Here is a 56,126-nt window from a genome sequence, read left to right as displayed (position 1 = left end):
AGTCGGTCGATGGACTAAGAAGTGCACACACACACACACATCCAGCGACCATGGAGGTTGCTGCGCGCGCGGACAAGGGGACAGACATGCCGGCAGGCAGGCCATGCATGCATGCCGTCTTCAAGACTTGGGAAGCCCAGGCCAGCAGGGGAACCCCTGACCTACCCCCCTTTCCTCTCAAGGGGTTACGTAGTGCCGCCGTGGAGACCAACGGAAGGGCCGTCCCGGGAGAGAGGCGGATGTGACGGTGGCAGTGCAGTGCAGTGCAGTGCAGTGTAGCCCTGCGTTTACGGCATGGGCCGCTCGTTGGCCGGGTGTGTGAAGGGAACGTATCTATGCCCATCATTGAGGGAGCGACGATGCGCACGCGCGCAGATCGCTTACACGTTGGTTTTGCCAAGGAGCTCCAATTTATTGGCCATCTAATAAGTTACTATTTCGTATGTGTTGTGTGTGTGTGCCTAGTATCTCGTATGGCTTGCTCTTTGGGACACACACACACACACAACAAAAACAAGTGGACGCATGCTGACATCAGGCGCCCTCGTCGTCCTCGTAGGGCTGGCTCTATGCGATGATGCGTCAACTACCGTTCGTGCTTTCTTTCGTACGCACCCTCGCGCCCCGATGTTCACGTCATGCTTTTGGCTAGTAGATCGAAACCAAGAAAGAAAAGAAAAGAAAAGAATGAGAATGAGATATCACCAAAAAAAAAAACCCCTTGCCGGTCGACGTGGACGTGTCAAAAGACCAGCAGCCGATGTTGGGTCGCACAGGGTGAGGGGAGGGGAAGGGTCAAATGGTGGTGGACATCTCTGAACCGCCGTTGCACAAGGTCGACCGACGACGACCCCAGTGACATGCTGCTGCTGCTGCTGCTGCCAGTGGTGACACCACGGAGCCCTAGTCCATGTTCTACAAGTGAGGTGGGTTCGATGATGAAGAAAGTAGGTACGGATAACGATCCCAAATGCTACTACTACGGGGTAAATGAGCTCAAGTGGTTTCCAAGGCTTGCTCGCGCCCCCCTACCTACTGCGACTATCATCATCATCATCAATCACCATCATCAACAACCCAGCCTTGTCAACGCTGCCCTGCCGCTTTGTCCCTGCAGCCGCGGGGGACGCGGTCTAGATAGATCATTTAAAAAAGGCAACATCTCCATTGGTCAAAAGGCACATGCGTGCTTCCGCCACCACAGGCGCGCGACTGTGTGTATGTACGAAGTATATGCGCGTGCCATCGGCTTCAAGCCCGGCCCCGGTCTAGTGGCACTCACTGATCGTTGAGACATGCTCCCAAAAAGGGACGTGACGGCTCGGCCGGTCGGCCGGCCGTCCTCTCTTCCCCATGCCCTCGGACCCCAACCGGCGACAAGGGGATGGCAGGCAGGCTGGCAGGATGGCAGGCAGGCAGTGACGCGGGAGCCGAATGTACTTTCCGGAGAGCTGGAACCGTCACTACGTATCACCATCATCACCATCATCACCATCCCCCGCCGCTGCTGCTGTTGCCTCTTGACGCCGCTCACCGGGCTCTGTCCTCTCTCTCTCTCTCCCTCCCTCCCTGGTCCCCCTTGTCCGTCCCCCCTTGCGAGCACATGCATGAAATAAAACAACTTATGAAATGCAATGTACCAACTACGGACTCCTACTCAAATTGTTGAAAGAAGCACCTGCATCTCCTTGTTTCCCTACAACATGCCCGCGGCGAGAGCTTCCTTCGTGTTTTCCTTTGCGAGATCCTTTCTTACCGCGGGATATACATACATACATACCTATCTACCACCCGTCCATCCTCAAGGGAATCGCAAGACTGCTTTCCGTAGATCGCACAGCCCGCCCATCCGGCGATTCACAATGTCAACTTCAACGCAGCCAAAGGGGGGGGGTTGGTTTCGCCAACCAATGACCGAACAACCGGAACCGTTTGTCGAGTTCGAAACAACCCCCCTTAACCCCCCGGGGCCAAGCCGTCTCCATCATTGGCTATTAGCCACGGCAGTGAACGGGCACATACATACACATCCCCCATCCCGGTCAGACACCACCGGTCACTCTCCACTCGGAACTTTGTCCCGTCTAAGGGTATGCCGGGGTTCCTGCAGCGACCATGAATAGGTGAAGATCATCATCGTCTTCGCATGAGCCCTCTGCTTCCATGCTCAGACGGCCGAGACCGGCGTGCCGCAATGGTGTCCCTTCGCAGAAGGGAATCAGATCGGTGAGGCTGGGCAGGTCACGACTGTGCGAGAGAGGCCTGATGCGTACTGCATTTGAGCATCGCAGGAAATCAGTCAGTCAGCTTAGCTACGAAGTCTCTGTCAGGGAGCCAGCCGGTAGCTGCACAGGCCTGGTGTTATGTATAGAATTTTCATGGTCAGATACATCAGGGGAGGAGGAATCATCCAAAAAGGCCGTAGAATGGTATAAGAAAACATCAGCAAAGCAGCGTGGTATCGCCCCAAATACAACCGCACCCCAGTGTCCAATCCCCAAAGACGTTAGTCCAAAATCATATACCGCTGGTGATGTTGCTGGCATCAATATAAAGCAAGGAAAACACTTGGTGCTCCCGAGTGAAAAAGCCAATCGCTTGTACGAAGAAGGATTACCACCAACGAGCCCCCGAATCAACAGGCATGCCTCCCATCCGCCGAGTTCGTCCTTGTTTTTGCGAGTTCTGTCATGCTTTCCGACTCAAACGTGCCAGAATTCCTTCTCGCGGGCGTCTTGAACTGGCTCCTGCGACGCGGGCCCCCACTGCTCGTCCCATCCCCGCTGGTGCCCCCTCCGACGAGCTCTGAAACAGCCGGCCTCCGGCCCTGCTTCATGTCGTGAAACAGGTTCTTGCAGGCGCTCCATGACGTGACGGCGTATATGACCGCGTTCCAAAAGCCCTGAAGCGGAAGGACGAACGCGCTCATGAACTCGAGCGGTACGAATGTCTCTTTCTGGTGGATGACTGAGTAGACTCGGTTGGCGCTTGAGGGGATCCACGTGATCAGGATTGCGGTGAAGAACAGGATGGCGCATTTGGTGTAAGACCATGCTGCGTTGTTCAGTTCGTGGTTGCGCCGTCGCATAGTGTTAGGGGCTCGTCGTCGTGCGATCTGGACGCTGCTCGTCTGTTGCTGAAACGTCTGGCCCTGGATGGGCAGCGATATGTCCTCAGCCGCGGCCGACTGGTTATCGGCAGAAATGTGGACAGAGTATGCGCCGTTGGCATTTCGACTGCCCTCGCCACCCGCCGTGTCACCCCTGCCGACTGAGCCCAGCTGAATCCCAGCTTCGCTTGCGGCTTCGGTCGTGACCGTAACCTCGGTTCGCTTCATGGTAGTGATGGCCTCTCCGTTCACGGACAGGGGATCGGGGTCCGAAGACTGGAAGTCGTGGAGCTGCTTGCGCTTTTCGTAGATGGTGCGCCCGGCGCGACTGTAGATGAAGAACGTGACGAGGATCACGCACCTGCCAAAGTGCCATCAGCATCGTGCAAGCATGCATGGGGACTTGGTCTGCCACAACATACCATACTGGCCCGTAAAAGACGGCGATTCGGAGGATATCGAACTCGGGGCTTACCCAGCACCAGAGGTTCGCGTTGCCGTATACACGTTGACCGCGACTGTTTCTGATGAATATGAATGTGAATGCTGGAATGAAGGGAATGCCGTAGCACCCTAAAAGATACCACAGCTCCATCTTCCGCAGGCGACGCGCATCGAACTTATAGTAGAATGTCAGGTAGACGTTGATAGCCATGGCTAATGTCCAAAAGGCATCGGCGGGCATGAAGCTAGTAGTAATGTCAGCCCTGCCTGTGCCCGAAATCGATATGTTGCTGTACGTACAGCTGGATCAAGAACCCTTGGAGCTGGCATCCGAAGGAATCGATCTCGGTCAAATACGCGCGAGACATGAGTGTCCCAACGTTTGTCAACATGTTTCCGAATGATGCGTAAAAGACAAGCCGATTGATTGGTTTATGGAATGAACTGGACATGCAGAACGTGGCAATGGTGAAAATGCATCCCAGTAGCGATAGAACCGAGCATGACCGCTCGATGATGCTAATTGCATTGAGTTGATCGTCTGTCAACGTGTCTAGCATGGTGACAGAGTTGCCGGCAGAGGCCAGTAACGTGATGATGCTCGATGGTTTGCGGGTAGAGTTGCGCTGCGGGGACGGCTGAATTCGCGCTCTTGCCGGGAAAGGAAGACCATGAAGAGATGCCCGGAAGGACTTCAACAAGCCAAGCAGACTCAGGAGACGTCGTGATGCGTCACAGCGAGAGATGCAGAGTCGTCTTATATGACGCTGATTGCAGCGCCGGTGTTGTCCTTGCAACGATGAAGAAGAGACCTGGCTACTCGGCCAGGGAGAAAGGCCTTGTCGAAATAAGGAGGGGTCCGTGAGAAACGGGCTTGTTGATCAATGCCTACGCATCGAGGCTTTGAACCAGTACGAGTTGACCTAGGGCAAGATGGTAGAAACAAGACTGGACCGGAAGGGAAGGTGTGTAATAAAAGGAGCCCTCCAGCTCGAGATTGGAAAAGAGTCAACGTCGACAAGAACCATCCAGGATGCCGTGATTAGAGATTGGAGTCTCTGATCGAGTGGCGTAACAGTCTCGTGCGACCGTGGGCTGCAAGACAGGAGGGAACAGGAGCAGGGGGGGGCCAAGAACAGGCATGGCTTGGGAAGCTAGATACGGACTACGTGCTGGGACAAGGACCAGGAGAGTGTGCCGCAGTCGGTCGTGGCAAAGCACCGATGCAGTCTGCCGGACAGATGCTCGAACCTCGCATCGTCCGCGCAGGTTGGGGAGGGGCGGGCACTGGCCCGCTGATCCTTGAAGTTTGCTCAACATCGACATGGCCGATGACCGCTGTCAGCGATGGCAGACTGAAGCGGGCAGCAGGGGTAGTAGCCACGCATCCACGGCATGATGACCAACATTGGTCGACGGAGAGAAACAACGGGACCCGGAAGCCGACGAGAGGGGCCAGGAGATGAGTTACACATGACGGGGCCCGACGGGGCGGGTGTCAGAGCAGAGGCGATGCCTGTCTGGAGCTCAGGTCAAGTCGGCTTACTGAGGACGTCGGCATGTAGTAGTACTGTATGTATGTGCGTAGTTAGTACTACTAGCTGGTACTGGATGGAGGAGGGGGGCGGAGGAGGAGGAGGGGTGGACTGACGAGTTGTGGAGGCGAACGGGGCCGCCTCGTCCAGGGTTCTGAATCAGATGTCTTCCTGGCCGAGCTTTTCCTTGGGGCAACGAATGACACTGGCCGCCTTGAGCTGGAGCGCTTGCTGTGTGGGTTGTTGTAATTGCACTTCGTTCCATGCGCTCGAGGTGCTGTCGCCTCATGTTGGTCGGCCGCTCTCGCGCGCCAAAAGGACCGCGACAATCGACACAACAAGATCCGATTGAGGTCAAATCACGAGCGGCTCGCTCGCCAAGAGTGAATCGGTGCCGCTACCAACCAGGCGGGCGGGCGGGCGGGCGGGCGCAGCTCACCAACTCTTTTCTGCACCGATGTTCATCGCGACAACGTGGCCACCAACGCAGACACACGTCCGCGTCCCGGGAGCAGGGTGTGGAAATCGGGGGCTTGGGCGTGGCGCGGCCGCTAAACTGGCTCGGAGACAAGGGTGTCAGCCCAGCCCAGCCTGAGGAGCGGGAAACCTGGGGAACGGCTCCCAGTTGGAGGCCGCGCCAGGGGCCCATCCGTCCATCCCGCCTCGGCACAGGCGAACGGGGTCGAGGACAAGCACCTTGGCCAAGGCCCGAGGCGGGGTGGACAATGGCGCGTGTTGGACGCGGCGACGGCGGGAGACATCGACGGGCCATGATGCACTGACTGGGTCGGCTTGTGGGCTCGCCTGTTGGGTGAAGCGACAGCGGCAACCTGGTGCTTTGGGAAAAAAGGGCCGTTGTCGTTTTCATCGGTCGTCTTCGTCGTTATCGTCGTCATCGTCGTGCAGCAGGGACAACCGTGGGGCGGACCAAGGCTGGGGGAGAGCTCAGAAGGACAGAGCAGAGGTTCCAGTCATTGCGTAGTTTCGAAAGTTTTCCGATGGTTCGTTGGGCAGTCAGTCGCCAATGAAGCGCCAGACGTTTGACGTCCAATTTGTCGCAGGCCTTTCTTTTTGTGCTCCTTGGCACCATTCACGCCGGACAGTGGCCGCTCGCTTCCCTGGGTTGAGTGTCAATAGGTCCCTTTGGTGGAAGATGTCACCCGCCCGGGGCCTCCAACGTCTGTCCGAACCGGCTCGCCCGTTGGTGTGTTGTTGCCTCCCATCGTCTCCAACATGACGCACGAGTTGGAAAATTCTGTCTGCTGGCTCGCAGCGGCTCGCCCTGGCCGTCGATGTGACACTGTACCGCGCTGTACGAAGGACATTCTGCAGTGTATCCCGGCTCCACGCAAGGTAGTGAGGTACGGGCCCGGCAGGATCAGCATCCTGCACGTGCTTGCCGCTGACGCTGCCGCCGGGGTCCTCGTCGTCTGGGACTGCATGCCGCTCACTCCAAGGACTACAAAGTACAGTATACAAGGTATCCAAGGTATCCAAGGTACCTGACCTACCTGTACAGTGCACGAACTTGTATGGAAGGCACGAATCATGGAGCAGGCAGGCAATTGCCTTGGATACGGACCGCGCGGGTACAGGCTACGGCACTGCATCGGCCGAACATCACGCGAAAGGGAGCAAACATGGGGGAGACAGATTGGCCCCAACCTAACATGTAACGTACAACAACCCAGCAGGTCCCGGGCTCCGGATGCCGAATCTTTAGTACCTTAGGTACAGTCGGGTACTGTACGGAGTACGTACTTACATACTTACCTGTAGGCGGTCATTGCTCCGGCCGCTTCTGCCACCCACCGGGCAACCGAGCCATTCCATAACAGAGGAATCGTCAATGCCCGCTTGCTTGCCCACCGCCCAAGTCACGTCACGGCCATCGCCCTCCAAAGTCGCCGCGTTTGTGGATTGGATGCGCCGTGCCCGCTTCCGACTGCGGTGCAACCAGGTGTGCGCGCGACGCCGTTCCGCTACAGGCGTGTGTGTCGTCGACGACTCGGCCTCGAGTCAGTTGCACCCCTGCCTCGCGCGGCTCATGTCAGGGGCAGCCCTGTCCTGTCCCTGAACGCCCCGCCGCCAAGTGCAAGCACGCACGACAGCGCACAAAGAAGACAGACATTCTCTCTAAACGCCGTCCGTGCCGCTCAGCCCACTTGGAACCCACTCACATACTGTAGGTATTTGTACGCAGAAAAGCTGCTGCGTCGTGATGATTCTCACCATCCACGCACACTCACCGTCTGCGACTAGGCCGGCGCGCCCCAAACACAAACACCCAAGAGGACGCAGAGCTGCTGCTTGTTACTGTACCCGCGGTTCATATTCCTCTTTGTAGGCCAGCATGGCGGTCACAGCGCAGCTCCCCACAGTCATGGAGCGAGCGAGCCGTGCCGAAAACTAGATCCTGTTGGCCAGAGTCTGCCATGGTCTGTGCAACAGCCTTGACCAGCCTTGGTTTCGACAATGGTGGCCACCTCACGCCCTGCCCGTGGGGGGGCGACGCGGCGGCCCCTGACCAACCGACTCGTCAAAACAACTGGAGAGCCCACGGATCAGAAACAAACCCTTCGTTCCGGTGCCGTGGTGCTCAGGGGCCTTCTTCGCCACACTTGAGTGGATGAGCACACATTGACAAGAGGGTCGCGGTCCCGAGCTCCTGGCTTTGTTCACGCTAGAATTGTACCTCGTATCTACTTACAACAGCACGAGATGTGTGAGGAGAACAGGGTACGCCGCTCGTTCCTTTGATCCCTCCTCCGGCCTCCTAGCACCACCTCGTCAAATGCCGTGCCAAGGGCAACAGTGGAGATTTTCACGATCGGGGTCGACGCTGATGGAGCCAGACGGCTTGGACGGCATTACGGCAAGACGGAATGGACAAATCCAATGTCTGTGGGACACCCGCAGATCGCTGTTGAAAGAGGTCGCATCGTGCATGTGTCGCGGCTGTCTTCATCAAATTGCCTACTACTAGTGTCCGACTCGGCCACTAACTTGTCATCGTCGTCGACCTTTGTTGCTAGTCGTGACTGGTCGCCACCAGGTCAATGCGGCCGACACTTACCCCTAGTCCCTTCGTTAGCTACGCCGTGGCTGCTGTGGCTCGTCGTACTACTACTTCTTTCAACGGGAGAACAACCCACACAACCCTGTCTTCGTGAGCATCACAAGAGGAGAGACTAAGTCGCGCCAACGGCCTGACCCTGGGTGGTGGTGATGTGCAAGACGCCAACCAGTTTGGCATGGCATCGCAGACATTGCCCCGACTTGCCACACCTCGTGGACCACCTCTCCCACACTGCTTATTAGCGGTTGACTCCCAAAGTCAGGACCGCGAGGAATCCGCCAGACTGGTCAGGCCTGGCCTGGCAACGATCGCCAAAAGTTGGGCTTCAAGGCAGGAAAGACGGGTGGCCCAGGGCCGTGTCTGCCCAGCGCTAAAAAGGGGCGATCAGCTCTGGAAAGCCATTTTTAATTGTCCCCACGGAGCTTGAATCATTGCACTGTACTCGTTCTCATCTGCTTCAACATTCACACGTGAGTCCGATGAACGGTCGCCGCAGAAAGGCTGCGATCTCGCTGGTTTCGCTCCAAACAACTGGCCCGCGCTAAGTGCGCCCCAGCGGACACGTTTGGGCGGATCGCGTCTCTGCTAATAATGCCGGTGGAATAGCATGTGCCGCTTTGTCAGGGCGGAGGACTTGGAGCAAGGACACGAAGGCGATGTGCCGAGCTTCTCCTGTCTTCGCAGAGCGTGAAGAGAGTGACTTTGAACACAAGCTCTTGCCGCATAGACTGGCCGAAGTAGATGCTTCGCGCCTCAGGATCTCTATGAAGTAGAAACAAGTGTACCTGAGAATGCTTCGTACCTCCACAACATTCATTCATGATGTTTGTCTGCGCTATGCTTCTCGTTCTCTCCGGTTCCGCGGCTTCGCGGGCCGTTTGGGGGAAGGGGTTTGTCCGGCAGATGCACAATCACCTTAGCCTAATTTCCAAGCCTAATTCAACATGAGAGGACTCCCGGTACCAAATCAGATGCTCGACTAACTTAGTATGTAGCACCGGTATTGAGTTTCCATGCCACCTCCAGGGAGTAGACACTACGAAGCAGCTCGACATCGACAAGCTCGGCGGCACAAGCCGGCTTGGCTCACTGCAGACTTCATATGCTATTCCCTTGATACAAATTTGCAGACAGCGCACTAATTCATGAATGAGATGGTGGTTTTAGGCTGTGACCTAGACTGCACACTCTAGTCGATCGACTGACGATCAAGCTCATCGCCACGGCCGGCGTCAAACGGCGTCCGCGATGGGGCATACTTCAAGTTGTACCATACGTACATGACTGCGAGGAAGCCGACCCAGAATGGTTGACACTTGCCGAATTGCCGTTCCATGATGAGGCCCAAACCCGTGGGTTGGAAGTCAGATCTTACCAGGATGAATGTCATAGTGCTCACATTGTCGTTTTCTGCCGGTGCCAGTGAGAGTAATAAAAGGGTGGTAATAACGCCCTTCTTGCCGAGCCCGATTATCCGGTGCGGTTGGTTGCTGGCCGTTGTGCGTTGATCTCTCATCAGAGGCGGCGGAGGTATTTCTTGGGTCGTTCAACGTACTTGAGCGTTGAGGCCAAGGCCGTGTAGATTGAAGAGTCTCTTGCGGCAGCACAGCGAGCTCGGCGAAAAGTGCTGACGCAAGCGCAAATTCAACCGGCATGTTCCTCATTGGCTTCAAAGCCAGAGAAGGCGGTGTTTTCGTAGTAATACGATGCGCCAGCGGGTTGCAAGCAACGCTCAGTCCGTCACTGCAGAAGACGTGTCGCAACAAACTCCAACGGCTGTCACACAAGGCAACCTCTGATTAGGCCCCAATGTCGAAAGGCTTCGAGTGTGGTTTTGCCGAGAGGACCTCGGGCCCTGACGGCGCTCATCCGTGCCCAGCGCGGTAGTCAAGTGCCCCCCTTCGGTTTGCCATGCCACAGCGTCGATGTAGGCGCGTAGACACCTGTTGACTCTGCCGGCTCTGGGGGCGCCGTCTCGGCGGTCTCGTCGTATTCCGACTGAAGTCTGACTTGTGCGTCTCCTTCTTTGATCTCCCATCTGAGCCCACGGTAGAAAGCGCTGCCGAGCACTCCCACGCCTGCGACCGTGGCAGTCGCCATTCGGTGTCTCGCGAGCATGCCTTTTGATATGATTTCGGTTTTGCAAAGCGATGTTCTGCTTCAGTAATGGGAGATTCAGATATAGCTCTTACGGAGGGGTTTGTAGGGGGAAATGGCATGTGCTATAATGGAGTTTAGACTGAGTTTCTGTAGACTGCCTGGGCGTGGTGGTGATGCCATACTGAGGTCACACCCACAAGCGTACCCCACAACAGCCTCCGACGCAACGACAGGCCTTACCAAGGCTTCATTTTTGGGTCGCCGAATAATACGTGGGACCGTTGACGACTTTTTTCGTATCGATGAAATCGAGGCATTTCTGCCGTTCTGTCGAATCCCGTCACTGAAGTAGATTTCACAAGGATGGATTACGTAGGCGCAGCCCATGAATGACTCTGCCGTACCCCGTGCGTATGCCTGATCAATCGATACTTCAACTGATCTACTGAACGAAGTCCAATCAACCGTAGCATTCGTAGGGCTTGTTTACTTGTGCAATCCATTACCCTTGCCGATGTTGGCCCCTTTGAGGGACAGCTGAGCAATGACGGCAATATGGACAGATGCTGCGTACACGTGCAGCTCTCCATCGCGTAAAACTACAGTGTTTGCAATACTGGCTTCACCCCGCCATATGCAGGAACGGTCTTGAGCAACGGAACCTCATCAAGGGCGACCTTGAGACTGAGTTCAAGCTTCACCACAGCCCCAGGGTAACCATCCCAGGCTCGCTCTGACCGATGTGGCCGGCGCTCATGTCTTACAGACAAGGGATCAACGACATCTCCCGGGCGGTCAGGTGAAAACTGCACTTGTCAATACTTAAGTCTGTCTTTAGGGAAAGGAATTTCAGCACGTAAGCATTGCATAAGGTTTTGGTTCCAAATTGAAGTGACTCAATGCACACCTCAAAGGTAGGAGGACATGCCAAATCTTGCCAGTGTGCCATCGGGGTGCCGGCACAGCATGCCGTGAACTTGTGAAGTGATTTTGAAGGGAGTCTGGACCACGCCTTCAAGAATATAGGAGATAACGAGATCCTTGCCCCACCCACAGTGGCTTCGTCCCTACGCTCTAAGTTGACGACCTCGGGTTGACCCTGGGACTTGCGATTTGTGCCTACCAATGAGTCTGTCGCGCGGTCTTGACCTTTGTTCCGACATGAGGCGCCTATATGCACAACTCCAAGGGCCTGCCCATTCCCAGGTCTGGGCGCGGGCGAGGCCGAACGTCTAAGAACATGAAAACTTAAAGGCAGTTCCTGGCATATCGCTGCCGCAAGTATACATTCACAGCCTCACGAGCTCTTTTATATCCCAAGCACTCGATTCTTCGAATGTTCGCCAAGTTTAAGAAGCGACTGAAACACAGGTTGCAGAACAGACACGCCTTATCAAAGAGGGCCGTGAGGTGGAGGCCAGAATCATGAACCTGAGAACATCGCGGCTTGAGCACTCGCGGGCCTTCCAGCACTACGTAGGGGCAGACTAGAGGAGCATGGCCTCCCATGAGGATGTATCGATCCTACGAGTGAATACCGATCTGCCGCGAATGCGTTCTGACGTGAAACTCTACATTTTTGAGCGACATGACACCAGTGATGGTACTGACGCGCATGACTTACACCGGGCCGACACCCACAGGGGCGTGCATGTGCACAGAGTTGGGGCCGCTACCATACAGCCTTTCGGACGGGATAGAACGGTTGCCAAGGCACTCGCCATGAATTCGTTCACCGGCGCCTAATGCCGAGCGGAAGTATGCATCTGAGTATGTGAACGACTCTAGAGCCATGAGCCTCTTGCGGCGGCGGGGCGAAGATTGGTACTGGTTGCCGAAATCCCTTGCGTCTGTCGACACCGTTCGGCCAGGCGAAGGCCGATTCTCCTGGTGCCACCGTACGAAATACTGAATAGTTGGTGACTCCCATATATCTCGTACTCAGCGACTGGTAGCCGCGACAGCTCGCTGGGAAAAAGTGCGTCGATTCAAAGAGTTCTTTGTCACGTCGTGGCCGTCTGGCAATTTCATAGCGTTCGGATTAGTGAAGGGATACAAGTTGAAGAAGTGAAGGGAGAGTTTCCGTACCTAGGCGGGAGTGGGTTGCCTGGGGGGGGGAGTGGTTGGTTCTGTTAGTGCCGTTGTACTTGAGGTACCTCCCATTCACTGAGGTGTTAGTCGTTGTGGGGGTCCTGTATTTAGCGCCTCGACTCTTCTCCGTACCTTCCCTAACACACGCCTACCTGCCCTAGTCGTTCACCCAGTCCATCCTGTCCCGGCGTCATCAGCGTTCAGCTTCAACAGTCGAGCCGCGCCGCTCATTGTGGCCACCATTTTTGCTGCGTCCTCAACTCTAAGCACATTCGGAATGTCTCGAACGAGCTGCTGATGTAGAGGGCGCCGAATTTCTGTGCCGTCAAGCGCGCAAAAATGTCGTCACCGCCCGCCATTTCTTCGCCTCTTCATGGTGCCGCCGGACGACGTTCACGATTCACGTACCGCCAGCTTGCCCAACTCGCATCGTACGGCGCGTCCAACCCTCTGCGCGTCATAGCTCATATCGACCTGGATGCATTCTACGCGCAGTGCGAGATGGTACGCCTAGGCGTGCCCGAGGACAAACCTCTCGCGGTCCAACAATGGTGAGCCACGTCTGAAGCATCGCGTGCCGCCCGTGCTCCGCGCCCAATTTCAGAGAGAGGCTGACAGGCGGTCTGCAGGCAGGGACTCATTGCAGTCAACTATCCCGCTCGTGCGGCTGGAATTGGGCGCCACTGCAACATCACGGAGGCCAAAAAGCTATGCCCGGAGTTGATTGCCCAACATGTGGCCACATGGCGCGAGGGAGACGACAAATGGGCCTATCGCGAGGACGCTGCCGCCAACATTGCATCGGACAAGGTCTCACTCGATCCGTATCGGCTGCAGTCGAGAAGAATCTTAGCTCTGGTCAAGGAGATTCTGCCTCATGACCTCCAAAAAGTGGAAAAGGCCAGCATCGACGAGGTCTTCCTAGACCTGTCGGCTCATGTCCACTCGATATTGCTCGAGCGCTTCCCCGAACTCTCCAACCCACCACCCTACGACGACCCCACCGAGGTGCTGCCGCCTCCGCCCGTTTGCGCCCTGGACTGGCAGGCAGATGCTCTCGTAGACCTGGATGAGGAGGAGGAGACGCAAGACCCAGATTGGGACGACGTGGCGATCCTTGTCGGCTCTGAGATTGTGCGAGGCGTCCGTGCGGAAGTACGAAAGAGACTAGGCTACACATGCTCGGCCGGTATCGCCAGTAACAAGCTTCTGAGCAAGTTGGGCTCCGGCTTCAAGAAGCCCAACTGTCAAACAGTTGTGCGCAATCGCGCCGTTGACACCTTCCTGGCGGACTTCAAGCTGACCAAGATTCGGAACTTGGGCGGCAAGCTTGGCGACCAGGTGGTGTCAACGTTTCACACCGAGAGCGTTAGGGAGCTGCTTCAGGTGTCGATGGATCAGATGAAAGCGAAGCTTGGCGATGATACAGGTCGTTGGCTATACGACACCGTCCGCGGCGTGGACACTAGTGAGGTCAACTCGCGCACCCAGATCAAGTCTATGCTCTCGGCAAAGTCCTTTCGACCAAGCATCAATAACGCAGAGCAGGCCCTCAAATGGCTGAGAATCTTTGTTGCCGACATCTACGCCCGACTGGTGGAGGAGGGCGTTTTGGACAACAAGCGGCGACCACGTACCATCAACCTGCACCACCGCACTTCGGGCCAAACCCGCAGCCGCCAGGGGCCGATCCCACAGGGAAAGGTACTAAATGAAGAGGCCCTGTTCCAGCTGTCCAAGGATCTCCTTTACCAAATCACCTCTGATGGAAAGGTCTGGCCTTGTGCGAACTTGAGTCTCAGTGTTGGGGGCTTTGAAGAAGGAGTCAAAGGCAATATGGCGATCGGTGCTTTCCTCATCAAGGGTAGCATCGAGGCGGAATCTGCGCGTTCGGGCCCCCCTACGCATCGAGCCGAAACCGAGCAACGGCCCGGCAAAAGACCCCGAGTCGAGAGTGGCGGTCTCCATCGATTCTTCGTTCAGGGGGGCGGCACTCACGAGACCACGTCCAACCACCACGACTTGCCGCAACCGGGCGGCGAGATGCAAGTTCATCCCAGCGTCCCCCATCACGACAGAGCTCACGAATCAGAGCAAACGCCGCAAGCCGAGACGCATGCGGAAGGACAGCTGCCCATGACGGACTTTGTGTGCCGCAGATGCAATGCAAGCTTCGATGATCCGGGTTCGCTCCAAAGCCATGGGGATTGGCACATGGCCAAGGATATCCAGGAGAATGAACGTGTCAGGCCTGCATTCGCCGAGAACGCACCTTGCTCGCGGATCTCCGTCGCGAAGGGAGCGAACTCTTCGTCCAAACGGGGCCGGCAAGGGAAACTTGAACAAGGCCAGCAGAAGCTGAAGTTTGGATAGAGGTTGCCCAATACCGAGGCTGACTACATAGGCCTTTGGGGTCTTTGGTGACCTCACTTGAGCGGATCAACCACAACCATCGACCAAGACGAAGACTGCTCGATATGACCCAGTCGGCACGCGACGACCGAGGCAGGCGGAAAGAACTCGGAGCCGAACTGCCTCATTGGATAGGGCCATCATCATGCTCGTGGGTAGCCCACTCGCGGATCAAACTTTGAGAACGGGCAAACAAGCGTTGCCAAGCTGCGCGGCCGCATTTTGGACAGAGTTGTTTCACACAAGCCCGGTTGTGGTCAAACTTGCGCGCGACTCAGGGCATTGGAGCGAGGCAAAGCCACTAGTCATCACCCGGGGCTCCGGGGACTGGAGCGCCAGACAGCGTCTGTGAGGCCACAAGCGATGACATTGATGAGCAGAAAATGCCGCCCTCGCTCAGGCCAATACTTTTGCGCGCTGACATTACAACCGGATTCGTTTTCATGCAGAACACTCCTCTCTACTGGCTTAGATTCGGAGCGAGACTGGCAGCGAGCCTCGGCCGGGCAGTTGACTGTCCGACTTGAGGAGCAGCAGGTGGCAAGGATTTGTTTGATTGGCCAACGAGCGGCAATTAGGCCGCTGTCGTGGTCCTCAAACTCGTCGTCATCCGTTGTCGGCGTGTTGGGCTGCAATTGGTGGGAGCCGTCGGTACCCAACGGAAGCCCAAGTACCAGACCGACCCCCGAACACTTGTGGGCCAGTTCTCGCCGGCCTCCGACAGCTCGCCGGCGCCAAGGCGTCTTGGGGTGCAGCAGTTGGCACTCGTCGTTGCGTCGCGACACGTTTTGCAGCTCAAGTGGTGTGGGCACGCGCTCGACAGTCAACCGTGGCTCTGGCTCGCACCAGGTGCGAACTCTGTCCGCAGAACTCGCGCCTCTTGCCAGACCGTCAGCTTTATCTGCCGGTGGCTGGTGGTCCGGCGACCAAGTGGAGCAGACTCCGCGCGGTGGATTTTATGCAGCTCAAAGCATCCATCCGTCGAAGCGAGCGCTTGGTGCTCCGCGAGGGTGAGCGTGGATGGAGCTTCGATGGCGCCAGCAGAAGAATATCGAACCCGTTGGTGGCCTAAAGGATCCAAGTTGTGGTGTCGACGGGTCGCGACACTCAGTGCATGTATCTTATCTATGCTTCCGCGCGGAATGCTTGGAGGCGGCAGCGCGTTCGAGATGGATAATATCTCCAGCCCGCACCGCCCACGAACATTTGCCAACCCAAGTCCGGCCTTTTGCGCGTTTCCCTCTCGCGCGGAGGCGGGCTGGCGGGCGGGCAGACCGCGTGCGACACGCCTCCGCCTCGCCAGTCCGTCCGTTCACTGCGATCCAGTGCTTACAATGATAAATAAGTAGCCCGAACACTGCCAGCCGGATATAGCCACACAAACGCAACCGTCTTGCATCTTTAGTTGCGGGAACGGTGAGACTGCTGTGACACCTGGTCTTAGGTCAATGGACAGGCTGCTTGATGGATACGTCGTCGAATAACTGACTCTGAAGTGCAGCGACAACTGTCATTGAGCCAACAAACTTTTGTTGATGAGCGTCTGGAAGCAAATACTTCGTACGGTCTTCGGTGGCCCTCGCTCACCGCCGGCCGTCGATGGTGATGCAGCGACTGAGACTAAGGACTGGGGAAACCTATATGCCGGCTTGCGGGACGAGCGTGCATCGATGAGCTGCAGCTCAACGAGCGCGGCGCGACTTGAGCAGAGTGCCACGTCGGAAAAGCCAACGACCCTGGGGAACTGCACGTACGGCCGGCCATGGCCGATGGCTTCACGGACAGCAGGAAGCGCAGATGGAGGAAATCGCCCGTACACGACGTGGAGAACCCTACTCACAGTGAGGCAGTGAACCTGAAACGTATACCGTGACCAGGCTGATGCGCTCGTTGCGTGCGCACTGCGTCGCAAACATCTCCCAACATTCACACGCCCCTGCCTCCTGGACCGGGCGAATCCATCATCATGATGCTACAAATATCACATCATATGCTTTTGGCAGGGTTCTCCTCGTGTAAACAGCTGCTGGGCATGGTCGGACCGGGGAGTCGATGCGTTTCGATCGGACGGCGCATACAGCTGACTGAATGATCCCGGAGCGTTCCCTCTTCTGGTAGAGGGTGCAGCGCAGCCCAACGGCCTCGGCGCCCAAGACGAAGGAAGGGACCCTCGCCACCAAGCCGGGAGTCCAAGAGATGGGTATCGTTGATGGACCGAGGACTCTGACCAGTCACGAGATGGCCAGGCCAGTCCTACCAGACGATACCCAGGCCTGCCTGGCCGTCCATATGAGTGTCCACCGAGGGCCGTAACTAGAAAAGCGCGGATTCCGCCCCTACGTACCACCATTGTTACCTCGGATTTTGAGGGCGAGCTGTCGCCACTTTCATTCCGAGTTGTGCCCTGTATCGCCTCAATAGCAACAAGGCTCGCTCTGTGATACTGCGTCGACTCGGCAATTGCATCACTGCCTCGACTTGCGTTGACTCGAATCATCGATTATCGATTCTTGTCTCAGGCAACAGCAAAAAAAAAAACCCCCCATACCGCAAATCACTCCGCAGGCATCTGAAAGGCACTTCGAGTCCCGCCTGTGATTGGCCTTTGCCCCCAAGGTACGGCCAAAGGAGCCCAACTGATGCGTGTACGGGGCTGTTGGCTAGCATCAGCCGGCCTTGTGAGGTGGCGAAGGCGGCATTGGATACTACGGTCCGGCTGTCCAAAGGCACTCCAGACTTGAGGTTGCCTGGCTGGGCGCTGAGAGGGAGAAGAAAAAGAGACTTCCGGGGCGGTGGAGTGGCCGTACCAGCCCGGCCTTGCCTGTCCCAGTGGCTCGGTCCGCCACCATCATCGTCAAAGCTTGAAGGGGCTGGGGACCCTCAACCTTCCGCCTGGGCCATTAGTTGTCGTCTTGCGGCTCGGCCACGTCCGGTCCAACCAGACCCAGACCGTGTCAGACGCTGCAGCTGCTCGCGACAAGCACAAGCGCTTGGTGCCCTGTGGGTGAGGTGCAGTCGGGTTCCCAGTGGCCCACTGGGCTGCCAGCAGCACATCATCAGGTCGCTCAAGTTCAGGCCCAGCCCCACCCCAGGGACAGGGCAGCCGAGCTGTGGGGGCCTATTGGATTGCTCAGGGCTGGGGCGCCGCTGTACCCAAGGTCTCCACCCGCCTGCGCACCGCCAAACCGCCTTTTCTCTTGGTGCCCGCCCGCCGTCTTCGCCTCCCGTCCGCCTCCAAGGAGCTGCCGCCTCCCACCCTCCCACCTCCCGCCTCCCACCACCACCACCACCACCACCACCTCACCCGCCACCGACTCCTCTTTCGACAGAAACCTGTCTGCTCCCCTTGCCAGTCGTTGTCCATCTGCTGACACACTCGCCGCAGCATACGCACCAGCCCTCTTTATCCTTCCCCCTGTCGCCCCTCGCTGCTGCTGCCTCCTCGACTCCTCTCCCTCTCTTTCACGCACTCTTCTCTCTTGCACACCTCTCGCCGCCACCTGGTCGTTATTTTGACCTCTACTCCTCCCTCATCCCCCTCCTCCGCCGCCGTCGCGAACCCCCCGTCTCTCCATCCTCATCATGTCGAGGCAACCCCGCAACCAAAGTCAAGCCGGGCCGACGGCCACAGCCCGACAAAACGAGTACTTCGTCCCCCGCGATGGTATTGACCGCGAGGTCATCTCGGCCGACATTTGCCGTTATCTGGGCAACGATGCCCTGGTAAGGCCTGGGCATTACGAGGTACGACGGCGCCATAGCCACGTCTGCACCGCAACCGACGCAACACCACGTCTTGCATGTGATTCATCTGGCTTACATACTACCTCCTCGGACAATAGAACCCACAGACTGGCCAAGTCGTTCAAGGATACTATATTACAGCCTACAGGAACTTGACTACAGTGAGCCATCTCTCCTTGACCCTTCCTTTCACCCACTGGCTCCCGAGCTGCTGGGAGCGAGTCGCAAGTGGTGTAGCGCGGAATGTATGCTGAGCCACGGCACCTCACTACAGGCGATGATTGAAGATCTCAAGGCCGACTCTGCCCGATGGGACAGTGAGAGGCGAGCGCAGACGTCGCGCCACACCTCTGGAGGTATCCATACCTCGAGAGACGCCAATGGCTTTGCCGCGAGACTCTCATCTAACTCACCTGTAGTACAATATCGCTACTCTGAGACGCATCAGTCGCGCCAGAACCAAGGCCCTACCGAATCGCCTTTCCAAGCGGACCCTTACCGTGACTCTGGATATGAGAACAGGTACCCGGGAACCGGAGCACCGGGCTACACTGGAGCATCTGGCGCCTACCCTCCGCCGCAGCAACAGCAACAACAACAGTACGCCGGCACCAGTGGTGGCGCGTACGCTGGTGGCTACCAGCCAACCCAGCAGTCTCCCGGTCCGGACCCAAGGTTTTCTGTTCCCCAGGGTGGTTCCATGATTCGTCCCGGGTACCAGCCCAGCCAGGACCCTCCATATATTGGAACGGGAGCCAATCTGCCCCAATCTGGATTTGCCCAGCCAAATGATCCTTATAACTCCCGGTTAGGCGCGTCGGCTGCAGCTCCCCAGCAGCCTGTCTATGCGACTGCTCCACCGCAGCAGCCTACTTACCCAGCATCCTCATCACCGTACCAGCCGTTCCCGGGCCAGGCTCCCGCCGCTGCCGGGCAACCTTATCCGGCCATGCAGCCCCATGATCCCTTTTATGGGCGAGGTGCGTTCGTTGGAGCACATCGTCTCCCCCTTGGGGCTTGAAATCTAATTCTTTAGCTTCCCCAGCAGGCCAAGCTCCGCAACAACAAACTCAAGGCTACTCGAACCAGGGACAGCAGTATGAAGCCGCCCCCCCTTCCCGTTCTTCCGCAACGCCGGCAACAGCCCCGACTCCCCCTGCAGGCTCAAGTAATCGTCGTAGTGACAGGGACAGCGACAGGCACCACCGACCCCCCCGACGATAATCGACGCAGTCCCCATCCCTGCTCCATATTGCCATGGCTCCGAGGACCTCGCATTCTTGCGGAGCTGGGCCACGCCGTGGCTGTGTCTTGTTTCTCCTTCCCACAAGATGACCGGGCCGGTGACTGGCTTCCTTTTTGACCATGGACATCCGGCACTATCTCTTTGTTTTTGACTCGTCCCGCGGATTACCTAACGCCTTTGGATCCTCGCTCATGAATCCCATCTGGAAGGTCCAAGTTTTGCCTACCGGGAAGTATGCCTGGATATTTTCGCTTGATGATTTGTCGCTCGTCTTCGCCAGCACCGCGACGGTCTCCGGATAAACTGTCTGGGTCACCCTCTTGGGGCCCATTTCGCGCAACTCTTGAGATCAAATGCCCTTGGAGTCACGGCGTCGTTTTGCATTTTATGAACAAGCCCCCAGTGGATCGTTGTCGACTTTTTTCCACGGCCCTGGATGAATGATGTTGCATATGTCCTTTCATATTTCGCCTTTGGCGGCGCAGGTGGGAAAAGGAGGGCAACGTGGCGCGCTTTACATTGGATGCCTTTGCTTGAGACTCGAACTTGCTGCCTGGACCGGTCTCTGGCGGATCCCTCTCCCCGGATGTGATTGCATTGTGTCTCTTCTATTCCGATGGCCACAGCAGTCCCTGGGTATTGACCCTGTTGTTGCAAAGCAAACGACGAGGCCAGTGTCTAGGCAGCAAGGTAAGTGCTTGAGTTTGTACATATTAGCCAATTTTTGTTTTACAAGATGGGTTCCTACCCCGCTGAAATGCATTCTCTGCGTCGACTGATACCTGGATTTCATCCGCGGACCTGAATTATATTGTGTTAGAGACTGACACTATTAACATCTAGCGGCAGCCTGGCCGGTCTGTCTCTTGACCTTTATCACCGGACTGCTTTTTCTGCTATACGAGTTCTCTCCGAACGGCTTTGGAATTTATTTCTTTTTCAAGCGCCTTGGATACCTTTGCCCTGTGGGCGCATCTGGACATAGCCGAACTACGCAACCTTTGTGGGACCGGCATTTCCATCTCGTCTCGGATCCAGTAAAAGGCTGATCGATTCTCGATCCCATCAACTCTTGGCCCTCACATACTTGGCGGAGTGCCAACTACTCGTTGCACGATGCGATTGATCTCCATCTAGGTCAATTTCCGGACTCGCGCCTGTTGTGTGACTTGCCTGCCAACTGGACTATCTACTAGCATTCGTTTCTCGGTCCTTTGATGGTTAATTCCGAGTAACGTTTGAACGAAGCATATACTCGGATGCCTGACTATGGCATCAGACCCCGCAATCCGTGATCAAGGAATGGCCTTTCTATTTGGACTCCGGAGCATTTGCCACCACCATGATGGTTTGCCCAGGCCCTGGATCTTCCCATGTCACCGTATGGCTACTATGATCTGCAAACGCATACGATATGCCCATGCTATTAAAGACTTGGTCAAGACCACAAGAAATCCTGGACTTTTGAAAGGGGGGGAGCGCCCTGTTTTTGCGCACTTGTTTATTTGCTTCTTGAGCGGTTATGTCCCGAGTTCGTCAGCAAGGAGTTTTGACTGGTACAGGTATGTGGGTATTAGAAGTGAAATGGAAGGCTATGGTGGGAGTGAATGTTTGCCAACAGGTAAAGAACGAACTGGATCGGAGGGCATGATTTGTGGGAAGATTTGTTTATTTTAATGGCAACGGTTGTGGATTTGCCGCTCAATTGCTTGCTCCTTAAAGACGTGCGCGCAGCAGTACTAACCGACTTCATTCCGTGTTCAGAACAGCGAGCCTTTGTAGCCATCAAGACACGGGTTGTGGGATGCCGGTCAGGTAGCATCGCCTGATAAATTGATACAGATGGGACAGCGCGCCGCGGTGACTCAAGACGATGTCCACGGTCACGACGATGAAGATGCCACTTTTCATCGATTTAGACTTGGCGTACTATCGGCGCTGTAGCGTGTGGTTCGATTGCGCCTCGTCCCGATGTTCTGCGAACCTATGTAAGGTATACCAAGATGAGGAACGAGAATTACAGTGCAGGGCGGTCGCCAAGCGAGCTCCTCCACGGGCCGCGGCCGGCTTCCTGAAGAAAGCTACTATGTTGAGACTGAATTCGCCCAATAAACTGGAATATGCCCAACAGTTTGGTTGTCTCGTGACGCCTGCTAATGCTGGTCAAGACAGAAAGTCTTGTGCTTGCATTGGATTGTTGGGCCCCCGGCGAATGGTGGCGTCGATGCTCAATAATGGGGATGTCTGTGCCACAATCTGTGCCAGGTCTTCTTCACCGGCGGCCAAAGCTGTTTTTCAGTGTTCGGCTCACTGATTGAATTGGGTTTCGAGCTACTTGGCTGTGGAAGGACGACTTGCGGAGGCTGTCGTCGTTGTCTTTGGCCATTGGAGGGAGCCTGCTGCTACAGCATGTCGTTGTTTCCTCTATTTGCGGCCGCAGCTGGATCTTGACCAGTCGACGCTGAGAGATGCAAACAGTATCGGGAAGGAGACAGGTATCGCGTGTAAACGTGGCGTTTAGATGCCTCTTGCTTGGTACTCCTAGCATAGCGAAACTATTCTGGTGGCTGTCGAGGCTTCACTCTGGCCGTCATGGACTTTAGCTACCTGGTACTTCGTACTACGTAATGGAGAATGGGTCCGTTCAATGGCTCTGTACCATTTTGCTGCCTCGTACCTACGAAATACATTGCCTCCACGATGGCGCTGCAACCACACGATGCTGTATAGGTAGTAACTATGCACGGCCGGTGTCTGCAACAATGAATGAGTAGTGAAGTCGCCAATCGCTTGTGTTGTTCGTGACCGTGGACTAGTTACCCCTGGAGTTTAGCCTGAAGAGCATCTTCAGGGTCCCGCTCCCCCGACGCGGGAAGTCTCCCGCCTCCTTGTCGGTCCGCTTCCTTGCGTCTTGCGGCGGGTTTCCATGGCATGCCGGTTCGTCCCTGGCACTGGCAGACCCAAGACCTGCCAGGTGCTGGGCGGATGGATGGAGAGCTGCTGGACCCTGCGGTGCCACACCACACGCACAGGCCATGTGCCCACCACCTGGGAATGCTGGGTTGTGCGTTGGGGCCGCCCGGCCCAAATCCTGGGAGGCGGTTGTCCAATGGAGCCTGCAGCCAGCCCTAGAGCCGGCCACCACCGCTGTAATCGTACAGGTCAACAGAACAGCAGAAGGCAAGGTCGGGTACCTCCGTACCTCACCACGAGAGTGCGCCTGCCTGCTGGCGTTCCACCTCTCGGGTCGGGCGTGCATGGACTCGAAGCTTGCCTTGCCCCTGCCTGCTTCCTCCGCTGGTGACCACCCGACGACCAGCCCATGCGTCAACGACGCCAGCAATGTGCAGCCCTTGCGCACACTGCTTCGCACGGAGCTTTTCAACATGTTACCACTTTGGACGTAGTCTGGCAGAGCCGTGTCCCGCAGTCGAAGCCGAGGCCCAGGCCACAAAGCGGTGTGCACAAGTTTATGCTTGAGCGCTCAGTCTGCGCTACCTCTGGCCCAACACAGTGGGCTGGCCTGACAGTGTGCTCCGGGATAGTACCTTAGTACTGTAAGGTACAAGATGCATCGCCACAGCGAGCGCGGGAGGCAGCAGTTAGTGCCCATCTCTTGTCGATGGAGCCTCTGCAGTGCTTTCTTCCGAAGTGACAATCCTACCGTTGCCGGCCACGTGGGAAATCATCCCTCCCTCCCTGTCCCCAGGGCCATAAGGTACAGGTAGTTATTACGCAAGAGGGCGCGAGCCAAAATGTACAGTAAAAGGGCCCCTCATAAAAGGGCCTATGCCATCTTGCCCTGTTGCGACGCGCCGCGAAAGGGGGGGAGAAAAACAATGGCGGCAGTGTCTCATGCCAGCCAGCAGCAACAGCAACTTTGATTTGCGGCCTAGCCACTCTGCCGCTCCGACACCCCATCCATGTCGGGCAGCAGCTTTTTCCCCTTGGTCGGCCGTGGCTCTGGGTTGCTTTTATGTAAGCCGGCCTGCTGGGGGTGGTGGTGGGTGGGCAAATGGGCCAGGCAGGTCCCCAATCAGCGGGCACCAGCCAGACCAAGCACACGAATTTCGAAAAAAGTCCCCGTCCCTGACTGACGCCCGCCACCACCAACCCGGCCCTCCCCCCATCATCGTCGTCGTCTTTTCTTCTTCAACTTGCGCCGCGAACCCTCCCGGCTCGCCTCGCATTCCGATACCCGCCCGCCAGCCTGGCCCGACAAAGCCCAATCGTTGCCCGACCCCAGGCTGCCCTCGTCGCTGGCCACGTGCGTGCGTGCCACACAGCAGCAGACCCGACCCGACGGGAGCCCTTTCGCCCGCAGCGCCCAGGGATAGATAGATGCCCCGCCATTCGCCCTCCTTGTCCTGAGTGAGCGCCGCACATCAACAACCACGGTCTTCCTCGACAACACTCCTCCCCTTCCCCCCCTCCGCCCGCCCCAGCCCGCCTCGCATCTTCTCGCATACCTCCCGAGATGGACTCTGCTGCTGTCCGAGGCTTGCTCGCCGCGAGCTTGGACGCCGATGCGGACAACCGGCGCCGGGCTGAGCTGCAGCTGAAGCAGGTACGTGATCTGGCACCCGGTCGGTACACAGTCTCTAGGCGAGCTTCGGCATGCACCCGATGGACCATGCAACAGCTCGAGCTCGCCTTGCGGCCGTTTTTGCTATAGAGAGAACACGGCCGCCTGAGCCCAACGATTCCAGCCCTCTCTTTTCGATGGATTGAAACCGCTGACTGGTCTTCTACCTCCGCTAGGTCGAGGAACATGGCGGTTTCATGGACTGCCTGTTTCAGATACTCCAGGCCGAGCAGGACGCGAGCGTCCGACTTTCTAGTACTTCTTGCCGCCCGGTCATCGTCTGCTGATTGCCTCATACACGATGCTGACCCTCGCTTCCCAGCCGTCATCTATATCAAGAATCGCGTTAATCGTTCCTGGTATCAATCCGATCAGTTCTCCAACGAAACATTGATACCCGAAGATGAGAAGTCTCGCATCCGAGAGATATTGGTGCCCATCCTGGCAACCTCCGAAGGTCCAGTGCGCCAGCAACTCGTCCCCGTCCTCCAGCGCATCCTCCAATGCGACTTCCCGAGCCGATGGCCTCGCTTCATCGAGTTCACGATGGAGCTGCTGAACACGAACAGCCCCAGTTCCGTCCACGCTGGTCTCCAGTGCCTCCTTGCGCTTTGCCGTGCCTTCCGTTACAAGTCGACGGAGAGTCAGGATCGGGCTCACTTCGATAGCATTGTGGAGACCAGCTTCCCTCGTCTGATGGCAATCTGCAATGAGCTGGTGAACCAAGAGAGTGACGAGGCCGGTGAGATGTTGCACCTGGCCCTCAAGGCATACAAGCACGCCACCTGGGTATTGCTCCCTGGTCCTTGTGAATACTGTAGGAAGGCCACAGCTGACCTCTCTTGCAGCTCGAGCTATCCCCGTACCTGCGGCAGCAACAGGTTAACATCGCGTGGTGCACTGTCTTTCTTCAGACCGTGTCCAAGGCTGCCCCAGCAAGCTCCATGCAAGGTGACCAGTTTGACCGAGAGAAGCATCATTGGTGGAAAGCCAAGAAGTGGGCATACTTCAACCTCAACCGATTGTTTATCAGGTTCGTAAAAACCTCTTGCATGGAAACTATGGTTGCAAAAAGCCAACACATTGTCCCAGACACGGAAACCCGTCGAGCCCTGGAAAAGGTGACGATGCCGCGCAGTTTGCCAAGGACTTCACGGCCAATATTGCCCCCGAGATCCTTAAGCACTACCTCCAGGAGATCGAGAAATGGGTGGCCAAAACATCGTGGCTCAGCCGTCCTTGCTTGTCTTACACACTCGTCTTCCTCGATGAGTCGGTGCGTCCCAAGGAGATGTGGACGCACCTAAAGCCGCACCTGACCAACCTTGTAACGCACTTTGTCTTCCCTGTTCTATGTCTGTCGGAGGAGGATATTGAGCAGTTCGAAGAAGAGCCAGAGGAGTATCTTCACCGGAAGCTCAATTACTTCGAAGAAGCCTCCGCGCCTGATGTTGCGGCTACCAACTTCCTCGTTAACCTTACCAAGAACCGCCGGAAGGAGACCTTTGAGATCCTGAAGTTTGTCAACGCGGTTGTCAACGAGTATGAGCAGTCTCCGGACGATAAGAAGAATCACGTCGCCAAGGAGGGTGCTTTGAGGATGATTGGCACCCTCGCTCCCGTCATCCTCAGCAAGAAAAGTCCCATCGCCGATCAGGTCGAATATTTCCTGGTGCGCTACGTGTTCCCCGATTTCACCAGCGCGCAAGGCTATCTCCGTGCGAGGGCTTGCGACACAATCGAGAAGTTCGAGCAACTCAACTTCCAGGACCAGAACAATTTGCTTACCATCTACCGCCACATCCTGGACTGCATGGCCGACGCGGCGCTACCCGTCCGGGTAACCGCGGCCCTCGCTCTGCAGCCTCTCATCAGACATGATGTGATCCGAACCAGCATGCAGCAGAGTATCCCAACAATCATGCAGCAGCTCTTGAAGCTGGCAAATGAGGCTGATATCGATGCTCTCGCTAATGTCATGGAGGACTTTGTGGAGGTTTTCGCGACGGAGCTGACTCCATTTGCAGTCGCACTCTGCGAGCAACTTCGCGACACGTACCTGCGCATCGTGCGCGAGCTCTTGGAGAAGGAGACCCGGGCCGGTGACGATGGCGAGCTCTATGCCGAGTATGACGACAAGAGCATCACTGCCCTTGGTGTTTTGCAAACAATCGGCACCCTGATTCTCACCCTTGAGAGCACCCCTGATGTGCTACTCCACATCGAAGCCGTCCTGATGCCGGTGATTAAGATCACCTTGGAGAATAAGCTATACGGTACGCCCCTTTCCCTCTTACTTGCGGCTGATCTGCTACGCACGGTACTGACTTGGCGTAGATCTCTATAACGAGGTGTTCGAGATTATTGACAGCTGCACCTTTGCCGCAAAGGGCATTTCGCCGAACATGTGGCAGGCATTTGAGCTGATCCACACCACGTTCAAGGCTGGCGCCGAGTACTACCTCGAGGACATGCTGCCGGCGCTGGACAACTTTGTTCAGTACGGTGTGCCTCAGCTGGTGCAGAAGCCAGAATACGTTCAGGCGCTTTATTCCATGGTGGCCGATATGTTCACCGACAGCGTCCAGGGTGGCGTCGAGAGAATTTGTGCTTGCAAGCTTGCCGAAGCCATGATGCTGAGTCTTCGCGGTCACATCGACACTTGTGTAGAGGGCTTCATCGTCATGGCCATGAACATTCTCTCCGCCCAGGAGGTCAAGATCAAGAGCTACAAGATTCATCTCATGGAGATGGTCATCAACTCCATTCACTACAACCCCATGCTCACCTTGCAGGTGCTGGAGAACAAGGGCTGGACGAATCGCTTCTTCAGCTTGTGGTTTGGCAGCATGACATCTTTCAGCCGTGTCCACGACAAGAAGCTGTGCATCGTGGCAATCTCCGCACTGCTCAGTGTGAACCATGAACAGGTCCCCGCCAGCGTGTCCGTTGGGTGGCCGCGCTTGCTTCAGGGCATCACGGAGCTCTTCAGAACCCTTCCGAATGCTATGAAGAGTACGTACTGAGACCATGGTCGTTTCTAGACGAAAAGCTAACTCGCTCGACAGACCGAGAAGAGGCTTTGCGCGATGACTTTCAGCTCGAATCTGCTTATGACTATGGCGAGGACGACGAATGGGACGAAGACGAAGCCAACTGGAACGGCGAGGAGGAGGTCACAGAAGAGGGAACTGCCGAGACCAAGGATGAGAGCAAGGCTTACTTGGACTTTTTGAATGACGAGGTAAGCGCGAGGGAATCTTCCCGAGTCGCGAATTCGCATGGACTGACGGCTTCCAGGCACAAAAATTCAGTCGTGCTATTGATGACGGCGACGACGACGAACTTGGGGAGGATAGTGTCCTTCTCGAGTCGCCTTTGGACAAGATTGAGCCGTATCAGCTCTTCAAAGCCACCCTGATGAGTAAGTCGTCTTCCAACCAAAGGCGATGGTGTGGCATCGAGTGAGGACCGCTGGCTGACGTTGCCTCGCAGAAATGCAACAGGAGCAGCCGCAGTACTACGCCAGCCTGGCCGGGCATCTTTCTGCAGAAGAGCAAAATATGATCCAGACCGTCATGGCCAAGGCCGACGAGGTGGCTGCCGAGCAGGCGCGACAGGAGCAGCTCTTGGCGCAGCAAGGGCAATTGGCCGGCGGGGCGCCGCCTAGCTAGAAGCAACGATTCTGGACGCGTTGACCAGGCCGCCGACCAGCCTTTGAGGAGGAAACACTCTACCGTGGTGGCAAGATGGAGGTAGTGCATGAGTCTTGCACGAGCCGTGCGTCGGAGTATTAAGATTGGATCAGTTGGGAAAGCCATTGCGGTGCCAAGCTGTCATCTTTGAGCGAGCGGGGGGCTCTACCGCTTCAAGGGTCGCAGCGCGGCACGCTTGACGACAGTCAGGACGAAGATACCCGCCGCAGTCGCTTGGCGAGATGTGGAGGGTCGGTCATATGTAGGAAGCGTTGCCTGTTGGCCGTCACGGGCAAGAAGCCGCGAGCGAATGCAACCAAGGCAGAGAGTTCAAGCGAGTGGGTTGCCGTCTTGAGGATGCGGGTGCTTTGTAGAGCGGGAGGAGACGGACGGAAGGTCTAGACATTGCAACCAAAGAGAAAAAAAAAGACAAAACGATCAATTGACAGACAGCATTAGTAGTTCGTTTGGAGCGGATCGATCGATAGCGGATGGGATTCCCAATGTGGCGTGAGGTCGGTTTGAATGCCCGATGGGGCGGGAGATGGTGGTTGCGCCAGAGCGTCCAGTAGTCCAGTCGGCAGACTCCGTGTGCCGGCACTGGCCGCCAGCCCCCCCCCCCCCCTCCTCCCCGCTCACCGTCCATCCGCTTTGTCCAACATTGGACGAATTGCCCCGCCTCAGCGACGACTCACCTTGGACAGTCGACTCCCCGACGTGCGACAGGAGTTTGGTTCGAAAACGCGCCGCGGCTGTCGCTTGACCCTACCTCATCTGACCTCCCCTGCCGGTGATCCTCCTCGACCCCCCGCAGAAGCCTTGCGCATTAGCTAATTAGCCTTGGAGAACGACGTGCCGCGACGAGTCGCTCGTAGCATCAAATACTAACGCCCAAACGTGGTTGCTGCTCTCAACGTCTCCTGAAGTCACCTTGGCACACGCGCTGTACAGCCCAAGAAGTCTTCAAGATGACGACGAGATACCGTGTCGAATGTGAGTTGCCCTGATAGGACGGCCTAGGCGAACACAGCTGCACCCATGGTCGTGGCGGCCTGCTTGCTAACGACGGGGAAGATGCCCTCAAGACTCACCGACGAGATCAGTTCATCGGTACGTCAAGCCCATACGCCTCGCTTCTGATGGCCGTCAATCTCCCGAAAGAAGGAAGGGTCGTTGAGATGTGATACATTGTCGCCGTCTTGTCGGCTCGCGGATGCTGATGTGGCTGTATCCGACCCTGCCCTTGATCGCAGGACCAAAGGGCTAACCTTGACGGTCATTGTAGAGTGGGTGAAGGGCTTGTTGGCCGTACCATTCGTGCTATACTCCCAGCCGACAGGCGTGATTGGCGATGACACAAACATCGCCAAGATGGCCGAGGAGGCGCACAGGCGGTACGCTGAAATCATGAGAGACGTCGAGATGATGATCGATGATCATAGTACGTTCCCTGAATCGTCACGCTCTCTGGGAGGCACTTGACAATGTCTCCTCGGTACAAACCCGTCGCACTGACAGCAGTAGTTGCGCGTCAAAAGCAGAACCAGCTCCAGGTGCAAGACGGCGCAGCGAACCTGCTCCCGACCGTGCCCTCCAAACTCGGGATGCTGGTGCCCACGGTGGGCCCCTTCTTCACGCGGCTACCCCTGGAAGCGGCATTCAAGTACCAGGACCGCAAGCGATACATCTCGTCTCGACGCTACGTTGCTCCGTCGTTCAACGACGTGCGGCTGGTTCTGAACTCGGCGCAGACCATGGCTGTTACAGGTGGAGCGCTCCAGCTGGCCACCTTTGACGGTGACGTGACACTATACGACGATGGCGAGAGCCTGGAGCCGTCAAGCCCGATCATTCCGAGATTACTGGGTAGGTCTTGACCGAACATGACGATGTGTGCTGAAAGGGAGGGAGCAACATACTGACAGGGGCGAGGGACCCAGACCTGCTGCGCAAGAACATCAAGATTGGCATCGTTACGGCGGCGGGATACACTGGCGCGGATCGCTACTACGAACGCCTCCACGGCTTGCTCGACGCCATCGCCGAGTCGCCGGATCTGGACAATACGCAGAAGCACAGCATTGTCATCATGGGCGGGGAGGCAAACTACCTCTTCGAGTTCGACTTATCCTCCCCATACCGCCTGGCACCGGTGCCGCGGCAACGCTGGCTGACGCCCGAGATGGCGGCGTGGTCCGAGGCGGATATCAGGGCCCTGTTGGACGTGGCCGAGTCGGCACTGCGAGACTGCGTGCGGACCATGAACCTCCCGGCGACGGTGTTGCGCAAGGACAGGGCGGTGGGCATCATCCCGACGGACCCGTCCGTCCGCATCGCGCGCGAGTCGCTCGAGGAGACGGTCCTGGTGGTGCAGCGCATCCTGGAGCTGTCGAGCCTGGGGTCGTCGCTGCAGGTGGCGGGGACGGCGGGGACGGGGCGTCGCGGGGTGCCGTTCTGCGCCTTCAACGGCGGGCGCGACGTCTTCGTCGACATCGGGGACAAGAGTTGGGGCGTGACGGTGTGCCAGCAGTGGTTCGGGCGCGGGGGCGGCGTGATCCGCGGGGAGAACACGCTGCACGTCGGCGACCAGTTCCTCAGCGCTGGGTCCAACGACTTCAAGGCGCGGAGCGTGGGCACGACGGCGTGGATCGCCAGCCCGGCCGAGACGGTGGAGCTGCTGGACGAGCTGGCGGACCTGATGCAGAAGAAGCTGTCGTGAGGCGTCAAAGCACGGGCTCGGAGGGGGTGGCGGGTGTGATGGGCATGACTGGAGGGAGTGGGTTTATTGGTGCGGCGACGGGTAACTGGGTGAGGATGGTGTGAGTGAGTTGGAGTTGAGTGAGTGAGTGAGTGAGTGGATTTGAGTGAGAGAGTGAGTGAGTTGACGTGAGCGAGCGAGCGACTCTATGGCCCGGTGTGCGTGGTCTTTTGGAGAAGAGGCAAAGGCACACCCACCCAGACTTAACATGTCGAAACAGCCCAGGGCCTCATCAACTGCATCTGGCAAGGAGCGTGTTGCCAATCAATAGTCATTCATAGTCATGGCGTTGGGACGGGCGTACCCTTGGTATTCTTCGCCGTGTAATGCGTTCCACAGTTTGTCCGTCCCTCCCGCCCCTTCCGTTTTCCGAGAAAGAAGCTCTTCCGAGAGTTCCCACGTGCGGCCGAGGGAAGAGAGAAAGAACTGTATTTCTCATAGACACCTAGCTGCCCTTTTCAGCCCCTCCCTCACTCACATGATGACAATCTGCTTTCTTCCTCTTCGGGTCGGTTCCCCCCTTCCTCCGCGCCGCTGCCTTTGGTATGTCGCGTGAGCGATTGTCTGCAAACCGGAAAGACCTAGTCCATCCATACATGCAGCAGCAGCAGCAGCAGCAGCACACAGTACGAGCTCCGTCCAAGCCAAGTACCATCTACAAAACCTCCCCTCCTCAAGCCTCAAACTAGGGGCCCCGTCCGTCCGTCCGTCCGTCGTCATCATCATCATCATTCCCGTCCTTCCCACATGCATACGACAGGTTGCTTTCCGGCTGGATGTGTAGGGTGTTGTTTTTTTGCGACGGCGAGGGCCCCCAACGACGTCACCAGGTCCCCCAGCTCTCATCCCAGTTGGACATCGTTGATGGATGTTCGGTGGCGCCCTGCCCTGCCGGGCTCGGCATCTCCACGGCACGCTTCATCCGATCTAGTACCTCTCTTTCTCTGTTTGGATGGATGGAAGAGGGCGGCGTGCCCCTGCTTTTCCAAGCTGAGGAAGGGGGATGGGAGCCTTTGAGGCTCTTTTCCCAAGTACAACACGGTACTTGTAGATACGTAACGGCGACAAACCCCCTCCCCCCTGCAAAAAGGTGCAACAACAACAACAACAACATGCAAAGCAAGAAAGAGAACATGGCATCCATGGATCAAATGTCTCGGGCGCGGACGCCTCGTCTCGTCTCGCCAGGGCCGTGGGTCCGACTCCCTCCTCCCCCTGCTGCCTGTCCCCTGTCGGAGAAGGCTCCCAACAGCCGGATGCGGGCGGCTGTAGCACTGTCGCGTGAGCATGGTACTTACTGCACTTGCAGTATGTACGAAGTAAGAAAAGCCTCTCTTTCTCTTTTTCTTTCTCCGACGAAGCCCCGGTTTCCGAACAGAGACCGAAAGAAAAACTTTGTGTCGGCGGCGGGGGGGGCGAGGACGACTGTCTTTTCGGTTTCCCTTTGTGTACTACATCGCATACATACGTCGTCTGCCCCTCTTCCCTTCTTTTTACTGCATACAGATTGTTGTCCGTGGGCACGCTTTGCTTGTGGCCATCATCATGCTTAATCGCTCGACGACACACACACGATTTACTAGGTGGGTGGTGGACGGTCATGTCAGTCGAAATGGAGGGATGTACGTACGGCAACGGGCACGCTCGCTCCACGGTGGGGGGGGGGTTGGCGCGGGAATGGCGGCGAGCGGGCGTCTTGTTGGTTTGGCAAGGGCATGGGATTGATGCAACAGCCGTGATCCCTGGCGGCATGGCCCGAAGACCGGGGGGGGGAGGATTGAAGGGAAGGGCCACATGAGGGCCCTGGCGCGCCGGTGGGCTGCGTGACGCTGCCGACTTAACCGGACGACTGTGTGTGTGTGAGTGTCGGTTGGCCGGCAAAGGGAAATATCTCTCGGGATTTCCTTTCTTCGTCCATCCGCTGGCGTAAAACGGACGACAAAGTTCCGGCAAGCACGGCGCCAGCCCCATCCTCCATCATTCATCACCACCGTCATCATCATATCATCAGCAGTCGGCAGATCAGCAGGGGGGGGGGAACAGCTAAGCTGCGGCTGTTGTATGTATGTACAGCACAGCACACTACTAACTCATTAGATGCGCACATACCAAGTTACATGCTTGTCGCTCCGTCACCGGCTGCTCCCTCCATCCCTGCTTGCCCTTGCCCTTGCCTTTGATGCTTTGCGGGAGCGGCGGCGGCGGCGGGCATGCATTGCATACGGGGAGAAATGGACAGGGGAGCGAGCCACTCTGCACGTACGTACACACACGTACATACATACATACATACACAACAGCAGCATCCTAACCGAAACCCATGTATTACTTTGCCGCATGCATGTATGTATGTATGCACGGCAAGCAGCAGGGCCTGCCTGCATGCTTGCTGCACGTCGAAAATGCCGCGTTATTTTGTTGTTGTTGTTTTTTTCTTTTCTTTCTCTGTTTCTTCCTTTCCTTCCTTCATTTGGTCGCCTTCCCCCTCGCGTGCGCCCGGCGAGTGTAACCCCGAGACACGGGGAAGGGGGAGTACGGTGACACACTCGCGCAAGGTTATTCCGACCACGGGGGAACCCGTCCTTGTAGTACATATGAAGGGACCACCAACGTTACTACACTACCTAGGTACTATTATTGCGTAGGTCAGGTCAGCACGGCGTTGTTGTTTTTTTCCCTCACTGTCGCATGTAAGTACCAACGTTAGGTTAGTAAGTTGGTAGTAGTACTCCTCCGTAGGTATAAGCTGGGTTCGGGGCTGGAATGACCCCCAATACTACGTACTTGATGACGAGCGGCGGAGGAACGAACTGAGGGGGAGAAAATGAAATGAGAGAGAGAGAGCAGAGCGCAAAAGAACCGCCGCTGTAAGACGATGGATGATGCGGATTACGACGCTGCGTCTCGCAACAGGACGGGGGCATGCTGCTTGCTGCCCGCTCACGGTTGCTCCTTTCAGCCAAGAAAGGTGCTTGACCCCTATCGCAAACCACCATCTGTGTACGTTGTCGACAGGGCTGTGTGTGTCGTCGTCGTCTTCTCATCGGAACGCCGCTAAAGATGCCGACATTCGACGGAGCCGCGCCACCAAGCGGCGGCGCCCTAACTGCCAAAGGTAAACACATATAGTTCTGACGGCGGGAGATGGAGGATGAGCAGAGCCGCGCAGGGGGGCTTCTTCTTTCTCTCTCTCTCTCTCTCTCCGCCCCCTCTCTCTCGCCCTGGCCTGGTCAAAGATGATCACCCACCACCACCACCACCACCACCACCACCATTCAGCCCGACGTCCGCCTCGTCGTCAAACCACCAACCACCCTCGACACCGCTCTTTGGCCTGCTTACGAGTTGCAACCCCCCCCGCCCCGCCCTTCTTCCTCCCGGGAGCGGGGGTTCTTCTCCTCCGGCCCTGCTCTGCAGTACCATGCACCGCATCCTCTCTGTTGATGGCTCGCTCACTCTCTCCGCGCGGAGCCGCACATGTACAACTCATGTACAGACATAAACACGCGCATACATACATACATACATGCTACATCATAGTACGTACGTACGTACGTACGTGCGCGCAGCAACCACTTGGAATACTAACACTACTCGGCCGTCAATCACCCAGCGAGAAAGAAAAAAACCCCAAAGGCCCAGCCAGAAAGGGGCAGACAGGCAGGCAGACAGACAGACAGACAGACAGAGTAAGCAAGTAGACAAGGTTCCGTTATCCTCCGCGACATGTGCCCGTTGAAATGCAGATCCGGCTGTCGCGGCATCCCGACGTGTCGGTCAAATGACGAGAGAGCGGGCGCACCACCAGCCAGCCACCACCAACCAGCTTCACCTCCACCACTACTACCATGGACCACCACCACTACCCGTCGCATCGAGCTTTTACAAATGGCCGGCTCATCTGAAAACACTACATGCTGGCGGTCCAACGCCTGCGTCCAACAACGTCACGCGTCGTAGACCTAGCTAGGCTGCTGGCGTTGGAGAGCAACGACGACCCCTCGCCATGATTCCCGCAAAAGACATATACCAAGTTACAGCACAGTACTACTTTGAGCGAGACAGATACATGTAAAGCGTGTAATTATTCGCGGTTGGACAGACAAAACTGCACGTCCGTCGTCGTCCACCTAGGTCTATTGTATGCCGTGCTAGACAATACTCTTGAGGAGCTGCTCCCTGCAAGTCTAGCCCTGCCACACGCTCCGCAGTCCACGCACCACCCGCATGCCATGATCCAGAATCGACAAATACCTTGACACCCGTGGAGCACTTCCCCGAGCATCTCCGTCTTCGCCGGCCCTGTGTGACGAAATCAAGACCACACCGACCCCCCATGCACCCAGCTCCCCTGGCCAGGCTTTCCGGGACATTTACACTGCCAGGCCGCGCCGCGCGCCACGCAATGCCTCCCGGGAGAATTATGCTGATCCCAAACAACCCAAAGGAGAAAATAGCATGGCCTTGCAATCCAGCTATGCTGGACCATATGTACGCATGTGTGGGGGCGCGACAAGGGAGCTGCAACGGATGTCGTGATCCGCCACAAGCCTTCCCCCACCTGACAGTATCCCCACCATCCATCGAGGGAATCAATACCGAGAACGCCGATTTCCCGGCCCCGCTCCAGCTAGGGCCGCCGTCCAAACCGAAAACGCCGCCATAGTCGTAGAATGACCCGGCCTAATGTGTAATCCCAAGCAAACACAAAGGATCTGCTGGTAGCAAAGACCCAATGACAAAAAGAGAAAATGAGCACCGCAGGGCAGTCAAAGCGAGGCAGGTTCCAAGTATGGCTAGCCAGCCCCTGCCGCTTCAAAGAAACGCAGGCTTCGTGAAGACAGACACGGAGCATTCGCGCTGGCGTGCCGTGTCCGATCCGTCTAGTAGCCAGGGGTCCCTGGCATCTTGCCCAGTGAATGGGAGTTGGCCGTCTTCGGCGGCAGATGACTGTGGCAGAAGATCTTCTTCGTCCCGTTCTTGTTGCAGCAGTCCTTTTTAGTGGCATCGATCGTCTGCGCGGGGTCGTCGTACGACTCGATTTGGCAGCACTCGACATTCTTCATCCACCGGTTGTTGAGGACATCCTCGATCGCGATGCGCTTGGACGGGTCAGGATTGAGCATTTGCAGCATCAGTCGACGGAGGGCCGGGGGGTTAACGCCGACGTCCAGGGCCAAGCATGCTGGGTAGTCTGTTTCCGATATGGTCGCGCCAATCTCTGGATGCTTCTCGTACCATCTCTCCCAGCCGCGGACGAGCTTGTCGTAATGTGCGTTGCCACGCTCAGCGCGCGACCAGATGGCACCGCCAAAGGTCAGGTAGATCATGACAATGGCTGAGCTCCAGACGTCCAGTGCACGAGGGTCGTACTTGTTCCTCTTCTCCAAGACCTCGGGCGCAATGTACGGTTCGCTGCCGCAGATGCCCGGCGAACACAGCCGCACATCGCTCATGTTTCGTCCGCACTGCCCGCCAGACTCGCGGAGGCCAGGGTGAGTCCCCGAGAAGACTTCGGAGACGCCGAAGTCCGTGATCTTGAGCTTGCTGTCCTTGGTCAGGAGAAGGTTCTCGAGCTTGATGTCCCGGTGGGCGATGCCGTTGGCGTGGAGATAGCTGACGCCCTGGATGAGCTGTTTGAACAGACAGAGCCTGTCCTTCTTCTTGTCATCGCCCTTGAACCAGCCCTTCTGGACGAGGCCGAACAAGTCACCCTCGGAGCAATACTCCATGACATGATTCCACCGGTGGTGGTCGGTGCAAAGGCGAATCGTCTCCACGATGTTGGGGTGGTGGAGGCTCTTGCCAATGCTGAATTCGGACTTGATCTTCTTCTCGTACTCCTCTTGGGTCTCACGGTGAGATTTGCCCCTGAACTCCTTGACCGCGTAGAGCTCGCCGGGATAGCCCTTGCGGACCATCAGAGTGACCTTTGACGCGGCTCCCTTGCCCAGATGCTTCCTATGACGGCCGAGAATCTTGTGGTGGTACTCAAATTCGGACTGCAGCTCAGCAATGTCGACGGTAAAATCATCTGGCAGGCTCAAGCTCATCCGGCGAGCCTTGGCACCAGTGCCCGCGTCGGGGGGGAGCGGCCAGGGCAGTCGCTCCGGAGGGTAGGTCTTGTCATCTGAATCGTCCGTGTCCTGCTGAGTCGAGGGGAAACCGCGGTTGTCCGAGTCAAAGCTTGCGGCCCGGCGTGTCCCCTTGGAGGGTCGCCCCCTGCTCATGGTTGCGCCGACGAAGTTGACGGCCCGTCCCCGGAAGGACAGGCCCGTGGCAGCCCGGCCCTTCTTCTTGAAGTCGTCGGCGTCTGGCAGCGGGCTCGCGGGGGCGACGGCCGATCGGTGCGTTGGGGCCATCATGAGGGGCGAGCCAGGGGAGGGCGGAGAGTTAGAGGAGGTGGTGTTGGAGGAATGCTTGGCCGGAACGCGGCCGTTGCTGGTGGGCGGCGGTCCGCTCCGTGCGAAATTGTCACCGCTCGAATGCGGAGTATCGGTCGCGGAGAACAACGGATTGTCGGCGGGGACAGCGAAATCGTGCTCTTGGTCGCGTGAGCTGTTGGTGCGGCGAAACAAATTCGAGACTGTGCGTCGTATCCTGCTCGTAGAACCGCGGGGGGCGGTGGCACGCCCAGTGACGGGCGTCTGAGACGGCGGCGCCGGATAAGAAGGCCGAGATGACAGAGCAGACTGCTGAGGCGCGCTTCTCGGGGTCAAAGGAGGCGCCGATGTCTGCGTGGCTAGGACAGGGACGCGCTTGGGTGCGGCGGCGACGGTAGGCTGGGCGGTTTGCGCGCGCTGCAGGGGGTTGGCGTGGTCGTCGTGGTGCAGCGTGGTGAAGTCTTGAGAGTAGCGACCGCCGCTGACGGGCGTGACGGGCTCGAGTACACAATCGCTGCCAGATTCCACGTCTCCTTCCTCGAGGATGGGGTCGGTAAAGTCAGAGGGAAACTGTCGAGGTGAAGAGGAGAAGCTGCTTGAATAATAAGAATGGGGGGGTTCGCTCGGGTCCGGGACTGCCGCCAAGCCGCCGTCGGTCGCAGTGCCTGGCGCCGTGTTCGCTGACGCCGGTGCCGTGGTGGCGAGGCTCCCATTCGTCCTCGGTGCGGCTTCTAGTGCGCCCCAAGAAAAAATATGTCAGCCTGCTTCTGCGAGTTAAGCCGCAGGCGAACGCAGTCACGTCATTGCCCGATGCGGCGGTAAGGGGGGGTGGGGGAGGGAACAGGCGGCCGGGCAAGCCAGCGGGCAGGCAGGTAGGCAGACTAGCATCGCCTGCCGGCCAACAAGGAAGGGGGGACACACAAGGAACAACGGCTCCATCCATCATCCGTGGAAGGAACGACTGGACTGGATGTGACCGAGGCTCCTCGCGCGCCGACGTGGCGGGTCGGTCACTCACCAATGCTCGGGTGCGACGACGGTATTGGCCGCGGCGCCGTGGCGCCCAGGACGGCTGCTGGTTGTGGCCGCCGCGAAAAGAGGGCCATTGTGTGTGTGGTGTGTGTGTGTGTGTGTGCTTAGTCAGGAGTACTCGGTGTACTCGGTGCGATACCGTGCTGAGTACCTAGCGCCGCCGTACAACAAGCAAGCAAAGCCAGTGCACCTAGCCGAAGACGCTTCGCTCGTTCTTCGCAGCGCAACTGGGGCGACCGGAGGTGACGGTGGACGCGAGGCCGAAGGGGGGCGCGCGCGCGAGGCGGGATTCGATGCGAGTCGGTCGGCGCACGTTAGCGGCGTCGCAAGTACTTATCGCAGGTAGGGTCGGTACAGGCTTGTACCAGCGGCTGCTGCGCGGGACAGGTCGCCTCCACTCCACTGCTGGCGCCTTGGGGTGGAAGGGCAGGCTTGGGACACGGCACCGCTCCAAGTGTTTGGAGGGGGTGGGGGTGCGCCACGACGTAATGGCTGCGCGGCGCTACCACCAGTCAGAGGCCGCGTTCGTCGCCAACCAAGGTTGCGGTATCGCCGAGGGTCGGTTTCGTCCTGGGGCTATTTGGAGGCGGCCCGGTTTTCTGTCGACCGGCACCAACAAAACAGCCAGGGCAGCGCGGGGTTGGGAGTTGGCGACGATGCGCCAGGAGGATTGACGAGATGCACTGGTCGGTAGTCGCCTGTCGGCCCTGCGAGGCGAGGCGATGCGAGGCGAGGCGAGCCGGATCGCGGGTCGATCAATTCGACGGCAGGCGACGCTGCGATGGCGCTCAATGGCGGTTTCGCGCCTGTGGCTGTCGTTCGAACAAGAAGCAGAGGGTCGCAGCCGATGTGACTTTGATCCTGTCGCTGGGGCTGCCAGTGGCTGTCTGTGGTGGCTGTGTCGACTTGTCGTTGGCTCTGCCAAACGTCTAGAAGACGCTGCGGAAGCACGGGTTTCTAGCCGCGGCAAAAATGTCCAGTGTTCCAGGTTTGTGCCGCAAAAGCACCTCTGCGCCGACCAGGAGAACAATGGGGGTTCGATTGATAGGTTTGGGGGGAAAAGAATTGGCTGACGCGGATTGGCGCAGGTCGGGCCAGGAGTTTTCGGGGGGCGGGCCACTTGCGTGGTTGTCGCCGTCGTCTCGATGATGCGAATGGCAGCAGTACCAGACAGAGCCCCTGTCCTGGTCTGTGTTGGTAATAAGTAAGGCGAGGAGGGGAGTTGCAGGCGAACTGTAAGTAGACCGACCGTCTGCGCTGGGTGGGCAAGCTTCTGCCGTGCGAGTCGATGGGCTTTAAGCCAAGTAAAAGGAAGCCAGCCTCGGGGACCCGTCTCCGCCGCACTCACTGGCTCTGCGTGAGGTTTTAAAGGATGCTGACTTGCAGCATCGAAGGCGAACGGTGGGCGAGGAACAAGGCGTGAGGCGGTCTCGCAGCAGAGCAGAGAGGGAAACGGAAACAAAGGATTCACAAAGAGTGGGAATGGGCCGGAAGGGGGGCGGGAGGCATTAATAGGAAGGACGCAAGAGGAGAGGCGAGCGGCCGAGACGGTCTTGACAGGACGAAAAAGGCGCGGTCCTCCGCCAAAAAAGTGTGTGAGAGAGCGAGCGACCAGCCGACCAAAGTGATGAGTGGCAGCCGGGGGGAGAGAGTGCAGGCGTGCGCGCGCGAGAGCGAGAGAGAGAGTGTGTGTGTGTCTGTCTGTCTGTCTGTCTGTGTGCGGCTGCGAGTGCGAGGAGAGGGCGAAAGCTCATCAGCGTTCCCACCTTTGCCCGCTGCAAGTGCCTGGCGCCATGCTAGAACCTGATTGACGCACCGCCCGCAGAAGCCATCGACTGGCGCTCCCCTGGGGCAGGGCGGACTCGCTGCCGACAGGGCAGTGATGTATAGTAGGGCAGGCAGTACCTGCCTTGGGTACTGAGATAGCTACAGGATTGGAGGCGCAGGGAGGTACCCTAGGCAGACTTGGTACCTGTAGCACCTATGAGGAACTGCAAGGTGCGCGACTGACGACTGGACGACGTACAAAGTACACGATCCAGGTACTGCGTACCTGCCAGCTCGTACGGTACGGGAGTGCCAACCACTCCAGCGCCTTCTAGACTACGTGCCGTACTTTTTGGGAGCGTAGCGGCTTGAAGTGCGCTGAAGCGGGCAAGGGCTCGAGGAGGGGCGTGTGCGGAGTGAGGCAGCACCCGACCTCAAGCTGAGATCCAACGACCGCCTCCGCCCCACCCTTTGGAGAGTGCTGTTGTGCATCTGGCAGCGGTACCGTACCGTACACTTGGGTACTGTGCTCGTACTGACGGGATCGAATCGCAGCATGCTCGACTTGGCGGCAACAAGACGCTAGGTCGTCGGGGTCAGCCGGCGCTGCGACGCGGTGAATGCCCCCGAGCGAGCAAGCTCCTCGGCCGCCAAAAAAAAAAAAAACGAAACAAAAGAAAAATGGCTGTGTTGCCTGGTGCGGGAAGAAGGACAGAGAGACACACATAGAAAGAGAAGGAGAGAGCGGCCGGGAGCTCATCAATGGATATCTATACCGACAGACCACAAGCTCCACGTCGGGTGGATTATCACGAGGCACAGCACAGACGGCCACGCACCGCACCGCACCGCACCGTCCCAGACTCACTCCTCTCCAGCAGGTCTGGAAATACGACGTGCACGTCCAACATGGGGGGCACTGTGCTGGAAAGTGCGCGCCTCGACCTCGAAAGCGAAATGCCTCTTATTTTCTTGGCTGAGCACAGGCGGAGAGTCGCGATGAGACGGTCTGCACGCGGAGCAGGTCGGTATCCGTTTCAAGAAAGCCTGCCGCCTGCCCGCCCGCCCTTTTCTCGGGGGTCACCAGCCCACCACACACCACCGTGCTTCATCGCACTATCCTATCCTGCCTACCTAGGTAGTACACATCTTGCGCTGGAGAGAGGCGCCCCGCAAGCTACAGTAAAGTAAAGTACCTTATACCGAGGGTTACGGATCAACGTTGCTGGCACGAGGCCCGGCTGACTGCCATCACCGCGTCCACCATGTAACCTGAGAGTTGACTACCGTTCCGTTCCGTTCTGACAAGACCGCATCACAGGGCAGCTAGACTGCCGTGCCCGACGCACACCGGCCGTGGACTCGAAACACGAGGGCGGGTGTGGGCGAAGTGTCGCCCGCCATGTCGATGAGCGACCGTCCTACCGCCAAGGGGTCGTCGACGGGTCTCAACGACGTCGAGTCTGCGACACTGGCATCACGGATTGCGCAGCATGTTGGGGCGGCATTGCTGAGGCAGGCCAGGCCGCTCGCGCTCAGTGCACAAATCACCACCAGAGACACCAAGGCTTGGCACATTGCAGCCAATCTCTCCCGCCCCGTCCTGGCTCTCTCACACATTGAGAAGGCACGCCCGCCCTGGGCCCCCCCCTCCCCCTCGCTGACAAGGGTGATTCCAGAATTAGAGTCGCTGAGCGTGGCGCTGCATCGACAGCGTCAAGGAATGGTCGCCTGGTTGATGGCTATGACGAAGTACTACACTATGCGTACGTACTTCGTGCACACAAAGCCTGCCCTTTCGCCTCCGAACGCGCATGCAGTCGTCGTGGTTTGAGACAGCCATCTCCAGAGCACTGCCGTGGATGTGAGGCGCAATGCCGCCGCGCACCACGACAAGTCAACAAGTCATCAGTCAGTCTTGCGGCTGCCCGATCTGATTGATGCTCGTGAGCGGGCGGGCGCAAGAACAAGACGTGCCTCGTCTTCACGTGTTGCCGACACCACAAAGCCTTTGCGCGCTGGAACCAACAACGAGTTCCCATGTCGAGAGACGTTCGGCATCCAAGTGCGGATCGCCCGTCATTTGCCGCCCTGGGACCAGCTGGTCCGGCGCGTCAATGGTCTGCTGCGGCCAGAGCTGCTCTTCCATGCTGATGCTACAGTACCTTCGGCACTGAACGGACCACCAGTGCTGCGGCAGGCATGGCACTTTGCAGTAGCAGTACTACCAGGTAGTACCAATTGATTTCCCCGGGGTCGGGGACGGACCCCTCAACTTTGGGAAGGAACGAAGCATGAGAGGCAACTTGAGGTGTCGCCCCGGTCCAGAGGCGCTGCTGCTTTCCGACATGCTGCTCTCCGTTTTGTCCCCGGTCGCCAGCGATCCTTCCAACCTACCTACGCCGCATGCTTCCAGTGCGTCCCCCTCATCGTCAACCCGCTCCGACCCTTGTTCTCGTGGCGCCCCGTTATGGCGCGCTGCTCATTCTCATCGGACTTTCGTGCTGCATCTACCCCACACCCAACCACACCCAGAAGGAGCAGCAACCCGCCTCTGCGTCGTCATGAGGTGAGGTTGGGGGGGTCTTTGACCACACGGCTGCCCACTGAGAGGGGCCCAGGGCTTGAGGCCAAGGCCGCCATCGTCGTCGCCAGCGAGGGGACAACAGTCGTTGGCGTGACCGCGCAGCTTGAGCTGCAGGTTGGCCGCCTTCTGTCTTTCTATATTTTGGAAGCCTGGCTGCCGAACGCCGTGGCCGCTGACTGGGCTGGCAGGGCAGGCGACAGGCAGAACGCGCCGCCAACTGGCGCCGTGTACCCGGTCGCAACGAAGGTTCTCTCATGCACACACGGACCGACCAGACCAGACCAGGCCAGACGGGGCTTACGTCAATGCACCAACATGGAAGGGCTTCGCGCGCTGCTGCAGCCTTCAGGTCACGATTGCCCGCCGCCCTCCAACATCGACAACCACCCCCAACGCTCCAACGGACTGGACGGCGCCTTCTCATTGGGGCCACCCGGCAGAGTCGGCAACGCCGTTTCCAGCTTCCAGCGCACCTGCTGGACCCGGCTATCGGATCGCCGTCTTGCTGGCGGTGATGATTGATGCGCCTGCAAAGGTGATTTCCGACCGGCACGGCGCTAATGGCGCATGTTGGGGTCTGACGGGTGTTTGTCAATTGCCCGTGGTCACGATGATGATGAAGAGCATGATGATGCGCGCGCTCGTCGTCTTTTAGGAGGCGCGCGCGCCACGGTGATGCACGTGGCGTGTGATGATGCGCGCGCGCGCTGCGCAGACACGTTACGAAGTGTTACTTCTAGGACAAGTAGTTACAGTTCTACCGAGCAACACGACCGCGCAGCTTGACAAGTTGCGTTTAGCTGCTGCACCCGGCCGACCCGAGCGTGCGATTGACAGGCCCAACTGACGGTTGCACACAGCTTGTCCGAGTCGGCAGCTCGTCATGCGGACAGGTGGCGCAAAGGATGATGGCGCTGTGTTGCCCTCGCCGGGCCAGGCGGCCAACACATTTCTGTTCATTGTACTTTGTACTTTGTACATGTGTATACCCCGCCAAGGCGGAGATGGCTTCTTCTTGTCCTGCAAACAACTTGAATGTATATGCCAACTGCACAGCAAGCACTGTTCGAGGCACGTACAGAACCTAAGGGAAGCACCGCGTGCACCAGCACGCTCACGGTTTCTAGAACCGCCACGCCTGCCAAACCGGAGAGAGGCCCTTCCATGGATAGGGTCGACGACGGGAGTGGAAGCTTGGCAAGAGTGCCTTCGACTCCACTCGAGCCCGTGAGCCAATGCCATGAAAACGACGGATGGACCCCATGCTCCCCCTCCAGCCCGCCCTGAACCGCCCGAACCGTAGCCTAGAACCCCCGCCACGTCCCGCAGGTACCAAGCCACAACTGCTGGAGTTGAGGTTGGCAGTTGGAGCGGGGCAGGGCAAGGCGGACCGGGCAGCTAAAACTTCCATTTCCTCCACTGCAGTGCTGCTCCCGCGCGCAAGTCGAATTTCAAAGGTATGAATGGGTGGCAGCCCGCCCGGAAGTCCTCCTGGTTGGGCCCCGTCAAAACAGCGTCGCACGCCAGCGAGTTCACGGCCGAGAGAGGCGCCGAGTTCTTCAGCAACGATTCAATGTCTCCCCGAATGCGACGCGCCTGCGTCGCCCGCTGCCCACAACACGGAGAGCACGTGGAGGATGGGGGACTCGCTCGCGAACACATGGGCAGCCGATTTTTTTGGTTCTAGTCCTTGGTGAAAAAGGGCTCCCCCGTGGATCGTGCTGGGCTGAACATCGGCCCCCCGAGATCGCCGCCTGCAACACATTCCTCATGGGAAATAGACTTGATTGCATTAAGATTGTAAAGTCTCAGACACGGGCCATCCCTACTTGGTACAGAAAGGGGAGCATGGGGGGCATAGGGGGTGGGCGTGATTCAACAACACACGGGCAGCCAGCTAACCTAATAAGCAGTCCCGCCTTGTCCTGCTGGTGCAGTGGTAGTCAGTACCTGCTACCGAGCCGGCACCGCGACGCTCCGTTCATCCATCCCCAAGCTGCCTGGCCCCCTGAACCAACGCCGCCCGCCCGCCCGCCCGCCCCGCTCCGTCGTGGCCCGACCCGATAAGTCAGTCGGTCGTCCGGTGAAGCCATTGCCACCATTCGTGACTAAAAAGTCACCGTCCACGCCGCCGCCGCGCGAAAACCTTATCGCACGTCATGGCCGTTTCGGTCGCGCGCTGGTCCGTCTGTGCAATTGCCAACTCTGGACCTGTTGATGATGAGAGCGGCGACGCCAGCTAGCCAGCCTCCTTCCCCCGTCACGGGCCCAGGCGCCACCTAGATCGACCGGGTCAGCGGCGCGCCCGTGCCTTGCACGCGTGAGCTGGCGAGGCGGCGGGTCGTTCACCTCGTGTCCGCACAGCCTGCGTATGTAGTAATGAAGGTGCAGGACGCGCGCGTCCGCGAGGCTCCTCCCAGCGCGTCATAGCCTCTGACCGCGCAGCTCAGCAATCCGCTTGCGCGAAGCCAGGCTCGGTACCTACATATCCGAACAGCCTGCGGTGTCTCCGCAGAAAGCGGCGCGGCGCTGCCGTGCGCCGCCAAAGTATACCTGCGATCCTCCCTTCCCCGGCAACGGCGGATACGGAGGGAAGGTTTCACCAGGATCGACCACAGCGCTCGCGCTCACAGAATTGCACACGGGGGACTAGAGTACGCATACGCAGGTACATGCGGTGTCCGAGTGTGCTCCTGCGTGTGCATCTTGCTGCAACCGCCTCATGAAGCGAGCAGCAGCCCAGTTGGTGATGTTGGAGGCGGCTGATTTCCAGTTTGGGCAGGCAACCCTGCGGCGCTACAGCCCCTTCTTACTGGCAGGTGAGTATTTTCGGGACCGTGGTGGCGGGGCGGTCGGTGGTGGCAGGTGTGTGCGGAAGGAAGGAGCTACATGCGCCCGGCTGGCTGGCTACCTCGAATGGGAAGGGGCCGCCTACGAGTCTTTCCTCGTTACTTAGACCGCTAACTAATGCTTTTTTTTCTTCATCACGAGTCTGGTTGCTCCAGGTCAGTACTGTAGTCGTCCGCCCACTGCACTCGCCCAGCAACGGCCGGACCCGATGCGACGTCGAGCAGCCAAAGACATGTATCATCTACTTGGCGCGGCGTACTGTGCATCACAGTGCTCCCGCGTCCGTCTCGACGATTCCTTTAGCGGCCTGCCCATCCGGTGGCTGTAGCAGACGACGACGCCGGGCAAGGGGGCGTGTGCGAAAGACAACCGAGTGCCGTGTCTGTCATCGGCGACAGCTCCCTGCGCGGCCGAGAACCATCCACAAGGGGGTCCCCCGGCCGTGAAAAGGGTCGATCGGCATTCTATTCTCGGCAATGCTCTGGCCTCTTGCCCTCAAACGTGGACAGTTTTGGCGACCGACGCGACCCCAAGCAAGACGGCGCGCCAGAGCAATCGTCCGACTCGCCTCCCGCCGCCTCGAATCTTTCTTCCGAGGGGCCACGTCAAAGGGGTCCAGTCGCTACGTCAAGAGGACTTGAATCTTACGAATCCAAGACACGGGCCCGTTGTTGCCTGGGCTGTCAGTATGCTTATTTGACGACGTTTCTTTGCGAGCTGCCGCCAAGAGCTCAGGGCAGAGCGCACGCAGGGCGGGAGCCACGCAATCTCGCCAAGAACGGCTTATAAGGGAGCTCATCATTCTCGAATCCCTGGAACACTGCGTCGGGTGTCGTCGTCCGGCATCAATCTCGTCTTGGCTGTCCGAATCTTGGGGCCACTGTGTGATGGGACACGGAGTACTCACACAGAGCGCTGGCTGCGCCCTTCCTGCCCACCTTGTTCTGCCTGTCGCTGGGGACGGATCGCGCACGCGGTGCTGGCGGCGCGTGAGGGCCATCGACGCCAGCGTGGAACTAATACGGAGACTTGTCGGTGAACCGATTGCACAAACCCACCACGGGAACTGGACTACGTATGTATTCCTTGGCGTTTGTTCGATTTGTCCCGAGAGTGGCCCTCGGACCCTCTGGCGGGAAGCAAGGCCACGATATCGAGCGGGTGTCACCTCCGACACGTCTCAGACAAGTAAGCTTCCAAAGCACGGAGCGACACCAACCCCAACCATTGAGGTCCAGCGCGCGTGTCACCACAGGGGCACCCAAGTACACAGTACGGATCGTCATCTGCAATGCTACCCTGCTTGTCGCAAAGCTAACATATTAACTCCATGTTCGGGCGGCCCGTGCTGCCTGGCTTGTCTCACGCTTGCTTGTAAGCTTGTTTCGCGCGGCCGACCGTTCGACACCGACGGTGAGGCTTCTGATTCAGACACGGACGAATCATCAACGACGGACATGCACTTGGCTGATGACGAACGTAACTTGCCGCATCAGCGTCCGTCTCACCACGCACACCCACCTGCAAACAAGACGAAACCCCGACGATGCCTTATTGGGTACCCTCCAGCCAGGAGAGGCCGTCAGCATGAGTTAAACGGCCTGCTGCGGTGCGACCATTGGCGGCAACGACGACGACGAGCCAAAGGGCGCCGTGGTGAGGGCGGAGGAACTCCTGTTCCTGTGTCTCATGACTGCCCATGCAAGGCACTGTGGTCTGGCTGCGCGCACGGTAGAGACCAAGATCCGTGTGCGCTGTCTCAATGGTTTGTCTAAGGTTGTCCGATGCGCATGACTTGGACACGCCACAGTGATAGACCCTCATGCGTAGAAATTTGGCTGCCTCAATCACCAGTGCCATGTACCAGCATCTGAGCACTACATTAATAGTCGGACAACATTAAACCCTCCCGTAAGTCTGCTACCTCGAGTACCTTCTTAGAACCTCTGTCTGTCATCCGTGTGACCGACCACTCTTTTTTTTTTTTTTTGTGGCAGACACCGTCACATGAGTCGGCGACATAGTCCAGCTTGAAGCAGCGGCCCAATCGTTTTGCCAGATCACCGCGCATTTGCCGGCACATTTCGTCCCTCTATGCTTTTTGACCATAGAGTACCAATCAATAGCATCTGTTGTTCAACTGTACGTTTTCCAAAATGAGTTATTCCCGTAGGTCTTTGAAAATGAGGCAAAGCCCAGCTGGGCATTTACCAATCCAGAGGCATAGGGTACGGCTCGTCGTTTCGATACTTTATGCCCTCGTGAAGCTTCTTGACTTTTGCTCCGAGACGGTCTGCCGGGGTATCATACTGACGTTCGCTGCGTGTATAACGATAGGCGCTGTCTAGGCTTTTGCATTTGGCGCGTCATTTTCAAGGGCGTCATAATTTGTGTGTGTAACTATTCACGTCCTGATGGAGTCTCGCCTTTTATGAGTTTTCAGACTAGCTCGAGTACCAGTTGCTTATTTATATGGGACTACTTGAAATATCTACGTCGTGTACGCGATTGCAATTATAGGACAGCGACATGGATTTTGTCCTGTGCCATGTGCAGTGAGTGGCCAGGGCGGCTGAGGTTTCGTTTCGTGAACGCACGTATTGATGCCGGCGTGTATCCAGTCCACGGACAGAACAAAAGCCCCCGTCGTCCACCCCATGTCTTGCACAAGAAAGGTCACAATAGTACTTATCTCCAGACGAACGCGCCGACGAGAACGATGCGTGACTTTTTCGGACTGAGAATGTCGGCTCTGGTCATGTGTCCGTCTCGCCCAGACATGTACTGCGTGCATCTCCCGGGTATCATCAGGGGCACCAGACTGCGATGACGGCACCGCTTCCCGGCGCGTAAATCTCGCTGCAAGCTTTGGCGATATCTGCGAAAACTAAAAAGCTACTCTTGGACGGTAACAAGTAATGCAGTGTCGCTCACCTACTCGTCACCGTACCGCCCCCCCCTCCTCCTCCTCCCATCCTTACATATGAGCGGACGAGCATCCAGTCCACCGGTGAGCCTCGGTCTCGAGATCAGGTGCTCAAAGGTGAAAAGGAGTACTGTACCTCGCTTGCTAGAGTAGGATGGCGGCTTCCAACTGCTAACATAGCTGTTGGTTAACGCTGCGGCCTGTACTCAACTGCTGGCACAGACAGCTTCGGCTCTGATGTGACATGGTTCTGTCCGCCAACGCCATGCTGAGCCGCCCTTGTACTAGCTGAGGTCTACAGCAAACTCCAAGGCTTCTTCCTCCATGTCTGGCCCGCTGTTGCTGGTGTGTGAGTCACGGGCGTGGGCTGCTGCAAGACGAGCAAGGACGCAAGGTTTGGCTCAATGGCTGGCAAATGCGATGTCGCAGATTGGCAGTTACTGTGTCCTGGAGGACGGATGGCGAATATTCTACGTCCCGCTCCTTTTATGCATATGGAGAGGATGTTCTAGAGGTGAGGCCGATGCATGCTCTTATGTGTCGGGTGCCTCGCCGTGGCAGATACATAGGGAGCGACCTAGTTAAACGACCGCATGAGCGGACGGACACACAGATCCCCAAGGTACGATACTGGATAACATGGCCCCGTTACACCTCACTTGCGTAGCTCCTCCGTCAAGGTATCACGAGACGTGAAGATGGCTTATGTTCAGTCCACCCACGACGGACCAATTCCTGTCATCGGGGCGAATTATGTCAAGCGTATTGCGAGGAATATGCCGAGCGCAGCCACGGGCGCCCGACCTCAACACTCAACACAGACAGACAGACATCCTTCCGGTCTTTTGAGCAACCAGGCGCGGCGCGTGCAAAGACCGTTGCACTGCAGATAGCAGAGCGGTGTGAAAGCACCTTTCCCGGTGTACGACGGTCCGGCATGGCGATAATAAGGCCCCGTGTCCGCCCGCCCACTGCCTTTTTTGTCCCTTGCGCAAGGCGGCTGACTGTTGTCGAATGCATGTGCGAGCGACTTGCGCCGAGTGGCCACTCGCAGTGTTTGTGCTCCCCATGATTTTATCTTATTTTTTCTCTGACAAGTGTTCCAGAGAGACGCGTGTTCCTGTTGCCTCCCTCCGACAGCAGCCCAAGTTGTTTCGACATCTCTCTTTGTACGAGAGTGGTTGTCACGGTGGATGCTCTGTACGTGGGGTGAGTGGGCATCAAGGGGAGGAAACAGCTTGGTCGATCGACTCCCTGTTCTCTCAATATTGTGCTCAACCCAGTTGCGGACAGAGGTCGCCGCAGCAAGAAGTCGGCGTGCGCGAGTGTGTGTGCAGACAGACCCCGGCAGCGGCAGCGGAGACCAGCTATCGTTCAATGAAAAACCTATCTGAGAGCGAGACAGACGCCGTTGGCATAATAAACCCGCGTGTATCTCTAGACACCGATCTCGCTCTGTCCCCAGAGCCGCATCTGCTGCTGCAGCCACGCTTGTTGAACCACCCTCCCTCTCTCCCGGCTTTGGTCCCCCGGCGGCGGGCGTAGAAAAGCGTTGGGAACTTTGCGGCGGCATTTGGCCGCGACCAGTGGCAGCCCATGCAACACGGGTTTAAAGGCGAGCTGTTGCCGAAGCACCGTGTTGTACAACCCACGCGGGGGGGGGGCAAAAAGCGCAAGTCATATCTCACAACGTGCTGTGGCAACGGCCTGGCCCGCTCGCTGCAGCATCCTGTCGACGGCGAAAAGGGGGGGAGGGGCAACCTATTGGCGTGGCCCTTTCCTGGCAGCATCTTACGACGGGGCAATAGCAAAACGTCCATGGCGAGAGATTTTGTTATTGCCTTCTTGAGAAGTTGCACGGCGGGGTGGCCGCACGAAACGCGAGAGCGCGCGTGGCTGCCCAATGCTTTGCTTCGCGTCCTTGGCCTCGATGTCGGTTTTAAGGTATAAAGAACAAGTCGGGCATGTCACCGGGCTGCTCTTCCTTTTTGTACAGGATACAGATTCAGATAAGCAGTACAGTACACACACTCGGGAGGGCAATCCTTATACACAGGACTCGGTGCGGTGACACCTTTAAAGTCCGCCGCTGTCCCCAACCATTCGCCGGGGGGGAATCCGAGTCTTCGAATCCGTTTACCTAGGGGTAGTCTTTTCTCGGTCGTATCCCAAGACTCCCCGTCAAAGCCCAGATAGACGGCCCTCCCCAACGCGCTATACAAAACTCGTCATCAGCAGCAGCCAAAAGTCGGTCCCACGGGCAAGAAGAAACGACTCGTTGAGCTCTTCCCTCCCCCCCTCTGTCCTCCGGGCGTCTGGTGGGCGGCGACGGCGACGGCGGCAGCAGCGGCGGTGGCGATGGACAAGCAGATTTACCTCGTCTACATCGTCGTCCTGCGCGGCCAGAAGCGCGACACCAGCGACGAGCGGCACGCGGGCATCCTCTTCGCGCCGCTCGAGTCGGGCCTCTACTACTACTTCCACCTGGCCGACGGCACCGATGGCGGCACAGACGGGCACGCCTTCTTCGAGGTGAAGACGGGGCTCGACCCGCGGCAGACGAGCCGCGCGCTGCCGACGGTCAGGGTCGGCCGGACCCTGCCCCTGACGGAGGCGCGGCTCGTCGAGCTGATGCGCTCGGCGCCCCTGGGATCCAAGGACGACGACGAGTTCACCCACCAGCACTGGATCTACGGGGCCCTGGGCGTGCTGGCCAAGGCGGGATTCGTCTCCCAACAGGCTTGTGACAAGGGATTCAGCAAGATGCTGTCAACGCTGCTCGAGGGCTCGGCAGACGAGGTCCCTGACCTGGACTGGTAAACGTGGCAAGGCGGTGGCGGGGGGGACGAACCCCTCCGAAAGTGGGAGCACCCTTCATGTTTCCTTTTGAGATTACACAGCGTCGCGTGCTGCGGGAAATAATCCTTTTCCCGGGCTACATTTGCCACTACTACTACAACTACAACAAAGTACTACTACTACTACTACGCGGTTTATGGGCCCTGCTGCCGGGGTTTTTTGTATGTTGTTGGACGGAGTTTTCCGGCGGATACGGCATTTTCTATTTCTACATTTCTTTTTTCCTTCCTACGGACGCATCTGGGATACATACACGGGGTACGGAAGAGGAGAGGAGGGTCGGTGGTCGCCTCTAGAGCATAACCCAAATTGAAGAGGATCAAGGGGCCAGTTTGAACTCCGTTGCTGACTGGCAGGCATCCTCTCCAACATCTATGCGCTCGTTTCCAAGATCCCGGAGTGTGAAAGGAAACGGTTTCCTCAACAGGGAAGGACTTGAAGGGGGGGGAGGGGCGCCAAAGGGCAATAAAGCACTCGCCACGGCGGCGCGTGCTGGTGATCGATCCTCAACATTAGTCCGCGTGCTCTTTGTGCTCTCTTCTTCCTTCCAGGGATGGATGCATGGATGGATGGATGGATGGGGGTACGTAGCACAAGGCCCGGGCATCTGTGCCACCCTGAGCTGTCAACCTGCAAGTGCTCGGGGCCGTATCAGACGCACAGATGGGGTGACACGAGTTCCCCCTGTCATTCTCCCAAGCTGTACGGAGCAGCGCCGCCCCCTCACATGCATGCGGCGGCGGCAGCAGCAGCAGTATTCTATGCCGCTCTTCGTTCTTTGGGTGGCGTAGTATTATATCTCTCTCCCAGAACCAAACCCTTCCCCCTCCCCGGGAGCGGTCTTGAGCGGGCCGACGCAAGCGAGAGAGGGACGGCGCACTCCAACTCGGCGTGGTCCGCCCCCCCCCCCCTTGCCCCTTCTCGGGCTGGCTGTTCGCCGCCCAAGTCGCACCAACAAAAAAGGATCTGGACCGATTCGGGCGGCTACAGGACCTCGTCGGGGATCTTCCCCCTCCATGTCCACGAGCACCAGACTGCAATGTGCGCGTGCCGCCTGTGGTTCGACTGAGCGAGTGCGGAGAAGGGGGCTCCGCGGGGGTCGATATCCCATACATGTACTACGAGCACGAGATCCCGAGACAGCCTCTGAGACATGCGACATCTCGGAGTGTTTGCTGGGATTTGATAGCCTTGGGGAAGAAAGACAAGACTGTCCGCTGATGGGTCGGGGACTGGGAGTGTCGCACCCTGTCTGTTGGCGGGTTGAGCTACGAGCTGAAAGTGATGCCTTAACATGTACCAGTCTGCAAACAGGGGATATCTGAGGCATCCTCACAGCCGACACTGGGAGGAGCAGCATTGCTCCTCCCTCCTTATTCTTTACGTGGGCGCGGTCATGGTGGATGTTTAAGGCAGGCTGAGCGGCGGCGTGCAGTCTTACTACCCCTGAGTAGCTCGCGCTTCGGCTTTCAACATGGACGTTCACTCTCACGAAGGGGATCGAGGTAAAAATGGTTGCGGCGTTGCCATGTTGCTCGGCTGCCTTTGTCTTCATGGTGGTCGAGTCAACAGTCGTGCGACGTGCCTGAGCAAGGGCATTCATGCCAGGATGTCCCTGCTATGATGGCTTCTCCTGATTTGTCGTTGCGCGCCTCACGCTTCTGCTTCCGGGCACCCCTGTGGCCCTGTTATCGGAGAGCCAACTCCGATGGAAGGCGCTCATGTCGACTCTGCGGCTTCTTCTTTCTCATCTGTACTTGGTGACGGCACAGGTCTCTTGCCCTTCAGGTGGACCTTCATCTTCATGCTCCGCCGCGGCCGCGCCTCCATGCCAACCTCCTGGAAGGCAAGGTCGCCGACTTGCTTGTCCAGGTCCATGTACATGACCCTCTCGCTTGTTCCCTCGACAATGGTCTCGAAGTCGAACCACCGCACGGTCAGGAGCAGCATTACGCGGAGCTCGTCCATGGCCAGGTCCTGAGCGATGCAGGCGCGCGGGCCGCGCTCAAAGGCCCGCCACGCGAAGCGATGCATCTCCTCGCCTTCCTCGCCCAGGAAGCGATCCGGCCGAAACGTCTTGGGGTCGTTCCACAGCTTCGGGTCCATGTGGGACGTGTGCGCGCAGGGGATGATCATGCAGTCCTTGACCGGCCAGCGCTTCCCGTTCCAGTCCAGATACTTGACGCCAGGCGGAGCTTGTCGGATCGTGAAGCCGATCGGGAAGAAGCGCAGGGTCTCCTTGATGACCGCGTTGGTGTACTCTAGATCATTGGTCTTGGTGGGCTTGGCAACGAGTTGCTCCACCGTAGTGTCGAGGTCAGGAGCAAAGTGCTCATTGTGCTCTTTGCGCAGCCGCTCGACGACGTCTGGATGTAGGCTCAGGAACATTGTCGCAAAGGTAAAAGTATCCGTGGTGGTTCCATGACCGCCGAGAAGAAGAGCCTTGAGACTGGTTGCGACTAGAGTCAGCAAAACGGACCCATGAATTCTGGAAACATCGGGGTCAATGGGGCGCCTCACTTTGTGACCGCCATCTCGATAAACGCGGGGTCAATTCTCGTCATGTTAGGTTCGCTTTGGAGCTTGTCAAGCACGATGCGGTCCATGATGCTCTTGGCACGTCGCGGATTCGTCGTGTCCTTGTCTTCCTTGAGGAGCGGTAGGCGCCCATTCATCTCCTTGGCCAGAGTGTCGTAGACACGCTTTTTCAGCGCGTTCAGCTTCTTCTTTGCGTCGCGATTGGCCCACGGCTTCCACGACGAGTTGTCCAGGATCGCCGTCGCCGGGTCAATGGTGGCCCTCAGATCATGGAGGAGAGGGGAGCCATTGCGCTGCGCCTCGAGGGAGAACCCGAATACAATCTTGCCGATGACGTCGAACACGACCTTGGCCGACTCCTCCTCCATGGAGAACGGCTCGCCCGACTCGGCGAACCGTCGAAGCGTGTCATGAAAGACGAGGACGTGGTCGACAATCATGCCCATCATGGGCTTAATGTAGGTAGGGGTGAAGCCCGAGCCGACCATTCTGTGGTTCATCTTCCAGCGCTCGCCGTTGGAGGCGGCGATGCTGTCCTTGCCCGTAAAGGGGCGCAGGAACTTTTCGATCTGCCGGTGTTTGGGATAGGGGTTCTTGGTGAGGATCTGCATGGCGGCGTCGGGATCGGTGATGACCATCTGGTGGTCGGCATACGGCCAGCAATCGACGTAGAAGATGCCGGGGAGGTTGTACTTTTGCGCCATGTACGTGTACATGTGCTGCGGGTGGGTGTTGGGCGGGAACTTGGCAGCCACCTCGTGGAAGAGCATGAGGTGGCCATAGCGAAACGTGTGGTTGGGCGGTTGAGGCTGTGAGGCGGGCGGGTGAGATGATGTTTGTCCGTTGTTAGCCATCTAAACTAAGCCCCGGTTGAGGGGGGAGGGGGGGGGGACCTCGGCGTTGGTTATGGCCAACGTCGTAGTCGTCGTCATGGTCGACATACCAAGCCCCAGTAAAAGGAGCGAGCCCGGAAGAGCTTGAAGAACCAGTGGCCAAAGTAGAGGGCGGCCGCGGTGACGGCGAGGAGCAGCGTCGACAGGCCGTACGAGACGACAGCCTGCCTTGCGCCCATGTACACGTCGTGGACCAACATGGCACCACAAAGACTGGACTCGTGGCTACCGTGATGCTGTCGCTCGGCCGCGCGCGCCCAAATTTTCTAGATGTATGCCGCGTCGTAGGTATAAAGTGATCTAATCTAGACTCGGTCAGGAGCTGGCGTCACGGCCTGGATCGTCGACGACGACGACGACGACGACGATGATGATTGACGAGATATATGCCTCAATTGGAGGCATGCGCGCGCGTGTGGGAGGAGGGGGAAAAATTCTCCCAGTTGCCGTTCGTCATGCCCGCCGATCCACAAAGATTCGGCTGCAGCATCAGCGCCAGGCGGCAGCAGCAGCACCGGCGTCGGTTCATGGCCGCAGCACCAGGCATGGGTGCCCCCCTCTTGGCTAGGCGCCATACGAGAGAAACACTCGGAGAAGCGGTAGTTGGAAGCCGGAAGGAGACAAGAATCCCGTGAAAATCCCCCGCCGAGCAAGGGGGGGGAGGGGGGTTCTTAGGAGGGGGGGCCATGGGGAGGGGCCATCGTCAGCGAGTGAGATGGCGAGGAGTTGATAATCAGATAAGATGATCAGATAAAAAACACGGTTCGGCCGCTGGAGCTGCTGGGTCGACCTACGAAATTGGGTTAAGCGCCCCCCGGGGGGGGGGAGGGGGCTTGGGGGGCCCGCCAAGCACGAGGCGAGGCGGGAGCACTCCCAATGATCAATCACAAGTCGGGAGTGGGGGTTTGCGAGGGGTTATGAGCTACATTTTGCAGAAGCTTGGGGCCTGAATTAATTAATTAATTAATTCTTTGTTTCTTTTCTTTCATGGGCATGACTGATGTGGCAGTGAGCATTTGAGTTGAGTTGGCGCCGTTGCGGACAGGGGCCAAGATGAGTGAGTGAGCCCTGCTCCGTTTATGAGACGGATCCCTTGACCTCGGAAGCGAGCCATGATGGTGCAGAACAAGGCCGTCCGTCGTCTACAACTGTCCCACCCATGTCCATGTACGACATAACTACCTAGACAAGGAGATGAGGGCATTATCTTCCAGGGCTTCTACCTACAAAGACGAAGCCAATGCCACACAAACAACAACCACAAAAAAACTGTAGTCTCCATCACGAGTGCCGCAGTCTCATCAAGCTCTCCCCCTCGAGCAAGGTGCATCGCGGCCAACTCCAGGGCCACTGAAGAAAAGAACGCCGGCTGCCAGTGGATTGTCCGGAGCGGGGACGAAACGGGCCAAGACATCCAGCGGCTTTGCATGCACCACATCAGCCGATCCAGTGAATGCTCCATCACGTTTCTGGCTTCTTGGCTGCAGCGGGTG

The 56,126-nt window shown here is 57.9% G+C and overlaps 12 protein-coding genes across 16 annotated transcripts; 7 read left to right on the top strand and 5 right to left on the bottom strand.

Moving 5' to 3' along the window:
* Nucleotides 1–2,286: 2,286 nt before the first annotated feature.
* JDV02_010169 (uncharacterized protein) lies at nt 2,287–5,472 on the bottom strand. Its single transcript, XM_047991893.1, has 4 exons — nt 5,205–5,472; nt 3,854–5,123; nt 3,532–3,798; nt 2,287–3,470 (listed from the first exon to the last, which is right to left on the bottom strand). The coding sequence occupies exons 2-4, from the start codon at nt 4,111–4,113 to the stop codon at nt 2,636–2,638; spliced, it is 1,362 nt and encodes a 453-aa protein (XP_047847906.1). The 5' UTR covers nt 4,114–5,123; nt 5,205–5,472; the 3' UTR covers nt 2,287–2,635.
* Nucleotides 5,473–9,356: 3,884 nt separating this feature from the next.
* Nucleotides 9,357–9,683, bottom strand: JDV02_010168 (uncharacterized protein; the record flags this gene model as incomplete). The annotated part of the gene is made up of 1 exon (XM_047991892.1): nt 9,357–9,683. The coding sequence occupies one exon, from the start codon at nt 9,681–9,683 to the stop codon at nt 9,357–9,359; it is 327 nt and encodes a 108-aa protein (XP_047847905.1).
* A 2,861-nt stretch (nt 9,684–12,544) lies between these two features.
* RAD30 (DNA-directed DNA polymerase) lies at nt 12,545–17,075 on the top strand. The gene is made up of 3 exons (XM_047991891.1): nt 12,545–12,909; nt 12,988–16,186; nt 16,272–17,075. Exons 1-2 carry the CDS (start codon nt 12,698–12,700, stop codon nt 14,729–14,731), a joined length of 1,956 nt encoding a protein of 651 aa, XP_047847904.1. The 5' UTR covers nt 12,545–12,697; the 3' UTR covers nt 14,732–16,186; nt 16,272–17,075.
* A 68-nt stretch (nt 17,076–17,143) lies between these two features.
* JDV02_010166 (uncharacterized protein) lies at nt 17,144–20,450 on the top strand. 2 transcript variants are annotated; one of them, XM_047991890.1, is made up of 6 exons: nt 17,144–17,386; nt 18,156–18,514; nt 18,613–18,675; nt 18,789–18,870; nt 18,934–19,494; nt 19,563–20,450. In XM_047991890.1, exons 2-6 carry the CDS (start codon nt 18,353–18,355, stop codon nt 19,736–19,738), a joined length of 1,044 nt encoding a protein of 347 aa, XP_047847903.1. In that variant the 5' UTR covers nt 17,144–17,386; nt 18,156–18,352; the 3' UTR covers nt 19,739–20,450. The 2 variants fall into 2 exon arrangements, with proteins under 2 accessions (XP_047847903.1, XP_047847902.1); XM_047991889.1 differs by having other exon boundaries at nt 18,789–20,450.
* A 3,310-nt stretch (nt 20,451–23,760) lies between these two features.
* On the top strand, nt 23,761–28,659 carry NMD5 (Nonsense-mediated mRNA decay protein 5). Of its 2 annotated transcripts, XM_047991887.1 has the most exons (9): nt 23,761–24,327; nt 24,522–24,600; nt 24,668–25,134; nt 25,194–25,378; nt 25,438–26,621; nt 26,683–27,360; nt 27,414–27,589; nt 27,646–27,769; nt 27,841–28,659. In XM_047991887.1, exons 1-9 carry the CDS (start codon nt 24,238–24,240, stop codon nt 28,017–28,019), a joined length of 3,162 nt encoding a protein of 1,053 aa, XP_047847900.1. In that variant the 5' UTR covers nt 23,761–24,237; the 3' UTR covers nt 28,020–28,659. The 2 variants fall into 2 exon arrangements, with proteins under 2 accessions (XP_047847900.1, XP_047847901.1); XM_047991888.1 differs by having other exon boundaries at nt 27,646–28,659.
* A 27-nt stretch (nt 28,660–28,686) lies between these two features.
* ISN1 (IMP-specific 5'-nucleotidase) lies at nt 28,687–30,778 on the top strand. 2 transcript variants are annotated; one of them, XM_047991885.1, is made up of 6 exons: nt 28,687–28,830; nt 28,887–29,033; nt 29,115–29,150; nt 29,326–29,481; nt 29,565–29,906; nt 29,981–30,778. In XM_047991885.1, the coding sequence occupies exons 2-6, from the start codon at nt 29,009–29,011 to the stop codon at nt 30,757–30,759; spliced, it is 1,338 nt and encodes a 445-aa protein (XP_047847898.1). In that variant the 5' UTR covers nt 28,687–28,830; nt 28,887–29,008; the 3' UTR covers nt 30,760–30,778. The 2 variants fall into 2 exon arrangements, with proteins under 2 accessions (XP_047847898.1, XP_047847899.1); XM_047991886.1 differs by having other exon boundaries at nt 29,115–29,481.
* A 3,171-nt stretch (nt 30,779–33,949) lies between these two features.
* Nucleotides 33,950–34,300, top strand: JDV02_010163 (uncharacterized protein; the record flags this gene model as incomplete). The annotated part of the gene is made up of 1 exon (XM_047991884.1): nt 33,950–34,300. The coding sequence occupies one exon, from the start codon at nt 33,950–33,952 to the stop codon at nt 34,298–34,300; it is 351 nt and encodes a 116-aa protein (XP_047847897.1).
* Nucleotides 34,301–34,874: 574 nt separating this feature from the next.
* Nucleotides 34,875–39,900, bottom strand: JDV02_010162 (uncharacterized protein). Its single transcript, XM_047991883.1, has 2 exons — nt 38,200–39,900; nt 34,875–37,912 (listed from the first exon to the last, which is right to left on the bottom strand). Exons 1-2 carry the CDS (start codon nt 38,285–38,287, stop codon nt 35,682–35,684), a joined length of 2,319 nt encoding a protein of 772 aa, XP_047847896.1. The 5' UTR covers nt 38,288–39,900; the 3' UTR covers nt 34,875–35,681.
* Nucleotides 39,901–42,092: 2,192 nt separating this feature from the next.
* JDV02_010161 (uncharacterized protein) lies at nt 42,093–43,599 on the top strand. The gene has a single exon (XM_047991882.1). The coding sequence runs from the start codon at nt 42,451–42,453 to the stop codon at nt 43,087–43,089; it is 639 nt and encodes a 212-aa protein (XP_047847895.1). The 5' UTR covers nt 42,093–42,450; the 3' UTR covers nt 43,090–43,599.
* A 3,369-nt stretch (nt 43,600–46,968) lies between these two features.
* JDV02_010160 (uncharacterized protein) lies at nt 46,969–47,277 on the bottom strand (the record flags this gene model as incomplete). Its single annotated transcript, XM_047991881.1, has 1 exon — nt 46,969–47,277. One exon carries the CDS (start codon nt 47,275–47,277, stop codon nt 46,969–46,971), a length of 309 nt encoding a protein of 102 aa, XP_047847894.1.
* A 3,424-nt stretch (nt 47,278–50,701) lies between these two features.
* On the top strand, nt 50,702–51,163 carry JDV02_010159 (uncharacterized protein; the record flags this gene model as incomplete). The annotated part of the gene is made up of 1 exon (XM_047991880.1): nt 50,702–51,163. The coding sequence occupies one exon, from the start codon at nt 50,702–50,704 to the stop codon at nt 51,161–51,163; it is 462 nt and encodes a 153-aa protein (XP_047847893.1).
* A 1,533-nt stretch (nt 51,164–52,696) lies between these two features.
* JDV02_010158 (uncharacterized protein) lies at nt 52,697–55,298 on the bottom strand. Of its 2 annotated transcripts, XM_047991878.1 has the most exons (3): nt 54,684–55,298; nt 53,723–54,549; nt 52,697–53,651 (listed from the first exon to the last, which is right to left on the bottom strand). In XM_047991878.1, exons 1-3 carry the CDS (start codon nt 54,831–54,833, stop codon nt 52,922–52,924), a joined length of 1,707 nt encoding a protein of 568 aa, XP_047847891.1. In that variant the 5' UTR covers nt 54,834–55,298; the 3' UTR covers nt 52,697–52,921. The 2 variants fall into 2 exon arrangements, with proteins under 2 accessions (XP_047847891.1, XP_047847892.1); XM_047991879.1 differs by having other exon boundaries at nt 53,723–55,298.
* Between the last annotated feature and the right edge of the window lie 828 nt (nt 55,299–56,126).

This window comes from Purpureocillium takamizusanense, chromosome 11 (assembly GCF_022605165.1).
Source record: "Purpureocillium takamizusanense chromosome 11, complete sequence".
In the NCBI taxonomy this organism is placed as follows: domain Eukaryota; kingdom Fungi; phylum Ascomycota; class Sordariomycetes; order Hypocreales; family Ophiocordycipitaceae; genus Purpureocillium; species Purpureocillium takamizusanense.
The sequence above is the reverse complement of the archived record's forward strand: the minus strand, read 5'-3'. Positions and strand labels throughout refer to the sequence as shown.

What these genes read in the sequence shown, in the direction of transcription:
- JDV02_010158 (XM_047991878.1), bottom strand. Translation starts at nt 54,833, where the DNA reads ATGTTGGTCCACGACGTGTACATGGGCGCAAGGCAGGCTGTCGTCTCG. An exon ending in GCTCCTTTTACTGGGGCTTG is followed by an intron (nt 54,550 to 54,683) that starts GTATGTCGACCA and finishes CCCGCCTCACAG; the next exon opens with CCTCAACCGCCCAACCACAC. An exon ending in ATCGAGATGGCGGTCACAAA is followed by an intron (nt 53,652 to 53,722) that starts GTGAGGCGCCCC and finishes AGTCGCAACCAG; the next exon opens with TCTCAAGGCTCTTCTTCTCG.
- JDV02_010161 (XM_047991882.1), top strand. Translation starts at nt 42,451, where the DNA reads ATGGCGCGCTGCTCATTCTCATCGGACTTTCGTGCTGCATCTACCCCA.
- ISN1 (XM_047991885.1), top strand. Translation starts at nt 29,009, where the DNA reads ATGACGACGAGATACCGTGTCGAAT. An exon ending in CCGACGAGATCAGTTCATCG is followed by an intron (nt 29,151 to 29,325) that starts GTACGTCAAGCC and finishes CGGTCATTGTAG; the next exon opens with AGTGGGTGAAGGGCTTGTTG. An exon ending in GATCATTCCGAGATTACTGG is followed by an intron (nt 29,907 to 29,980) that starts GTAGGTCTTGAC and finishes CGAGGGACCCAG; the next exon opens with ACCTGCTGCGCAAGAACATC.
- NMD5 (XM_047991887.1), top strand. Translation starts at nt 24,238, where the DNA reads ATGGACTCTGCTGCTGTCCGAGGCTTGCTCGCCGCGAGCTTGGACGCC. An exon ending in CTGAGCTGCAGCTGAAGCAG is followed by an intron (nt 24,328 to 24,521) that starts GTACGTGATCTG and finishes TACCTCCGCTAG; the next exon opens with GTCGAGGAACATGGCGGTTT. An exon ending in CCTTCCGAATGCTATGAAGA is followed by an intron (nt 27,361 to 27,413) that starts GTACGTACTGAG and finishes CTCGCTCGACAG; the next exon opens with ACCGAGAAGAGGCTTTGCGC.
- JDV02_010169 (XM_047991893.1), bottom strand. Translation starts at nt 4,113, where the DNA reads ATGCTAGACACGTTGACAGACGATCAACTCAATGCAATTAGCATCATC. An exon ending in CAAGGGTTCTTGATCCAGCT is followed by an intron (nt 3,799 to 3,853) that starts GTACGTACAGCA and finishes CATTACTACTAG; the next exon opens with CTTCATGCCCGCCGATGCCT. An exon ending in GTCTTTTACGGGCCAGTATG is followed by an intron (nt 3,471 to 3,531) that starts GTATGTTGTGGC and finishes GCACTTTGGCAG; the next exon opens with GTGCGTGATCCTCGTCACGT.
- JDV02_010166 (XM_047991890.1), top strand. Translation starts at nt 18,353, where the DNA reads ATGTCGAGGCAACCCCGCAACCAAAGTCAAGCCGGGCCGACGGCCACA. An exon ending in GTCGCGCCACACCTCTGGAG is followed by an intron (nt 18,871 to 18,933) that starts GTATCCATACCT and finishes ACTCACCTGTAG; the next exon opens with TACAATATCGCTACTCTGAG. An exon ending in TGATCCCTTTTATGGGCGAG is followed by an intron (nt 19,495 to 19,562) that starts GTGCGTTCGTTG and finishes CTTCCCCAGCAG; the next exon opens with GCCAAGCTCCGCAACAACAA.
- JDV02_010162 (XM_047991883.1), bottom strand. Translation starts at nt 38,287, where the DNA reads ATGGCCCTCTTTTCGCGGCGGCCACAACCAGCAGCCGTCCTGGGCGCC. An exon ending in GTCGTCGCACCCGAGCATTG is followed by an intron (nt 37,913 to 38,199) that starts GTGAGTGACCGA and finishes GGGGCGCACTAG; the next exon opens with AAGCCGCACCGAGGACGAAT.
- RAD30 (XM_047991891.1), top strand. Translation starts at nt 12,698, where the DNA reads ATGTCGTCACCGCCCGCCATTTCTTCGCCTCTTCATGGTGCCGCCGGA. An exon ending in CCTCTCGCGGTCCAACAATG is followed by an intron (nt 12,910 to 12,987) that starts GTGAGCCACGTC and finishes GGCGGTCTGCAG; the next exon opens with GCAGGGACTCATTGCAGTCA.